The sequence below is a fragment of the Saccopteryx leptura genome, chromosome 13 (assembly GCF_036850995.1).
Source record: "Saccopteryx leptura isolate mSacLep1 chromosome 13, mSacLep1_pri_phased_curated, whole genome shotgun sequence".
In the NCBI taxonomy this organism is placed as follows: domain Eukaryota; kingdom Metazoa; phylum Chordata; class Mammalia; order Chiroptera; family Emballonuridae; genus Saccopteryx; species Saccopteryx leptura.
The window spans coordinates 42,723,495-42,794,631 of record NC_089515.1 but is presented as its reverse complement, the minus strand read 5'-3'; the positions used below and the strand labels follow the sequence as shown (position 1 = coordinate 42,794,631).

Here is a 71,137-nt window from a genome sequence, read left to right as displayed (position 1 = left end):
TTTTGCTCAAACCAGATGAGCCTGCGCTCAAGTTGGTGACCTCAGGGTCTCAAACTTGGGTCCTCTGCATCCCAGTCCGATGCTCTATCCACTGCGCCACCACCTGGTCAGGTGAGTTTGACTACTTTAGAGTCCTCATGTAAGTACAATGTTTGTCTTTCTATTAAGTTCTGCTTATTTGACTCAGCGTAATGTCCACAAAGTTCTTCCACATTGTATCATATTACAGAATGTTCTTTTTAAAGGCCGAGTAATGTTTCAATGCATGTATGTACAGCATTTCTTTATCCGTTCATCTGTCGATGGACGTTCAGGTTGTTTGCTATGAATAATGCTGCAGTGAACACGGGAGTGCGGATATCTCTTTGAAATCCAATTTTCAATTCTTTTGGATAAACACCCAGAAATGAGATTACAGGATCATATAGTAGTACTATTTTTACAGTTTTGAGGAAACTCCATATTCTTTATCAGAAAAGCTGCACCATTTGCAATCCCTCCAGTGATGCACAAGAGTTCCAGTTTCTTTATATCCTCACCAATAATTATTTTCTGCCTTTTTTTTTTAAACAATGACATCCTGGCCCTGGCCGGTTGGCTCAGCGGTAGAGCGTCGGCCTGGCGTGCGGGGGACCCGGGTTCGATTCCTGGCCAGGGCACATAGGAGAAGCGCCCATTTGCTTCTCCACCCTCCCCCCCTCCTTCCTCTCTGTCTCTCTCTTCCCCTCCTGCAGCCAAGGCTCCATTGGAGCAAAGATGTCCCGGGTGCTGGGGATGGCTCCTTGGCCTCTGCCCCAGGCGCTAGAGTGGCTCTGGTCGCGGCAGAGTGACCCCCCGGAGGGGCAGAGCATCGCCCCCTGTTGGGCAGAGCGTCACCCCTGGTGGGCGTGCCGGGTGGATCCTGGTCGGGCACATGCAGGAGTCTGTCTGACTATCTCTCCCTGTTTCCAGCTTCAGAAAAAAAAAAAAAAAAATGACATCCTAATGTGCGTGAGGTGATATCTCATTGTGGTTTCGATTTGCATTTCTCCGATGATTAGTGATGTTGAACACCTTCTCATTTGTCTGTAGTCCATCTATATGTCTTCTTTAGAGAAATATCTGTTAAGGTTGTTTGCTAATTTTTATATTGGGTTATTGGAGTTTTTTGCCACTGAGTTGTATGAGTTCCTTCTGTTCATTTTTGTACTTCATTGCTGCCTCCTTGAAGCATCCTAAGGGAGGTGAGAGGAGGGAATGGTAAAGTCATGTGACCAGCCGCAAGGCTTGGGGCTCCGCTCCTTGTTGGAGTGCAGGGCAGGATGTGCAGGCTCATCCTTCTGGGGGGGGGGCATGCTGAGAACCCAGAGACCATCCAGGGTGAGGCCAGTGGGGCGAGGCTGCTCTGGTCCTGGGTCTCCGGTCGACACGGCTGTGCCTGTGAGTGGAAGTGGTGGGTCTTGTATCCCAGGGGCAGGAGCTTTCTACCTACTATTGACGTGCTGGTGTGCAGGAGAGGAGCAGCAGGTGTGGAGGAGGGATGATAGAGAAACTGTGATGACACCTTTGATTCCTTGAAAATAAATGCCTACATAAGAGAGATGTGTGAAACTCTCCCAGGAGCATATGGTTGGTGGTTAGGCTTCAGGTTGGGGGTGCTGGCTGGGAGTGGAATCCGCAGCCGCTGATGCAGGGTGTTTCCATGGGTGTCGGAGGGACTCCTTCTCTGCGTTGGGAAAGGCCGCTCTCTATCCAGCCAGGTGGGGCTTACCGCTGACACGATACCCCGGAGTGAGTTTTCTGGCATAAATAACTTCTCAGAGCGGGCAAGCCCTGAACACCAGTGAGGCCTGGTGTTTCGGGTCATGACTTGATCATAGTGTCTCTGAAGATAAGTTTTGGGAAGAGAAACAAGGAAGGGACGGCATCTGAGGAGGAGGGCTGGTAGAGGGAGGAATACTCTGTCAAGGGAAGATATTTATACAGACATCACTTTCCCATTAACACTTATCTTTTCTGATTATAAAAGTAAATACAGATTCTTTGCAGAAATACTGGAAAAGACAGAGAAATATAAAGGAGAAAATAAAAATATCCTATACATCACATCCTAGGGAAAACGGCTGTGGACATTTTGGTGTGTATCTTATTGATAAGGAGCGTGGCCTCAGGACCCTGATAAACTTCCAGCTCCAGTGACTCCTGCTCACTTCCCTCCCAGGACATTCCTCTGGAGCCTCGGAACCCCATTTCCATTGTGAAGTTGTTGTTAGTGCTGGCCTCCAGATGTTTCTGGGACCCCATTTGTGAGACGACACGTCCTGGCTCCCTTGCAGTTAAGTGGGACCATGAGCTGTGAATGATAGTGACATGTGTCATTTCTAGGCTGGAATTCTAAACAGTCAACACGAGACCCTCTAGAGCAGGGGTCTCAAACTCAACTCAGCATGTGGGTCGCAGAGCAAGATCACAGCCGTTCAGCGGGCCGCACTAGGTCTACAAAAGGCAACTGTTACGCAACACTTTTCTCACTGCAGTTGAAAACAAAAAAAATCAGTACAACAAGCACAATCGTACATGCAGTTTACTCAGTGTCACAAAACAACCAGAAACTGTAGTTCGCATCACAACTGCTGTTAACTAAGCTAATATCTATCTAGGATGCTAGAGAAATGAAAAATACAAGTAGGCCCCTAGGCTTACTTAATTTTATCCAAAATATTTTGAACTTCGTGGATTAGTCTGCGGGCCGCACAAAATTGTTCGGTGGGCCGCATGCGGCCCGTGGGCCGCGAGTTTGAGACCCCTGCTCTAGAGTTTTTCTTTTTCTCTATAAGGATGGTAGGTGATGTTCAGCTTCTCTGTTACTTGAAACCTGGGTTTCTGAAGGACTGTGATGAGTGGACGCACACCCCCAACCCTGCTGCCACTGACCTGGGATAGACATGTGACATGAGCACAAGTTAATAATCACTGTGTTCTTAAAGCCCTGAGCTTGCTAGAGTTGCTTGCTATAGCAACGTAACTTAGTTTATACTGACCAAACATCATGGCATAATGCTGTGCCCAGCACAATGCCTGGCACACAAAAAAGATATGATACATGACACATAGATGAAGACAGTAGGGTAGCAATTCCCAGAGGGGAAGGGGGGATGGAGACTTTGCATGGGCGTGGTGGATACGATTCAGGGGGCAGAGGGTATTATATTGAGTGGGACACTTAAAACCATGTCAACACAATATATTAAAAATAAAAATTTAAAAAAGGATAGAGTATGTATTTGTGGAATGTACCACTGGAAAAGAAATAAGGTTGACATAGCATGGCTTGTTTTTTTTCTTTTTATTTATTTATTTAGTTACTTATTTTTTACAGAGACAGAGAGAGAGAGTGAGTTGGAGAGAGGGACAGATAGGGAGAGACAGACAGGAACGGAGAGAGATGAGAAGCATCAATTATTAGTTTTTTGTTGCAACACCTTAGTTGTTCATTGATTGCTTTCTCATATGTGCCTTGACTGCAGGCCTTCAGCAGACCGAGTAACCCCTTGCTGGAGCCAGCGACCCTGGGTCCAAGCTTTTGCTCAAACCAGATGAACCCGCGCTCAAGCTGGCGACCTTGGAGTCTCGAACCTGGGTCCTCCACATCCCAGTCCGACACTATCCACTGCGCCACCGCCTGGTCAGGCATAGCCTGGCTTAGTTTTGATGAATGTGAACTTGACAGTAGCTCTGGAATCTTGCCTAAGGTCGGTGCCACAATGCTGACCATAGTGTATGACAGGAATCCACTTAATGTCTTTTTTTTTTCTTTTGAAACATGGGACCACCGCTTAGCAGCAGTATGACTTTGGGCAAATTACTTAATTCTCTGTGCCAAATTTTCTTTCTGTGTAAAATAGGGCTGATAATAATAACCACAGTGTTTTGGGAAGGATTAAATAAGATAATGCATGTAAGACCATTGGCAGTGTCCTGGCCCCTTGGAGGGGCCTAGTAAATTTTCCTTGTTATCATTATTCCTGTTATCGTTGATCACTGATAGTGGTTAAGTGATCTCACTTGAATAGTTTTTAAGTTTCATGCAACAGTCACAGAGCTGATTCTCTGTGTCATGGGTTGTGATAGGAGTACAAAAGAGTGTAGGAAAAGCTTCCTGTCCTATGAGATTGCTGTCTAAAGAAGGGGCCACCACCTAGGTAAATACCTCGAGTTCCAGGTAGATGGGGAATAAACTGACCTTCGGGTGTATTGTGAAACATCTGGAGGCTCCAAGGATAGGTTTTTCTGTTTCTGGTTGAAGATCTTATTGAGTTTTGGGGGAGATTTATCGGTATCGCTTCCTACCCCGCCATTACTCTGACGTCATCTCTCGGGAATAAACTGAGATGAAGGCTGAGAGGAAGAACTTGTGGCCCCACTCTGGGTCTGGTTGATAGAGGAAGTCTACCTGCCTGTTTTCCTGGAGCGGCCATATATCTGTGTCTCTGCTGATTTAGCTGACATACCACCAAACTGAAGCTCACCAGAGTGGCGGGGTTATTTTTGGAATGTACTTGTTTCACCTCTATGAGTACAGGGAGAGATTAACAAATGCCTCCCCTCACTTACAGTGTGCCTCCTGATGTACCAGAGACACTAATTGAATGCCAAGTGCTTGCTTTCCTGCTGAAGGAAATGTCAGGTTTTAATAGCAATCCATTATTAGGGTCACATCATTTCCTTCCTGGACAATGCTAACAGCCTCATCCCTGATCTTCCTGTTTCAGACACTTTTTTTTATGACCTATCCTCAACACTGCTACTTTGGAATTGTTATTCTTCTACTGGGAAGACTTCAGTGATTCCTTATTATAAGGTCTTGGAACTAAGGGATGGAGGAGGGTGTGGCCCTGGTAACATTACTACAGTGAGTGTCTATATTCTGTTCCCATAGCTTTGGACTCTGGAGTTAATGGTCTTGATCTTTGGGTAGAAGGCATGATCCCACCAAGGGCTATAACAGTTCTGTTAAACTTCAGATTGTAGCTGCCACCTGGTCCTTTAGTGATCTTTGTGCTAACAGGACAAGAAAGGAGTCACCATCCTGGCACTGGTGATCGACTCTGGTCATCAGGTGGAAATGGGGCTGCTGTCAACCAAAGGGGGGATAGAAGGGTATGCTTGGCACCAAAGTGATACACTGAGACATTTCTTGATAATAAATAGTCAAATGTCGCAGCCACAGAGTGAGACAGGCATAATGATCAGGGTTTCAGACCACAAGGTAACTCACAAAATGAAACCACTGAGGTCAAAAGAGGTACTCACTGAAGGTGGGGTGATTGCCCAGGTGGGTGGCGGCTGGCTGTGGTAAACCCTGAGGCTTTTGCTGAGTGGCAAAACCAGCACTGGCTCCAACTTTGAATCTGTAGTGGTGAACACCACTCTTGCCTACCTGATGACTCCCTCAGAACCTGCCTCATGCAACCTGCGTATGCTCAAGGCTCTTGGCAGAGGCTGGGCTTAATGGGCAAGTGGCAGCAGACCTCAGGGTACGCGGGGCCTTTTGCTGACCTACCCCAGGCCTGGTCTAGTGGCAGCCAGCTTTGGATCATAGCTTGGTCCCTACCATGTGCAACCAAGTTCAACACAGGCAGCTACCAGCTATGGATTGCTGTGTAGCTCCTAATAGGTAGCCCTGGGCTGGTCACAGGCATTGCCTGACATTGACCAGCACTGGAGTCTTTCCCAAGAGGCCCCAGGTACAACACATCCAGGAGCTGGCTTCAGACCCTAATGGAGTGCCACCTCCACAAGCAGCACACCAAAGGGAGGCTTCCGTAGGCACCAGACCCTCCCGGGGAGAATTCCACTTCATGGGGACAGGCCCCGTATTAACAGCTCGTACACTGTGGTTGTGGCCAATCCAGCCAGCTTGAGCGTCAGCCCCATCCAGGGATGTGCCGACAGTCATCAAGGCTCAACTTCAGCAGGAGGGCGCACATAATCCCCAGAGAGAACACTCCCTTAGCATCTGGCTCAGGTTATCAGGGAGACTGTGCCACGGGGCCCCACGGGACATGGACTACGTAAGGCCACTCTGTCAACATTGGGAGATGTAGCAGAGCTACCAAATATATAGGCACAGAGAGGCATCCACAATGAGGAGACAAAGAAACACGCCCCAAGTGAAAGAATAGGAGAACTCTCCAGAAAAAGAACTAAGTGAAGCAAAGGCATGCACCCACATAGGAGCACCTAAATATCTAGAGCAAGTATTGATAGACATAAAGGGAGAGATCAATAGTATTACAGTCAGTGTAGGGAACTGCAACACGCCACTGACATCACTGGATAGATCTTCCAGACAAAATCAACAAGGAAAGAGCAGCCTTAAATGACACACTAGACCAGATGGATTTAATTGGTATTATTAGAGCATTTCACCCTGAAGCAAAATCTCAAGTAAAAGAAAAACTTCAAGCCATCAAACCTTACACCTAAAGGAGCTAGAAAAAGAACAACAAATAAAGGCCAAAGTGAATAGAAGGAAAGAAATAATAAAGACCAGAGCAGAAACAAATAGAGTTTTAAAAAACACTACAAAAGATCAATGAAACCAAGACCTGGTTCTTTGAAGATATAAACAAGATTGATAAATCTTTAACCAAACTCACACACAAAAAAAATGACACAAATAAATAAAATCAGAAATGAAAGTGGAGAATTAGCAACTGATACCACAGAAATACAAAGGATTATTAGCAAATGCAATTATAGGCCAACAAATTGGACAATAGGAAGAAATCAGTAACACACAAGGTTTCTCCATAAAGCAGGGTGTGTCTGTTTGCTGTGTAAGGGGCATTCCTGTCATAAACTGGGGAGAACTTGGGAGGAAAGTGTAAATCTATTAGGGTTGCATTGTGAGCACCAGTCTCAGTGTTCTCAACCTGGTCATTGCAAGAAAAGGGAAGAAAGATATCCCTGGTCTCACTGATGCTACTGTGTCTTATCACCTGGGGCTCAAAAGAGTTGGCAGAATTCACAAACTTTTCTGTCTCTAAAGGTGATGCCCAACAATATGTTGTGAGGAAGCTCCTGAACAAAGGTGAGAAACTTCCGACCGAAGCACCTAAGATTCAGCGTCCTGTTACAACATGTGTCCTGCAACACAAATGTTGGTGTGTTGCTCTAGGAACAACATACCAAGAAAAATAAGGAAGAGGCCGCAGAATTTGCTAAACTTTTTTTTAAGTGAGAGAGAGAGAGAGAGAGGGACAGACAGGGACAGACAGACAAGAAGGGAGAGAGATGAGAAGCATCAACGTGTTGCAGCACTTTAGTTGTTCATTGATTGATTTCTCATTCGTGCTTTGATGCGGGGTGGGCAGGGGGGATCCAGCTGAGCCCGTGACCCCTTGCTCAAGCCAGTGACCTTGGGCTTAAGCCAGTGACCCTGTGCTCAGACTGGTGAGCCCATGCTCAAGCAGGGTGAGCCTGCGCTCAAGCCAGGAACCTTGGGGTTTCAAACCTGGGTCCTCAGTGTACCAGGTTGATGCTCTATCCACTGCACCACCACCTGGTCAGGCTATGCTAAACTTTTTTCTTTCTTTTCTTTTTTTTTTTCTTTTTCTGAAGCTGGAAACGGGGAGAGGCAGTCAGACAGACTCCCGCATGCGCCGACCGGGATCCACCCGGCACGCCCACCAGTGGGCATCGCTCTGCCCACCAGGGGGCGATGCTCTGCCCCTCTGGGGCGTCGCTCTGTCATGACCAGAGCCACTCCAGCGCCTGGGGCAGAGGCCAAGGAGCCATCCCCAGCGCCCGGGCCATCTCTGCTCCAATGGAGCCTCGCTGCGGGAGGGGAAGAGAGAGACAGAGAGGAAGGAGGGGGGGAGGGGTGGAGAAGCAGATAGGCGCTTCTCCTGTGTGCCCTGGCCGGGAATCGAACCCTGAACTCCTGCATGCCAGGCCGACGCTCTACCACTGAGCCAACCGGCCAGGGCCAATGCTAAACTTTTGATTAAGAGAATGAAGGAGACCAAAGAAAAATGCTGGGAACAGATTGCCAAGACACATAGGCTGTCCTCTCTGAGCCCTTCTACCTCTAAGTCTGAGTCCAATCAGAAATGAGATTTTCTAAGGGTGACAAATAAGATCAGACATCAAAAAATTTCTCCATCTATTCAGGAATTCTATAAGTCCCTTTATTAGGCTATTACATACACTTACCCTTTTACTTAGAAATGTTAAATGCACAAAAGCTCTGTGCGAGCCATAGCTCCCAGATGCACGTAAGGGGTGCGGGCGGGGCTGGGATTAGGGAGCGGCTGCTGCCGGTCATCTCTGCGCTGCCGGTTAAGCATCCTCTCTAACTGGGGCCTCTGGCTGTCGGGAGACCCGCAGACTCTCCTCATTCCTGTGGCAGGAACACTTGCCTTCAGTTTTTCTCACTCTCCCCACCTACACTTTTAAAAGCTCTTCTTTGGAGCAGCAGACTTTGCCTCCCACTCCAGACAGGTTTCTGTGCTAATCTTAATTTGGAAATAATCACTACAAATTGGATTTCTATTCAGCGCCTCCTACACCTCTCTATTAACTCCAGCACGTTAACAAATACCAAAATATTCATGTAAAAATATTTTTTCCCATAGTGAACACTGCTCTTTATTCCGGGTTCCTCTGTTTAATGCCATCTGATAAGAGTTGACTATAGATTTAATTACAATTTTGCTGAAACCTGCCATCTCTCTGTCAGGCACATAGTGAAAAGAGCTCTCAGTGCAGGGACTATGAGAGGAGACAGCTGTGGGGAAAGGGTGACGTCTAGAGGAACAATTAATCTTCTCCATAAACTTGATCCGGAGCAGAAAGAGAAGACACACCAGCAAAGACTACGCTGGTAGTGTTCAAATACGTGTAGGATTGTAACTTCTTTTTTTTCTTTTTTTCTTTTTTATTTTTCCGAAGCTGGAAACGGGGAGAGACAGTCAGACAGACTCCTGCATGCGCCCGACCAGGATCCATCCGGCAGGCCCACCAGGGGCGACGCTCTGCCCACCAGGGGGCGATGCTCTGCCCCTCCGGGGCATCGCTCTGCCACGACCAGAGCCACTCTAGCGCCTGGGGCAGAGGCCAAGGAGCCATCCCCAGCGCCCGGGCCATCTTTGCTCCAATGGAGCCTTGGCTGTGGGAGGGGAAGAGAGAGACAGAGAGGAAGGGGGAGGTGGGGTGGAGAAGCAAATGGGCGCTTCTCCTATGTGCCCTGGCCGGGAATCAAACCCGGGTCCCCCGCATGCCAGGCCGACGCTCTACCACTGAGCCAACCGGCCAGGGCTAGGATTGTAACTTCTGACCATAAATTGGAAAGGTGTCATCGGAGATGGAAGTTTCTAGAATTCAAAGCCGAGTTTTCTCCATTGCTGAGAAGCAGCACGTATGCCGTGTATCTCCGTCTGAGGGAACAGGTGCACAGAGGTGGGTGGCAGTGCAGTAGAGAGGTGTGGGATGTCTCCTCTAGATCAGCTTCCTTCTTCAGGGGATGTTTGACACTGTCTCGCTGGGCTAGGCAGGGAGCTCCCGGCGCCTGGGGTGACACCAGGTGCACGCTGTCTCTGATGCTCCCTTTGTTTGGTGGCAAAGGCTCCAGACAATGAACTCGGGACCTTACCGTGGTGACTCTGCGGGTAGACCAGAAGACCTGACTGAATACAGCGCCCACCCCCATCAAGATGGAGGGATGCAAACCATGGTGTACAGCTCCTCGGACCCCAGAGAGTTCCCGCTGCTCCCCAGCGTCTCTTTCTCTTGTTTGTTGTCGGAAGCTGTGGTTCAGCCCTTGGTTGTCCTGTCAGAGTCATTGCTCTCTATCAGTGTGTGCTAGATTTGCTCACGGGAGGGGCGAGCTCAGTGTCTTCCTGTCCTGCTCCATCTTGAACCTCTCCTCAGCTATTTTCTGGAAGTCATATGAGGAGCAATCAGAAGTGCCTCACCGTGCCTGACTCCCTGTCCAGCACTGCCCAACTGCTGTCCGCCAGGCCAGGGCACAGGGGCTGGGCTGCTGCCTAGTTCAGAAGGTAGAGCCCAGTGTCCGTCTAGTTCTCCATGGGCCTGTGGTGATGGAGGTAGAACAAGCTAGAAGCACGGCCCAGTGGTATGGAGTGGTTGAGTGTGGCCAGGAGGAGAGGCAGTGCCTTCCGGGGCTGCCTGCCTGAAGGGGGAGAGAAGGCTGAGGAGCTGGGTCCCAGGGGAATTGGGATGGTTGATGGAGACATTGGGGTACATGAAGTCATAATTTGTATTCTATCCCTGCATACACCTTCTACCAGATGTAACCTTAACTCCCTTCCTAAGGGGCCCTGAGCAGCCATGTGGTGTCAAAAAAGAGCAGGTGCTTGGGGGTCAAGTACACGGGGTCTAACCATGCTTCTGCCACTTTCTAGATGTATTGTCTTGATCTAGTAACCTAGTCCCTCCAAGGCTTGCTCTCCTAATTTGTACATCAGGGTAACAGTGCCTACCCCACAGAATTCACGTGGGGATCGAATAAGACGTCAAGTGAAGTGTGAAGCATAATGCAGGTGCAGAGTAGGCACTCAGTCAATATTTGCTGAATAAGGGAATTTATGTATTTGCATAATATAATGCATTTACTCATTAGTGCTGAAGAAAGCTTGAGGCTCAAGTAGAGGAGGCTTATCTAGCTAGTTTGGCAAGGAAGAGAAGAATTTTACATTTTTCATCCATTGTTGAAACATTCCAATTTGGAAAGCTGGGTCAAGCACAGCTTGTATGTCAATTTTAAGTTGTGATTCCACCAACCATGGAAACAGGAGAGATGGTCCAGTACCTGCGGCTTCCCCCACAGCAAGCATCCTCAGATGACAGTTTCTACAGTTGCCACTCCTTCCAATTGCTTCCAATTGCTGAAAAAGAACTTTCATATCCGTGATTACATGCCACCCGCCCTCAAGGAAGGTTGTGTTGTTCTTTCTTGTAGACCAGGGGTCGGGAACTTTTTTGGCTGAGAGAGCCATGAACGCCACATATTTTAAAATGTAATTCCGTGAGAGCCATACAATATGTTCAACATTAAATACAAGTAAATATGTGCATTGTATGTAAGACCAACACTTTTAAAGTACAATAAGTCTCTGAATTCTTTTTAATAACGTTGTTATGCTGTTGCTAATCAATGATGAATAAAGTACTTCTTACCATTAATGCGACTTCTGGTGCCGCATGGTTTTGCTGGTGGCTTTGTAGTCTTGGTTAATACGTGGTGAGGTTAAGCTTCATACAGGCGTTGAGACTCATCCGTTAAACATGATCGTAGGTTGGTCTTAACGTTCTTTAGATGTGAGAAAGACTGCTCAAATGCATACATAGAGCCAAACACTGTCAGTACAGCAATACTCTCACGCTGCAATGTGTGGTGTGTGACAGGAAGCGCGTTCCAAGTTTTGACAATTAGCTGGTCCGCGGGTTGAAGTTTTTTCATTTCTCCCCACTTGTGTTTGCTCGCCAACTCTGCTTGCTGTCATGCAAGTCTCTCCAAATCTTCATTCAGTGACTTGAACTTATTCACCCACATGTCTGAGGCCTTCAGGTCAGCAGCTGATAGCTCAAAATCTCTGACGGAGACACCGGGGATGTAACTGAGGTCAGCACTGTCCACTGCACACTCGTGTGGATGGGTGTGATGAACTTAAAAAGACGAGTGCACTCATGAAATTCTCCAAAGTGCACTTTGAATGACTGAAGGAGATTAGATGTGAAGCCCGCTAGCTGCTGGAGATCAAGATGTTGAGCAGGGTCACTTGCTGTGCATGCATCTTTAAACTCTCCCAGTTTTTCAAAGTGTAGTAAACTACCTGTTTTAATGTCCGCGAAGAAGAGTTCCAGCTTGTTTTCAAATGCAAACACTGCTTGTTGAAGGGATAAGACTGTATTTCCAATGCCTTGCATTTTCACATTGAGCTGGTTCAGATGTTCAGTCATATCCACAAGATAGTAGAACTTCAGGAGCCACTCAGTGTTAGCTAACTCAGGATGCTCGATGTTCTTCATTTCAAGAAAAGTCCGGATTTCGCTCAGACAAGCCGCGAAACGGCTGAGCACCTTCCCTCTTGACAACCAACGCACATTGCTGTGCAGAAGCAGACCAGGATAATTATTCCCAACTTCATCCAGCAGTGTTTTAAACTGGCGATCATTTAAAGCTCGGGCAACAATCAAGTTGACCACCTGAATGACCAGCGACATCACCTCACCAAGCTGCTCGCCACACATCTGAGCACAAAGCACCTCCTGATGTAGGATGCAGTAAAAACTTAGGATGGGTCTCTTTTCATGTTCACAAAGAAGCGCTACGAATCCTCTGTTTTTCCCCACCATGCACGGAGCACCATCTGTACACACTGAAATAAGTTTATTCATTGGTAGATTTTTTTCTTTAGCAAACTCAGTGAAAGACTTGAATAAATCCTCCCCTCTTGTTGTCTCTTTCATAGGCAAAACAGTAAGATTTTCCTCACTAGTGTGTCACCGACAGCATACCTTGCAATCACTCTGAACTGGGATAAATGGCTACATCTGTTGACTCATCCAAAGCGAGAGAAAAGAATGGTGCTGCATTTATGTCCTTCACTTGTGTTGCCTCAATTTGATTTGCCATCATGATGGTACGATTGTGAACAGTTCTTGCCGACAGAGGCATGTCTTTTATTCGTTTGATTATCTTGTCTTTATCCAAAAAGTCGTCAAAAAGTTCATTGGCAACATCAAGCATGAATGTTTTGGCATACTCTCCACCTGTGAATGGCTTTTTGTTTCTCACAATTGCTAAAGCACCAGCAAAGCTAGCTGAATTCCAGTCACCTTGTTGGGTCCAAACACGGAGTTGCTGCTGACTAGCTTGCACTCTGCACAGTAGCTCTTGACATGCTTTCTTCCTGCTGTCCTCGGCTGAATATTTTGATGCAAATGTAGTATGGCGTGAGTCGAAGTGCCGCTTTATATTTGACCATTTCATTGATGCAATTTTATCACTGCATATTAGACACACTGCAGAACCTGCTCTCTCCACAAAGGCGAATACCTCTGTCCATTCTTGCTGAAAAGTATGATACTTCTCATCTTTTTTTCTTTTAGCCATCTTCTGCGTCAAAAGGGTTTCTGCAATTAGCTAGCTGACTACTTGATTAAAAAGAAGGAAGTTTACTTTCTGACCTCACAACGACCCATGTATGTTAAGCATTATCCAATAAAAATTTGGTGTTATCCCGGAGGACAGCTGTGATTGGCTCCAGCCACCCGCAACCATGAACATGAGCGGTAGGAAATGAATAGATTGTAATACATGAGAATGTTTTATATTTTTAATGTTATTATTTTTTTTATTAAAGATTTGTCTGCAAGCCAGGTGCAGCCATCAAAAGAGCCACATCTGGCTCGTGAGCCATAGGTTCCTGACCTCTGTTGTAGACAAACAAATTAAGCTTCCAGGAGGTGAAGGACTTGCTGAGGTCATGCCCCATGGTTGGTGGCAGAGCTGGAAGCCCTGGGTCATGCACAAACTGATACTCGCTGTAGCGTGTGCTTGGTGACCTTGTTACAGGCTCAAAGGATAAAGCCTGGAGAGCCCTGCATGGTTCCATCTGCCTCTGTCTCCCTGAGGCCCTCAGGTGGAAGTTCTGGGGGTCCCACCTGTAGACTGTGCCTCATATCTGTCCCAGAGCCAGTGTGGAAGGAGATAGGTGAGCAGCATCCTCAGTCCTGTAGAATGACGAGGCTGTAGGAACTACACATCTCATAATCCACTCCACGATGTCATTGCATCCAGGGTCTGGCAGTACAGCCGGGATATTGTCATCACTGGAGCCATGGAGGTCTGGCCAGAGGACATGGGCCAAGTCTAGCCCAGGGCTAGGGGGGGGATGGTGTTGACCTGGAGTGACAGGTGAGGAAAACCTGCTATTTATTAAATACCTACTTTGTGCCATGTTCATACATTATCAATAATTCCCACAGCATCTTGTGATACTATGACTATTATTTTTTTTATATTGATGATGGAACAGAAGCTTGGAGAATGACATCTTACACAGCACCTCAAATTGATAGTGGTCTAAGATTTAAATCCAATTCTGTGTACTGTGATTCATGTCTTTCTCATCAAGGCCCGCATGACAAGTTGAACTTTGATTTCCTCTGTGCTTTCTGGAGAAAGATGAGTCATAGTCTTCAACTGCCCCTGGGAAGTCAGGAGGTAAGAGTGATGCTCTGGCCTGACTAGGTGGTGGCACCGTGGATAGAGCGTCAGACTGGGACACAGAGGACCCAGGTTTGAGACCCCAAGGTCACCGGCTTGAGCGCGGGCTCATCCAGCTTGAGTGCGAGGTTGCTGCCTTGAGCATAGGGTCATAGACATGACTCCATGGTTACTGGCTTGAGCAAGGGGACCCTTGCTCTGCAGTAGACCCCCTGTCAAGGCACATATGAGAAAGCAGTCAGTGAACTACTAAGGAGCCGCAATGAAGAATTGATGCTTCTCATCTCTCCTTTCCTGTCTGTCTGTCCCTATCTGTCCCTCTCTCTTTCTCTGTCACACACACACACAAAGCATGATGCTCTGTTTGGATGCAATAACTGAACTCTACCCCACTTCCGAGTTTCTCTGGAGAGGCTGTGCCTATGGAGCAGGGTCGGCTTCTGGTATTTACATACGTGTAGAGGGGAAGGACCCATAGGGAGCAGACTGGAGCCTGGAGTAACCTCAAGCCATTGAGACGTCTGTGGGGACCCTGCACATCCTTTGAAGACTGCCACCCTTTCCCAGCCTGCCTCCCACCTCCCACTCTCCCTTGGGGGGTAGAGGGGAGAGTCTGCTCTGACTAATGAGATTGGATTGTGCCTAACAGCCCTTCCCAGGGGCTCTTCCCGTTGACCCTCCTGCATGTGAGCACATGCTTTCCTCCTGCCCCCTCCCTGCCTGCTGACCCCGCAGGCTCTGCCTTGGGCCGGAGGTGCCTGTAGTGTGAGGTTGGTGAACTTGATGCCGAGACAGGTACTGGGAGGCTAGACAGCAGCTGTAGAGTCTGGTGGTGAACCCAGCTTAGCTTTACTGGCGAGAGACTTAGCTCTCTGATGAGTCCTTTGTCACATTGCTGGGGGTCCATGGTGGAAAGAGGCTGGATGGATTTCCGTCTCTGACATTCCAGTGTGGGAGTCGTGGGAGAGTGAGTGAGCCAGAGGCGGCATGTGGGGAACCTCACCCTGTGGTAGTCCAGCTCCTGAAATATGTGCGGCTCATCCTCTGCTCAGAACCCCTAATTTTTCCCTAATTTATCCCGAGGAGTCCGGTGTCCCCAATTCAGGCTCATCTCCCCCATTCTCTGTCCGCTAGGTCAGCACCATCACAATGCCCAGAACATTTCTGTCCCGTTCCTGACCCAGTGGCCCCCTCCTTGCGGGCAAAGCCCAGGGCTGGGCAGAGGGGCCCTCCTTGCGGGCAATGCCCAGGGCTGGGCAGAGGGACCCTCCTTGCGGGCAATGCCCAGGGCTGGGCAGAGGGGCCCAGCAGGAGCTCAGCCCTCCCCCGGAGACGGGCTGCCCACGCGTGGCTGTTGTGTGTTCTTGGAGCAGCCTTTTTCAGGACCTAGGACATCTGCTGCTTCTAAGGTGTTTCTTTCTTCTGCCTCCTTCCTCCTTGTGTCTGGGACAGTTCTAGTTGGCACAGACACATTCCAGACTGTCCTCCCTGGTCACTTGATCCTCTCTGATCCTTGTGCCATTGAAATTAGACGTTTTTTTTTTTTTTTGCCATTCAGCAGGCACAAAACAACACTGTCAGCTTCTCTCATCCTTCTTTCTGGACGAGTGCTTTATCTTCTCACGTGGTTCTCAGTTCCTTGAGGCCGAGGCTCTGCTGCAACCATCTTTTTGCTCCTTATGCCTGGCGCAGAGAAGCTGCCAGGAAACCTGGATCCAGCATCTTGTTCATCTTGTGACGCTGCAGAGGGAACCGGGGGGCTGGGCCGTGCAGAGAGCTTCGTCTGTTCATCCCCCACCGAGTGCCTTCCGTGGGTCAGCCAGCCTTCTGGCCGCAGACTGTCTAAAGGAGGAAACCGACATGCATGTAGGAAACCACGTTATCGTGTGACCCCTGCCAGAAAGGAGATTCCTAGAGGACGCTGAGGGGGTGCGGGAAGGAGCAGTCAGCAGACAGTTACTGGGATGAAGCCAGACGTGTGCACAGGAGTAGCCAGGGGGTGAGTCGTGAGGGCAGCAGCAGGGAGTGTGGCTGAAGAGCTCAGGCTTCCACTCCTCGCAGCTCGGATGTGGCCTTTTAGGAAGACAGCCCCAGAGGTGCCCCACAGCCCCGAGAGAAGGTCATTGCTCGTCTGTATACTCCTCTTCCACATTTGGGCGGCCAGCCTTCAGTGAGAAGAAGAGGGTCAGAACGTCCTTTTTGCACTGGCTGTTTCTCGAGTAAGTTTGATTCAAATGAATTAATATACCACTTTGGCATATCTGGGGGTGGCCCTTCTGAGCCCCATTAGTTGATTCACCACTTCCTAGCAAAAGGGCTGGTGACTGAACTGCTTGACCAGGGCAGTGGCTATTGCTAGTGTCTCCGATGGTCATGAGCACAGTCAGACTGCTGGGAACTGTCCGGAAAGCCTGTCCTTTCCTGTGTGACCCAGTTCTAGGTGAGATGACGCTAACAATACCCATCACTCCTCAGCGCTGTGAGGAGCAGGAGCTAACGTGTGCTCTGGGCTCATGACGCATAGAGCCTGTTCTGCACCACAGACCAGGTCGGCTGGTCATCAGTCCTTCTGCCCTCTCTCAGGACGCGGGGACTGTCTGGAGCTGCTGGCACTGCCCCTGTCTTCCTCTGGGTACCTGAAAGCCTTACGGGAGCATCTCTCGGAAACAATGATCTTAATTGCTTTAAAGCAATTCTGGCTATGAGAGGGCTCAGTTAAAGTTGATTCCTATTTCTAGATAAGAAAAGCTAGAAAAGAGAAAGCATTGGCCAAGGGACCTAGGAGGTGGACACTGTGACTTAGGACAAGTCTCCCTCTGAATTTCTGTAAAAGGAGAGTGGTTAGCTCCACGAGCTGTCAAGACCCAGCCCTGACATGCTGGGTACATAAGTCTAGTTGGCACACAAGAATGAGGGCTTGCTAGTGCATGAGCCAGAAGTATGAAAATATGTTTCAGGCCTGACCTGTGGTGGTACAGTGGATAAAGTGTCGACCTGGAACACTGAGGTCACCAGTTTGAAACCCTGGGCTTGCCTGGTCACAGCACATAGGGCAGTTGATGTTTCCTGATCCTCCCCTCTCCCTTCTCTCTCTCTCTCTCTTTATCTTTCTCTCCTCTCTAAAATGAATAAATAGAATCTAAAAAAACTATGTTTCAAAGCAGAAGTTAAACATGGCAATTTTCAAGATCTTATGTATTCATTCAGTACCTACGTATGAAAATGCCCACTGAAGTCAGGTGCGGTGCTGGGGAGCTGGTGCAGCGAGGCAGCGGGGCACTCATGGGGCGGGGCGTCTTAAGAGTCTAGTGGGAGGTGCAGGTGGTAGCTCAGAGTGTGAGGGGTTCATGGAGGGGGAGAGAGAGAGGCAGGGATGCCTGGAGGGGGCTTTCCCAACAGTCCAGCTGTCTGTGCTAGCTTACAGCTTCCCCACACACCCTGGGTCTACCTCTACTCCCATAAAAATATCTTTCGACCCCCCCTCCCCACACTGCAGGATGGGTGCACCCACTTTGCAAGGAGCACCTGTCTTGGGAAGGAATATGCCTGTGGCGCATTTTTCTTGACCACCCGGAGCTTTTCTAGTGTCACTGCGTCAACTCCTCAATTTGTGCCTACACTATATTTAACTACTGTCACCATGGCAGTGTGAAAACCGCTGGGAAAGAGGTGGCCTTTCTGACAGCCTTCAAGATGCTGGCCGCCCTCTCCTCTCACTTAATCCCCTGTGCACCGCGGCCCAGTGAATCTATATTAAATCCCTGCCTGCTTCTGGCAGGGCCAGAGCTGGAACTCCTCTCGGTGCTTCCTCATCTGCAAAGTAGGGATTTTAATAAAATGTAAAAAAATTACCTCCCTTCGCCTGACCAGGCGGTGGCACAGTGGATAGAGCATCGGACTGGGATGCGGAGGACCCAGGTTCGAGACCCCGAGGTCGCCAGCTTGAGTGCAGGCTCATCTGGTTTGAGCAGAGCTCACCAGCTTGGACCCAAGGTCGCTGGCTCGAGCAAGGGGTTACTCGATCTGCTGAAGGCCCGCGGTCAAGGCACATATGAGAAAGCAATCAATGAACAACTCAGGTGTCGCAACAAAAAACTGATGATTGATGCTTCTCATCTCTCTCTGTTCCTGTCTGTCTGTCCCTATCTATCCCTCTCTCTGATTCTCTGTCTTTGTAAAAAAAAAACAAACCCCAAAACCCCACCTTTCTTCATGAGCCTGTTGTGGGGTCAAGTCAGGTTGTTACTGCATGAACGCAGTCTGCCTGTTGCCCCTGTCTTAGTGGCAACACCGATCCCCTTTTTGCCCCTTACCTGTGGTTTATGGGTTGAGCCTGCTAGTGTTATATGGTGTCCATAAAGTCTGGAAACACAGACAGTATCGTTTACTTAGTGACAGATTGGTGATGTCCTTGGTAATATTCCACATGGTTGCCCATGTTTCCAGCGTTTCCAGACCCCATGCAGAACCAGGCGCAGGGCCCGTCCCCAGGCCGAGGCAGGTGCAGGTGGCTGCAGGGAGCGTTCAGTGTGGCTGCACCCTTGCATCCCTGCCTGGCCTTTCTGTTCTCCGTGGCAGGGACTGCGTGTCTTTGCACCATGGCGTCTGGCACCGGGCCCTGAGGATGGAGAGCCACTGGGTCTGTGTTTCTTGAGTGAAGGAAGGAAGGAATGCATACAAGGGCCAGAGTAGAGTGCAAGTGTGATATTATAATTTGTAATAGGGAATATATATTTGTTCTTTGTCCCCGTTTCCGGCGTAGAGCTCCCAAAACTCTTGGAATTTCCTAAGTGCTGAGAGTGATCAAGGTGTCTTTTGTTATCAGGTGACTTTTGGAATGTCCCCTAAGTCACTGTCACCTAACTGTGGGGGCTGGTCGCCAGAGGAGCCACCCATCCTGCTCAGCTCACGGGAGGGGACTGGAGAGCAGGTTCAATCACCAGCAGCAGATGATGTAATCAGCCGTGCCTTTGTACTGAAGGCTCCATAAAACCCAGAAAGGACTGGGTTCTGAGAGCTTCCAGGTCGTGGACGCGTGGAGCTGTGGGGACAGCGGCGGCCTGGACAGGGCGCGAGAGTACCACGCCCCTTTGCACACCCGGCCCTGGGCATCGCTTCCATCTGGCTGCTCCTGAATTGTATTTTTTTTTATAATAAACCCGTAATCTAGTAAGTAAAGTGTTTCTCTGAGCTTTGAGCCACTCTAGGGTGTTAATCAAACCCAAGGAGGGACTAGTGTAACCTCCAGCTCAGAGCCAGTCGGTCAGAAGCACAGGTGACAACCTGGACTTGAGATTGGCTTCTGTGGTGTGTGGGGGTGGGTGTGGGGGTGGGCACAGCCTTGTGGGACTGAGCCCTTCACCTGGCAGGTCTGTGCTGACTCTGGTAGTTAGTGTCAGAACTGAACTGAATTGTCAGACACACAGTAGATGTCTGGAGAACCAGAGAGTCTGTGGTCAATGCTGGAAAACACCCCAGAATGCCCTATGCATGCTTTCATTCTTACTTTTGGAGAGTGATATATACTGCTCACAAAAATTGGGGGATATTTTATAGCTTCATATTTATTTCAAAATATCCCCTAATTTTTGTGAGCAGTGTATTTTTTTTATTTTATTTATTTTTTATTTTTTATTTTTTCTGAAGCTGGAAACGGGGAGAGACAGACAGACTCCCGCATGCGCCCGACCGGGATCCACCTGGCACGCCCACCAGGGGCAACGCTCTGCCCACCAGGGGGCGATGCTCTGCCCCTCTGGGGCGTCGCTCTGCCGCGACCAGAGCCACTCTAGCGCCTGGGCAGAGGCCAAGGAGCCATCCCCAGCGCCCGGGCCCTCTTTGCTGCAATGGAGCCTTGGCTGCGGGAGGGGAAGAGAGAGACAGAGAGGAAGGAGGGGGGGGGGAGAAGCAAATGGGCGCTTCTCCTATGTGCCCTGGCCGGGAATCAAACCCGGGTCCCCCGCACACCAGGCCGACGCTCTACTGCTGAGCCAACCAGCCAGGGCCGAGCAGTGTATTTTTAAAAAACATAACTGTGCTGGGAGGTGACCACAGGGATTCCTGGCTTTCTGGTAGCTGGGGGTGGTGGTGGTGGTGCTAAAATTTTGTGGCAATATTACAAAAGGTTTGTTCAGGGTGGTGGTTTCATGTGATATTTTAATCTTCTTCTTTATTTTTCTGAACTTCCCCATTTGCTCCACCATATGTGTATTCCTTTTATATTATAATAAAGAAGAGCACACGTGAGCATTTTCCTTTCCCTTAGTCCTTCACAGAGTCTCTGTGCAGCAGTCAGGAGCTGCCAGAGGCACCCGCGTGCTCACGGCCTGTGCTAGGCGGCCTCCCAGCGCAGGAGCGAGCCTGACGTGCTGCAGCGGGTCTTCCTGTGATCGTGACCGGGCTTGGGCTGCCCCCTCCGGCCGGCTCCCTCTGACGCTCACAGCTTACGCTGCCCTGGCCTTCCCTGGCTCTGCTCTGGGCTTGCCTTAGTCCCAGGACCCTCCACAGCTGGCTGCTTTGGGGAGGGCTCCTTGTCTCAGCTCTGGGCCTTTATACCTGGATCTATCCTCATCTTTCCCTGAAATGGGGGTTTGGTTAATGATGTACCCATCTAACTTAGGTGCATGAAATGTTTTGTTTTTTAAATTTAAAATTTTACAAAGTTTCATGACACCCAGCTGAGGCTGTTCTTTTTTTTTTTTTTTTTGTATTTTTCTGAAGTTGGAAACGGGGAGGCAGTCAGACAGACTCCCACATGTGCCCGTCCGGGATCTACCCGGCACGTCCACCAGGGGGCGATGCTCTGCCCATCTTGGGGCTTTGCTGCAATCAGAGCCATTCTAGTGCCTGAGGCAGAGGCCGTAGAGCCATCCTCAGTGCCCGGGCCAACTTTGCTCCAATGGAGCCTTGGCTGCGGGAGGGGAAGAGAGAGACAGAGAGGAAGGAGAGGGGGAGGGGTGGAGAAGCAGATGGGCGCTTCTCCTGTGTGCCCTGGCCAGGAATCGAACCCAGGACTCCTGCATGCCAGGCCGACGCTCTACCACTGAGCCAACCGGCCAGGGCCTGAGGCTGTTCTTATAGATCATAGGAGCAGTGGCTTTGGACTGCCACCCAAGATTACCAGTCATTCTGCTTTGACCAGGACTAAGAGGGTTCTTGGGACATGGGCCTTGTCAATGCTGCCACTGTGACAGCCTCTGGCACATAAGGATCAGTTGGTCACTGTTGTCACCACAAGCACCAGCAGGCTTGAACTTCTGAGTCTAGGCGTGAGAAGGGCACTCTCTTCCCTCTGGGGCAATGGAGCTCTCCACAACTACGTCGAATATGCCCACTCCTCCCCTGGGTCACTGGAGCTTGGCATAAAACCGTTATTGTGAGCTTGCTGCCTTTGCTGGTTTCTCCATAGCTTTCATTTTCCTGAAAGATTAAAATGCAGGAAATTTCCTCCACATCTGTTAGAGGGAGTGATAATCTGTTTATAGGGAGTGATAAGAGTGTCAGCGCAGGACAGGGGACCCTCGGAGAAGAAGGGAGCAGAGACTCCTATCTGCTCTCAGAGCCAGCAGAGAAGCAGTCCCGAAGCTCAGGGTCTTCTGCTCACACACACACCGCTCCAGCCCCTGGGGGGCTGTGGCCAAGAGCTGCACTCCACAAACAGGTCAGCCCCATTCCTGGAAATTTGCATATCATGCATCAACTTTGGGAGACAAGGAGGGTTTTTAGACAAAATTATTTTGAAAACACAAGGCTCTCACAGGACCCAGAAGCACAAGCTCACAGCTTCTAACTAGGTTAGCTAAGCAAGGATGCTCTTTGGAGGGAGCTGCTGGCACCAGCGCTATTTTAGGCATTTGAGAGGAACACTGGTGATCATGACTGATACTGGATCTAGTGGCTATTTAGGGACATTTTATTTTTGCTGAAATATTTGCTGGGTATTTTTATAAAGTATTTCTCATCTGAAAAGGTAGAAACAATTTCTGCAGGAGCCTGTAGAAGCGGGTGGGAAGAAAGCCAGTGATCACAATGCCGTGGCATTTATGTTGCAAGGAGAACTTCAACACGGTCTCTCGGAGTGAAGCAATCAAGAGCCAGAGCAGAGATGGCGGCGGAGCTTGGCATAAAACCCCTGTTGTGAGCTTGCTGCCTTTGCTGGTTTCCCCATAGCTTTCATTTTCCCAAAAGGACAGGATAATACTAAATAAAGATAAACCCTGATCAAATTTTATTAAGTAAAAAGAGAAAAGAGGCCCCAAATAATAAGATATGACCACAGAGAAGAAAATTTTTCAATATGCTTCTCAAATTGGCAAGTATTTTAAAAAACAGTGTTGCTATAATGCTTATAAGGGTGTACCATGAATTCATACGTTGGTTGTATATCAGAGAGCAATCTAACAGCCCTTACTCAAAGCCTAGACATCCTTGTTATCTGTTGATTCAAAAAGAATAACTTTTGGGTATTTATTCAAAGGTAGGCAGGTGGGTAGGTAGCATGGGGGATGAGAGAAAGAGAGAGAAAGAGAGAACCCATATGAATAATAGATGAATAATAGTGGTTATCTCTGGATAAAGAAATTATGAACAATTTTATTTTCTTTATCTCTGTTTTCTAATTAACTGTGAATCATCAACACCAACAGGAAAATGAAAAAAATATAAATGAGCAAGTGACAGAAAGATAAGCAATAAGCATTTAAAAAAATTTAACCTGATTAGTAATAAAAGAAATACAAATTCAAACAATGACCTGATTTAATTTGTTTACTATCATTTGGGCTAGTGTCTTTGAGACGAGATCCAGTGTGGCTGGGGATGCATTTCAGTATGAACAAGGGGTAATGAAAATGGGTACATTTTTTTTTCCCCAGAGGATACATTTGAAAGCTGTATCAAAAATATTAATATTTCATTTCATGCCCCTTTTAGTGTAAAACCTCAAATATTTTGTTCTAAGAAAATAATTCCAAAGCTTGAAAACAACTAAAGCAATGGTCGGCAAACTGCAGTTCACGAGCCACATGCGGCTCTTTGGCCCCTTGAGTGCGGCTCTTTGGCCAGCTTAGGAGTACCCTAATTAAGTTAATAACAATGTACCTACCTATATAGTTTAAGTTAAAAAAATTTGGCTCTCGGCCCTGGCTGGTTGGCTCAGCGGTAGAGCGTCGGCCTGGTGTGCGGGGGACCTGGGTTCGATTCCCGGCCAGGGCACATAGGAGAAGTGCCCATTTGCTTCTCCAACCCCCCCTCTTTCCTCTCTGTCTCTCTCTTCCCCTCCCGCAGCCAAGGCTCCATTGGAGCAAAGATGGCCCGGGCGCTGGGGATGGCTCCTTGGCCTCTGCCCCAGGCGCTAGAGTGGCTCTGGTCACGGCAGAGCGACCCCCGGAGGGGCAGAGCATCGCCCCCTGGTGGGCAGAGCGTCGCCCCTGGTGGGTGTGCCGGGTGGATCCCAGTTGGGCGCATGCGGGAGTCTGACTGTCTCTCCCCGTTTCCAGCTTCAGAAAAATACAAAAAAATAATTTGGCTCTCAAAAGAAATTTCAGTCACTGTACTGTTGATATTTGGCTCTGTTGACTAATGAGTTCGCCGACCACTGAACTAAAGGATCCTCATTGTAGTGTTATTAACAACAGAGAAAAACTATGTGAGACAACTTAAACAGAATCAGTTAAAGAAATTATAGCTCATACATGCACTAAAATACTACGTAATCATTAACAGTAAAGTAGAAGAATGTGAAGCTAAAATACAGTGTAAAAAATATAATCTGAATGGATAGCTTTATGGCTGAGATTTTTTAAGGAATAAAGGAAGGGTTACAGGAAGAATACTGTAATATATGCTTCTGTTTAATTCTAGTTTTGTAAATTATATATACATATTATAAATATTATATATAGTCTCCTTTTCTTACTCATTTTTATTTTTCCAGTTTTTATTAACAAGCACTGTGACAGTCACATTATCCACTTCCTGTTTTTTTTTTTTTTCTTGCTAACAGAATTCTATTTTGTATGTGGTGGCATTTGATTGGACCAAGGAAATGATTCAATTCTTGGTCTAAGCCAATCACGGCCATCTTGCTTTCCTGGGAAAGCACTGCATTGGTCTAAAACGTGGCCTTCCACTCTATCAAGACAATTAATTACATGGCTTTTTTTTTTTTTTTTTTTTAGCAGAGACAGAGTCAGAGAGAGGGACAGATAGGGACAGACAGGAAGGGAGAGAGATGAGAAACATCAATTCTTTGTTGCGGTTCCTTAGTTGTCCATTGATTGATTTCTCATATGTACCTTGACCAGGGGGCTACAACAGACCGAGTGACCCCTTGCTCGAGCCAGTGACCTTGAGCTCAAGCTGGTGAGCCTTGCTCAAAACTGATGAGCCCATGCTCAAGCTGGCGACCTCGGGGTCTCGAACCTGGGTCCTCCACGTCCCAGTACAATGCTCTTATCCACTGCCTCGTCAGGCTAATCACATGACTCTTAAGGCTCCCTGCTATCAGCACTGGATAAGGGGCTCAGTGCTCACCTCTGAGTCTGTCTTTCTCATCTCTCTGGACAATGATGGACTGAAAATATACTCTGCATGGGGAAATTGCTCAAAAATGGAAAAGAAACACTCTACTTTCCTTGGCTTCAAACAGAGAGCATACTTGTGGATACAGAACAGATTGCTGGTTACTAGAGATGCCCTAGTAAATGGGAGAAGGGGGTTAAAAAGTACAAACTTCCAGTTATGAAGTAAATAAGTCATGGTAATGCCAGGTACAGCACGGGGACTGTAGTTAATAATATAATATTGTATATTCAAAAGTTGCTAAGAGAGTAATTTCCATCACAAGAAAAAAAATTTATATCTGTATATTGATGGTTGTTGACTTACTATGGTGATCAGCTTGCAATATATACAAATATTAAGTCATTATGTTGTATACCCAAACTAATATTATATGCAATGATATCTACATTAAACAAACAAACAAACAAAACCGAGACTGTATTTGGAACTGTAGCACCAAGGATCACCTTATAATTTTCTTTGAGGTATCAGAATACCATCTTATGTGACTCCTCTGTTAAAGAGAGAACTGCTGGGATGCTCTGTATTTCCCCATGTTGTGTGCTCCCCTTGCTACAAGTAGTAAATCCAACTTTTCACCCATTAAGATATATTCCTCGAGATCTTTGGCCAGAGGGCCTTGACTAGTAAGAGTTCAAAAACATAGCTACTATTAGCAATTATTATTTTAAAAATTATTGCTATTAATCAAGAGGATCTAGCATATGAGGTGCTTTGCTGGGGAAGTGGCTGAGATACAACTAGAAGGCCGACTTGGAATAGGCTACAGAAAGCCTTTTGATTCATATTCTCTTGTATGAAATGGAATAGCAGAACATGATTCTCACACACACACACACACATACACACACAAATACAGATGTTAACACATTATGAATTATTTTTTCATTTCAGTATAGTTGAAATTCAATATTATAGTTTCAGGTGTGCAATATAGTGATTTGACATTTTACGTATCCTTACAATGTGACCACCACACCAAGTCTAGTAATATCTGTCCCTGTGCAAGCTTATCACAGTATTATTGACTGCATTTCCCTTCACCTTCTCCATACATCTTTTAAACACCCTACCCTCTAGCAGCCATCAGTTTTATCCCTTTTTCTGTGAGTTTGTTCGTTCACTTGTTTTCTTTTTTAGATTCTACACATAAGTGAAATCATATGGTATTTTTCTTTCTCTGTCTGACTTATTTCACTTAGCATGATACCCTCTAGGTTTGTCCATGTTAACACAAATGGCAAGATTTCATTTTTTATGGCTAAGTAGTATTCCACTATATGTAGGTACCACATCCTCTTTATCTAGTTGTCTATTGATGGGCACATAGGTTGCTTCCATATCTTGACTATTGTAAATAATACTACAGTGAACACAGGGGTGCATATATATTTTTGAATTAGTGCTTTATATTTCTTCAGATAAATACCCAGAATTGGAATTGCTGGATTGTGTGATAAAATCTATTTAAAAATTTTTGAGGATTCTCCATGCTATTTTCCATAGTGACTGCCCTAATTTACATTCCCACCATCAGTGCACGAGTGTTTCCTTTTCTCCATAGTCTTGTCAACACTAGTCATTTATGGCCATTATGATGGGTATGAGGTGATATCGCATTGTGGTTCTGACTTTCATTTTCCTTATGATTAGTGATGTTGAGCATCTCTTTATGTGTTTGTTGCCCATTTGTCTGTCCTCTTCAGAAAAATGTCTCATGTCCTCTGCTGACAAGTTTTGATATTTATAAGGTCCATACACAAAGATAGAAAACTTGTCTTTCTTGTTCATAGCTGAATCTCCAGCATGTAAAGAAATGACAGTCAGGTCATATAGCACAGACTCAATGAGTTTTTCCTGAATAAATGAATTCAGCATCCTGGGAGACTTTAGCAGTTTAATTTGAATATTAATCAATCAGGTAGACAAACATAGCTAGGACATATATAGTAGTTACTGTGAGAGGCACTACACTGAACATTTTACATGTGTTAACTCAGTTTCCTCTCATCCTAGTTGTATGAAATAAGTTACTATTATTAACACAGTTTAATGGAGGTGGAAACCGAGGCACAGAGTGGTTTAGTGACTCACCTGAGATCTCATGGCTAGTAAGTGGTCGAGTTGGGATTTAAATCAAGGCAGTATGACCTCAGAGTCTGTGCTCTTAACCAACATGCTGTGCTGCTTTGCAGTACAAAGTAAAGGTACGGAAGTTAAAAATGTGTGATTAAAGTGACAGGTGTATTTGTATTGTTTGTATCCAAAGCCACAGAATACACACTTTTTCTTCATTGACTCTGAGGAAAAATGCTCTTTGAGTATTTTTAATCGGTCACTTAATAGGTCACAAAATGGAAATGATGTAGATTATATAATTCAACCATAGCAAAATAACACCAAAAATACTAGGAAGAAAACACAACATCAGAAATGAAAAGGAGGTATAAGAACATATACAGCCTTGTACCAGGTATAGCACAGTTGGTTGGAGTGTCACTATGTCAAGGTTGCAGATTTGATTCCTGGTCAGAGCATGTATAAGAATCAACCAATGAATGCATAAATAAGTGGAGCTACAAATAGATGTCTTTCTCCTCCACCCAAATCAATAAAAAAGAACAAATTCAGAGGAAATAATGAATTACAAATGAGCACTATTTGTAACTTCATGTCAATAAATTTTGAAAATGTAATAAATAAGATGAAATATTTTCTTAGGCAAGTATAAATCACCCAGAACTGACTCAAGAGTAGTCAGAAAAAGAATACTCCATTGTAATCAATGAATTTGAAAAGATGGCTATATTAGTGTATTCTATTAATTCATCAATGAACAGATAGTTATCCTGATAATTTAAAAATACCAGCAAGTAGGAAAACCAGAATACTTTCAAAATCATGCTGAAAATGAGCATAACCTAGTATCAAATCCGAATGAGAACCATTTCCTGAAAATGAAAGAGAAAATAATTTTATTTCTTAATATAAATGCAAAAATTCCTAAAATAAATAATCTCAATCTAGCAGGTTTTTTTTTTTTTTTTTAAATAAGAACATAAAGGCATACTTCAGAGATATTGCAGGTTTGGTTCCAGACAACCACAATAAAGCAGCTATTGCAAGTAAAGTTACAGAAATGTTTTGGTTTCCAAATGCATATAAAAATTGTGTTTAGGCCCTGGCCGGTTGGCTCAGTGGTAGAGCGTTGGCCTGGCGTGCAGGAGTCCCGGGTTCGATTCCTGGCCAGGGCACACAGGAGAAGCGCCCATCTGCTTCTCCACCTCTCCCCCTCTCCTTCCTCTCTGTCTCTATCTTCCCCTCCTGCAGCCAAGGCTCCATTGGAGCAAAGTTTGCCTGGGCGCTAGGATGGCTCTGTGGCCTCTGCCTCAGGCGCTAGAATGGCTCTGATTGGGCAGAGCGATGGCCCTGAGGGACAGAGCATCGCCCCCTGGTGGGCATGCCGGGTGGATCCCAGTCGGGCGCATGTGGGAGTCTGTCTGACTGCCTCCCCGTTTCCAATTTCAGAAAAAGAAAAAGAAAAAAAAATTGTGTTTACCTTATTAAGTGAGCAAAAGCATTATGCTAAAAAAATGATGTACATACCTTAATTTAAAAATACTTTATTTACTAAAAAAAAAAAAAATGCCAGCTGTCATCTAAGCCTTCAGTGAGTCATAATCTTTTAGCTGGTGGGTGGTCTTGAGTCAATGTTAGTAGCTATACTGACTGATCAGGTGGTGGCCGCTGAAGGTTGAGTGGCTTTGGCAATTTCTTATAATAAGACAATGAAGTCTGACACATCGATTGATTTTTTTAAATTTTATTTATTCATTTTTCAGAGAGGAGACAGAGTGAGAGAGAGAGAGAGAGAAAGGGAGGAGGAGCAGGAAGCATCAACTCCCATATGTGCCCTGACCAGGCAAGCCTAGGGCTTCGAACCAGCAACCTCAGTGTTCCAGGTCAACGCTTTATCCACTGCGCCACCACAGGTCAGGCTCGATTGATTTTTTTTTTCTTTCACAAATGATTTCTCTGTGGCATGCGATGCTGTTTGATAGAATTTTACCTGCAGTAGAACTCCTTTCAAAATTGGAGTCAGTCTTCTCAAACCCTGCCACTGCTTTGTCAGCTAAGTGTATGCAGTATTCTAAATCCTGTGTTACATCTCAACATCTTCCCCACATCTTCACCAGCACAGACCATCTTAAGAACCCACTTGCTTTGCTCGTCCATAGAAACAACTTGAGTGGAGGGTCATCCATTCAAGTGCTGTCAGGAGATTGCAGCAATCCCATCGTGTCTTCTAATTCTAGTTCCCTTGCTGTTTCTACCACATCTGCACTTACTTACTTCCTCCACTGAAGTCGTGAACCCCTCAAAGTCATCCATGAGGGTTGGGAACAACTTCTTCCAAACCCTTATTACTCTTAATATTTTGATCTCTTACCAGGAATTATAAAAGTTGTTAATGGCCTCTAGAATGGCGAGATTTTGATTTATTTTTCCCAGGTCCATTAGAAGAATCGCTATCTATGGCAGCAGTTAGCCTTACAAAATATATTTATTAAATAATAAGACTTGAAAGTCAAAATTACTCCTTGATCCATGGGCTGCAGAATGGGTCAGGAGGCATGAAAACATTAATCCCCTTGTCCACCTCCATCAGAACGTTTGGGCGAATAGGTGCATTGTCAATGACCAGTACTATTTTGAAAGGAATTTTTTTTTTCTGAGCAGCAAGTCTCAACAATGGGCTTATAATATTCAGTAAGCCAGGTTGTAAATAGATGTGCTGTCATTCAAGCTTTGTTGTCCCATTTATAGAGCAGGGGCTGAGTAGATTTAGCAGATCTCAAGAGCCCTAGGACTTTCAGAATGGTATATGAGCGTTGACTTCAGCTTCAAGTCACCAGCTGCATGAGCTTCTTTTTTTTTTAAATTTTTTAAATTATTTATTTATTCATTTTTTTTTTTTTTTAGAGAGGAGAGGGACAGAGACAGACAGAGAGAGAGAGAGAGAGAGAGAGAGAGGAGAGACAGAGAGAGAGAGAGAAGGGGGGGAGGAGCTGGAAGCATCAACTCCCATATGTGCCTTGACCAGGCAAGCCCAGGGTTTCGAACTGGCGACCTCAGCATTTCCAGGTCGACGCTTTAACCACTGCGCCACCACAGGTCAGGCTGCATGAGCTTCTAACAAGAGAGTCAGCTGTCCTTTGAAGCTTTGAAGCCAGGCATTGCCTTCTCCTCTCTAGCTATAGAAGTCCTAGGTGGCTTCTTCTGCCAATAAAAATCTGTTTTGTCTACATTGAAAATCTGTTCGTTTAGTGTAGCCACCTTCGCAAATGATCTTAGCTAGATTTTTCTGAATAACTTGCTGCAATTTCTACATCAGCACTTGCTGCTTCACCTTGTACTTTTCTGTTTTGGAGATATTATTTGCCTCAACAACATAAATGTGAAAACATTTTCATAACTGATACTGTGGAAATGCTAAGTGACAAAGGCAAATACAGAACAATATTTATGCTGTTAAGAGATCAATCAAAATGATAACCCTCTGGCATGTTTGATAGAAAAAATCCTGCAGATGGGAGAGAGAAAAAATATATAAGGAATAAAGGGTGCAAGAACAGTATTAGAGAAGATGAAAAGCTATAAAGTAATACTATGTAGTATAATATTACATAGTATACTTATATAATAAGGTAATTCTTTGAGTCTCTGAATTTGAAGTTGTAAAGGAGATGGATTTAGGAAAGTGTAAGTGACTAAAATTGACTCAAGGTGAAGTAGGACTTTTTTGGGGGTGTGAAAATGGACCCATATGTGCCTGTATATATAGATAATTGAAATATCAGTAGGTTTGTGATTTGTAACTGCAGGTTACCTCTGGGGAACTGGCTAGTACCAGAAAGATGCCTAAAGCAAGTGGGGGGGCACTCACTTTCTAAATACTATGATGCCAGGTGCTTTGAATCATATACAACAGCCATGAATTACTTTTGTTATAAAGGAAACAAAAATTTTGGGTGAGTGACTCCAGGGGAAGTCCTGGGAGTAAGCAGGAGGTGGGCTGAAGGATGTCTGGAAACCAGCACTAATAACCAGAGTTCCTATCTCATGGGCACAGTGGTCCATTCTTCTCTCCCTCTCCTTCCCCCACTGGGAACAGACATTGAGATCTGAGGGCACAGAAAGAGAAGAAAGACCCGAGTACCTGCCCAGTCTGGGACCTGTAGTGCAGACTTTGGGAGTTTCCTCTCACTGCTACTGACCCAAGGCTTGCTGCCTGTATCCGCACCCACCCTCTGGGGCTCTAACAGGCTTGAGCTGAGCTGTGAAGTGAGTCTGGTCCTGAAAGCAGGGGCGAAGAGGCAGGGAGGGCAGGCGCCTTTCCCCAAGCTGCAGGTAGGCACAACCCACCCCAGGAGGCCCCCTCCTTTCTTCCGGCACATACACCCACACAACCCTCTCACAGCTCGGCTGAAGAGATGCTCTCAGGCGCCAGCGAGCAGCAGCACCTCGGCAGCAGAGCTGAAGGAGGGGCTGGAGGCTGGGGCTGTCTGTGCGGGAGACCCGCAAACCAGAGCTGAGGAGGCTTCTCCTCTTTCTTCCTCTTTAAAAACAACTTCCTTATTCCCAATGCAACTTAGAGGAGCAAGGAGTGATTCGGAGGAACTGACGCAGAGGTTTTATTTATGAACCTTGAGGAAGTTCTGGACAAGTCTCTCAACAGGACCTGCAAGGCCCCGGGGTAGCCCCAGCTCCCAGCACCAGTTCAGCCTCCAGTGCCCTGTGGTAGCCAACCCACCACCATGAGCAGGGGTGCTGCATGACCCCTGAGGGCGTTTGGGGCAATGACACTACCGGTGGCCTCGATCCAGGTGGCCTTGCTTTGTGAGCGTCTCCCCCAGGTAAGTGCACCCTACGGGTCTCTAATGATCACCTGGGTGGGACCTTAAGCTCCCAAGAAGTAAGTCCACACTGTTTAGCCACAGGCAGGAGTGGGAGACTGGTAGGAGAGAGCCTGCTTTTCCCACAGGAAATCATGGGAGGTGGGAGTGGAAAACGGAGTTAATTATTTTTTATTTTTGCTTTGACGCATGGGGATGAGATGCGTAGGGGCCTGAATCTTTGTAGGAAATGGTTCTGGAGAAGGGCTGGGTGATAGGCATTTGAATTTCTGCAGGGATTGAAGGGAGAGCAAAGTCTAAATTTTTGCAAGAAACCTATAAGGAAAGGACAGTGAGACGTTGTGATCCTGAAAATGTGCAAGAAAAGTAAAGAGTATGTGTGGATCTGAGCATTTCTGAGAAATGATGGGAGAAGCACTTACCGCCCTGACCCCCGTGCTCAAAGATCCCCACAGATGCACAATGGCCGCGCCTGGAGCCCGCGGCGCCCAGCACCACGGACAGCTCCCCCAGGCCTGCGCTGCGCCCAATGAGCGAAGGCGTCTGGGCTCCATTACCTGCCTGGAGAAAAGTCTGAAATCACAAAAGCAAAGGTGGAGCCCAGCTTCTGATCCGCTTCTAACTGCTTCCCGTGACTGCAGAAGGAAGAGGCGGAGTATAAAAATAACCCTCAAGCTTCCGTGAATACTACTGCTGAACGGTGTGGCCTCCTGGATTTTGAAAAGTGAACGGAAATTCTTTCAAAATCTAACATTGATCGAATGCTTATCATGTGCCAATCCCTGTGCTGAGCACCTTACATAGATTTTCTTGTCAGAGGACACCACAAACTTGTGTATATTATCTCCATTTTACAGATGAGAAAACTGAAGTAAAGAAGCTCACTTGCTCAAGTTTATACAACCATCACATGGTAGAGCTGTGTTCCTAAACTTCACACCAGGCTGCAGGCATGGGAAGATGTATGTGAGTGGAATTCCTTCTGTGAAATAGCTCTGAACGTGGGATTGGAGGAACTGAGTTGGAATCAAAGCTGTTCCACTTCTAAACGTGCTCTTGGGCAACTTATTTAGCGTCTGAACTTCAGCCTTGGCTCATATTTATATATAACATTAGGATAATAATAAGTTTCTTTGTAGAAATGTGTGTGTGTGTGGGGGGGTGGCCAAAGAGATCATTATGTGGAAAGACTCAGAAAACTGTGAATTGTGGTTAGGAGGAAGTGAGAAAGGAGCAGGCAGGGCCTGGAAGAGAAAGGCTGGGCAGTGAACACCAGCAGTGCCATACAGGGCGCTGGGTGGTACAGAGCAGGGCTTAGAGCTAGGATTCTGGGTGTGTTAAATTCAACACAAGCCCATGGATTTTTACAGGACTTTGTAGAGAGTGTTCACATATTACCTATCATTTGATCCTTATAGCAACCTTATAAAGCAGAATTGAAGTTCTATTTATTTGGCATAATGATGGTTGCCCCTAATTAGCTATCTAGCAGCAGGGCCAGGATTAAAATCCAGGTCTTCTGCCTCTGTATTCTGGAATCATCTGCCACAACTGGTATGTCTTCAAGAGCTTGAGTTTTAGAGCAATTACAGCACTAAATACTTGAAATACATATTGGGTTGAACCACGTGAACCTGATTTTTTGGGGGACCATTTTTGACCTACAGAAACAGCGGCTTCATATGGATCAACCTAATAAATGTTCATTGATTATATTCTGTTTTGTTCCACAAATAACTTAAAGCGATTTATAAGATCCACAAGATGTCAGTTTTACAGCTATTAGAAGTTGTTGAGAAAATAGAGGAAAAGCAAAGTTAAAGCTACAGCCTTAAAAAAAATAAGTGCATGCATGCAAAATATGCATATTATAAAACACATCAAAAACAAAACTTGCTCGGGGTCACTCGGTACAATGGAGTGTCTTTCTAGCCCCCCCCCCTTCTGAGATTTGAGGAACTTTGCAGACACTTGCAGGGGTCTGTTGCAGCTCCTCTTTGGCCTCATTTTTCTATTAGGTCAAATATGAAAGGGCAAAATGGGGAAGGAACCAAGAAGACCTTGTTCACTTTGCAGTTTACTCTTCTTCTGAAACACGAGGAAAACACTTTGGGGCTACTGACTTTTAAAGACAAAAACATGGTGCCCAGAGCAGCCAGAGTGGGTGGGGGACATGCATCAGCTCTATTCAATCAGGATTCTTTCCCCTTCATCAAGCTTAGAAACCCTGAGAGGCATCCAGTCTTCCCAAAATTAGGTGTTCTTAACATTTATCCTCTGGGATGCACATTAGGAGATGAATTCCCAAATTACAGTGAATTAGATCCTGGTTGACTCTCACATCCAATGGGGCATTATTCAGTTCTGCCTCCCCCCACCCCACCCGAAGTGAGAAGGGGGTGGGGGAGGCAGACAGATTCCCGCATGCACCCAACTGGAATCCACCCAGCATGCCCACTAGGGGGTGACGCTCGGCCCCTCTGGGGCGTTGCTCCGCTGCAATCGGAGCCATTCTAGTGCCTGAGGCAGAGGCTATGGAGCCATCCTCAGCGCCCGAGCCAACTTTGCTCCAATAGAGCCTTGGCTGCGGAAGGGGAAGAGAGAGATAGAAAGGAAAGGGGGAAGGGTGGAGAAGCAGATGGGTACTTCTCCTGTGTTCCCTGGCTGGGAATCAAACCTGGGACTTCCACATGCCGGGCCAACGCTCTACCACTGAGCCAACTGGCCAGGGCCTTCAATTCTGCCTTTCAAACATCTCTCCAGCTTGGTTCTGTCTTAACCTCTTCACTCTGGAAGTTCTGACCCTTTTCTTCTCTTAGAGCCTCCAAGGTGACCTCCAACATGAATTCTGTACGTCTCTTTGTCCTCGAAACCTAGGATGGAGTAGATACTCAATGTATGTATGTTGGTGGATAAATGAATGAATGAGTAAGCAAGTAATGCAAGTGAGAAGAATTTCAGTCAAGGTTTACCTTATTATAAGTAATAGAAATTAATTAAGGTACCATAAACAAAAATGTTAGTTTACTTAAATGTCCTAGAATGTTCATAGATCCTAAAGGGAGCTGAACCTCTGAAGAGAGGGGGGATCCTCTCTTATCTCAGCTTCTCAGTGTATTTACTTCAGTCTTCTCCCTGGGAACATTTCTGCTTCTTTGAACATGTGTCTACCCCACAATTGCAGCCTTATCTCCAAAGTTCCCAACACTCCAGTTTCCACCAACAGCCCCCAGGGTAACTGGTCTTTCTGTCTCAATTTCAAATTCTACCCAAGGTCAAGTCAGCTACACACATGGTGACAGTCAACTAGGACACACCTGCCAGAAAGCTGAGCACTGTGGGGGAGGATAAGTGTCAGAGAGAAGGAGTCACTGTGAGCTGGCAGAAAACCCCCAGAGTCGCCCACTAGTCTCTGAGTGACCATGGGCAAGCCAGTTCTTCACTCTTGGCTTCGGTTTTCTCATTTGTTAGTTGGGGGATAGGTCTTGAAGGGAACATTTGATGATTCAAGGAAGGCAGTTGGCATCAACCTGGGCAAAAAGCATGCATGTTAACACTTTAATAAATTATAAAACCCTTGAAAAGTAAGAATGAGAGGAAATGAAAGGCTCAGAAAGAGCAAGAACAAATACAAGGGACGTAGTGTTGAGTAGCCACCACTTGGTGACAAATGTGCTGATGGCTCCATCTTGTGGGAGCAACAGAATCTCTTGCACCCCACCAAAATCTTTTAAACACACCAAACACAAAATACAAAAAACTAAACACAAAAACAGGGAGGTGAAATGGAAAAGAGTTTACCCACCCTGTCCTTCCCACCCCCGCTTCCTATTGGTCAGCTCCCCCACACTTCCGGGCCGAGTGACCTTGTCTCTCCAGGCAGCAGTCATTTTCACCCGGTCAGCCGAAACCAGGTGTGCGACTTGGCCAGCTGTAGTAGTGACAATAGTAGCAATGACCTGACCCTGAAACTGTGGGTCAGGTACAGATTTTTCTAAAGCCACTTGGGCACAAAACAAGGTGAGTGGACAACACCTGGTGGTTGAGCGCAGCCTCTCCGGGCCAGTGCTGGGTGGACGGTGGGGGCTCAGCGTCCGGCCGCCCCTAGGGCTGAGAGCCACAGGGCCAGAAGAGCAGAGCTCTTCTGGAAGTAGACACGACTGTGAAAACCGGGACAATGCATAAAGCGGGTCCGGTGTAATAGACAAGGCTCTTGTCGATGAGCCATGTGGACTGCCATCTTTTAAACTTTGTATTTTTGACATAAAAAGTAAGATAAGTGCAGCTCACCAACAGTTAATGTGGGACCAGCACATTCTATCTGGGCTGCCAGCATGGGTAAAGACATGATTCTGTCCTCATGCAAAGCTCTTCTTGCATTTTAGTCATTTAAGGGCTTTCGGTAGGGAGGCCCACAGTGAAAAGAGAGTTACAGAGAACCTGAAAAGTAGTTTACGGCACATAGAGAATGTTATATTCATAGCGGGGCTAGCTATTCCAGACCTCAGAAAAGGACTCAGATGCCTTGCCTCCATCATGCTCTCTCCTTGGGAGCTGGGGGATAGTTGATTCAGGATAGCTGCTTAGTAGATTCGGCCTGAGCTCAAGTGAGAACTTGGCAACTGATTCCAAGAGAAGGGAGAGGAGCGTCTCCTAGAAATACCCCCCTTCCCTCCTCCCAATTTAGACGTATGTGGTTGGCACCACACGCAACACAGAAGGACAAGCCAATAATCCATCTGCGTCTCCTTCCCACCTTTCTTTCCTTCCTCTCTTCCTCCCTTGCTCCATCTTTTCCTTTATCCTACTTTTCAATTGTCACACAGCTGATGAGGGAGAAAGACAGTATTCCTGCCTCAAGGGGCTGAGAGTTCTGGGAATGAAGCTAAACCCAGATGGTAAGCAAGATCAATACTCCAGTAGAGAAAGTTGCAAAATATAAAGGAACCCAGGGAATCCAGTATCCATTTTATCTTTTGGGGTGTGTGTCTGTGTGTGAGTGTGTGTGTTTGTGTGTGAGAGAAAATATGAAGATGCAAAGATGCTATGTGGCATTGTAGTGTATGAATATACTACAATTTCTTTGTTTTGTTCATGATAGGCTGTTCTTAGTTTTTGTTTGTTTGTTTGTTTCTTATGAATAGTGCTGCTGGGAACATCTGTATACATGTTTTGCTACACATATTTATCAGTAACCCATTGCTATGAACAAACCATCCCAAAGTGAGTGGCTTAAAACATAATCATTTATTCATATTTCTGTGGTTTGTACCGGGCTTTGGGAACTTCTGCTGGCCTCGCCTGGGTTCCCTTATGTGCTGGAATTGTCTGCGTAGGGGCTGGCTGGTCCAAGGGGGCCTCACCCGCACTCTGGCCCTTAGGGCACTATTGGCTGGAGCTACCTGTGTCCCTTCTTTACATGGCGCTGGGTTCCAAGAGAACAGTTTTGGAAGCTGCGAAGTCCACTGAGGTCTTCCTTGAAAGTCACATTGTTACTTCAGTTGCATTTTATTGGCCAAAGCAAGTCACACTCTGACTCTTCCTCTTGAATGGAGGAGAGGCCATATTTCATTTCAAGTGGTATGCCCCCTGGGACGGGTAGACCCTGGGCCATGCTTTCACTCCACTGCAGACGTAGACCCAGGCGTGAGCTTGCCGGGCCAGAGTGCAGTTCAGTAGAACCAGTGTCAGCTATCCCAGCGGCTTTCTGTTGCTCCCCATCCTCATCCATCCTCATCCATCCTCATCCATCCTCGGTGCTGTTGGTCTGCCTGGTTTTAGCCACACTGGGGAGAGGGTAGTGGTTTCTCATGTGCTTTAATTTGATTTTCCTTGAGTACTAACGAGGCTGAGTGTCTTTTTATCTGCTTATTGGACATGTGTGTAGTCTCTTTTGGAGGAAGTTGTAGGAATTCTCTATAGAGTTTGGCTAGAGAGGAGAGTCCATTGTAATTTTACTCAACTCTCACTCTTCTATCTTGAGTGATCTTCCCCTTGATTAAGAAGGAAGTAACATTTGAGCTGAGTTCTGAAGGATGCTGAATAATTAAAGAAGAACAGGAAGGCCTGATTGTAAGAAAGATGAATGGTGCTAAGAGGAAGAAGAAGAAAAAGTGGGGCATTTGAGAAAGAGCCAGATTCCAGCATAAATGGAGTGCTATGAGGACTGGAGTCGCAGGGGGTGATGCTGGTCAGGCCACGAGGGGAAGAGCCTTGGCGGATGGAAGACAGCAGCTTCACTTCATGTCCTCTTCCCTTTAGTTAGTCCTTGGAAATTCTGCTGCGAATGTTTAACACTTGGCAACTAACAAGCTTATTGGGACTTTAATAAAATGATCATATGTAGGATCACAGAAGAGATAAAATGACAGAAACAGGAGAGAGAGACAGAGATCAGGAGAAGATTGAAGAAGAAAGAAGCAGAGAGATGGAGAGAGAGAAACAGACTTGTTGGGAATATATTTAGTAATATACAGTGTCCTTGGGTGGCAGCATTTTTACAGAAAATTTCATAGGAACATATAAACACAAATGCAACAAGCTCTGACTCAGATGTAGCTTTTTAAAACAGTGCATTTGTAAGAAGCATAAATGATCTGAAGCAGAAAGATACAGACTAGATTGGTTTTTTTTTTTCATTTTTCCGAAGCTGGAAACCGGGAGGCAGTCAGACAGACTCCCACATGCGCCCAACCGGGATCCACCCGGCATGCCCACCAGGGGGCGATGTTCTGCCTCTCTGGGGCATTGCTCTGTTGCATCCAGAGCCATTCTAGCGCCTGAGGCAGAGGCCACAGAGCCATCCCCAGCGCTCGGGCCATCTTTGCTCCAATGGAGCCTCGGCTGCGGGAGGGGAAGAGAGAGACAGAGAGGAAGGAGAGGGGGAGGGGTGGAGTAGCAGATGGGCCCTTCTCCTGTGTGCCCTGGCCGGGAATCGAACCCGGGACTCCTGCATGCCAGGCCGACGCTCTACCGCTGAGCCAACTGGCCAGGGCCAGACTAGATTGTTAATCATAGTTACTTTGAAGAAGAGAGTAGCTTTGAGCAGGGGCAGGTGGAGTGAAGAAGTTGACGTGGAGGTCCCACGAGGGACCTGTGGACTGGCAGAGACATCAGTGCTGGAGTACCCTTCTCTTCTTCCTCATGGAAGCCGTCTCAAGCAATACCCAATCTGGAGGCTCTTGAGTCCAGGAATAATTAAGTAACTGGCAAGGGGAGACCAGACAGAAAACCTGGGGTTGGCTTCTCAACTGAGGAAGCTCTGGTGTGAGTTTTATTTCCTGGTATTAGTGAGCAAGAATATCATCTCCAGTCCATCCTCTGCCTCGTCTCTGTTCGCCCAAGGGAAGCATGGCATTCTTGGAGTTGTGCTTAAAGTCTGAATGAGGATGAGAATTCTGACATCTGCTGGAAAAGTGGAGACTATGACCTGGAAAGGGAGAGCTGGATTGATTTTGTTTTATAATATATATTTTTTCTGATTTCCTCTATTTGAAGAAATATAGCAGAAAGAAGAAAACAAAAATTCTCCATAACCCTATTACCCAGAATAAAACATTTTGGTGCATTTCTTACCAGTCTTTTTGATGCACACCTAGAATAGCAATGCACGGCTAAATGCTAAGGCCCCCCGCCCCCCCCCCCCCCCCCCCCGCAGTGAACAGGAAAGACACGACCTCTCCTGAGGGAGCTTAGGTCCCAGGGGCAATGACAGACATTAAACCAAATGTCTTTAACTACATTTGTCATATAAGTATTGTGTAGTCAATACAATAACAACTTGCATTTTTTTGTTGCTTACTATGTACTAGGCATTAGTCCAAACTGCTTTACATGTAGTTAAGTATTTTATATACACTGTCTTATTTAGTCTTTGCAATGACTTACTCAGTAGCTTACTGCGATTACAGTTCCCTCACACACATTACAGATGAAGAAACAAGCTCAGGGGAATTAGGTAACATGACCAAGGCGGTATGACTTGGGACCAGGCTTGGCTATTCCCGTGTGCAGACACTATGATGGCCCCTAGATCAGCTGCAGCACACGTGATGATTCCTGTCTTCTTCCCTTGCTAGGTCTGATCGCCACTGTGGCTCATAGATGCTAAGCTGTAGCCATATGATGGATGACGACACGGAGCTGAGGACGGAGGGAAACTCACTTTTAAAGGCTGTGTGGCTGGGGAGGCTCAGGCTAACCAGACTCCTCCTGGAAGGGGGGGCTTACATCAACGAGAGCAATGACAAAGGCGAAACGGCGCTCATGGTGGCTTGCATCACCACACATGTGGACCAGCAGAGTATCAGCAAGTCCAAGATGGTGAAGTACCTGCTGGACAACAGGGCGGACCCCAACATTCAGGACAAGTCTGGCAAGACTGCTCTCATCCACGCTTGCATCCGGAGGGCTGGGGGAGACGTGGTGTCCTTGCTGCTGGAGAATGGAGCGGACCCCAGCCTCGAGGACCGCACCGGGGCATCCGCTCTGGTTTATGCGATCAATGCCGATGACAAGGATGCGCTGAAACATCTCCTGGATGCTTGCAAAGCCAAAGGGAAGGAGGTGATTATTATAACAACGGATAAGTCATCTTCAGGCACCAAAACCACCAAACAGTATCTGAATGTCCCTCCTTCCCCCAGAGTGGAAGACAGACCGTCCCCTCTGCTGTGCACATCTCCCTCTGACATTGAGCTGACGGCTCCAGGCCTGGGGTCTCCACCTCGTGCGAAGGAAGATGACTTCTTTAGCCTCCAAACAGGGCATCCAAGTGTTTGCAACACCTCCAAGGCTCTCAATGAGCCCGGGTCACCCACCAGGAAAGTTGGGAACCTCAAAAGGGCCTGTTTGCCTCAACTGAAGAGGCTGCAGTCTGAGCCCTGGGGCCTGATCGCGCCCTCTGTGCTGGCAGCCTCCCCGCGTCAGGACGAGACCCACAGTGCCGGCACAGACAGCGAGGTCATCAAGAGCATCAGTGACGTGTCCTTCCCCAAGAGGGGGCCCCTCTCCAGAACCAGCAGTATTGACGGCAAAGACCCCGCTCTCTTCGGCTCACTCACAGAGCAGGTTCTGAAGGTTCCGGCCTCTCCAGCGCTGGCCCCCTGGAAGGCAGCCTATGAGAAAGGCCCACGTCTGGCCAAAAGAGGGGCTCTCCCTGTGGACCAAGAGAAGGCTGGTCTAGGTCCACTTGGACCCGCCACTCTCAAAGATGCAGCGTCCCTCAAACAGCTGGAAAGTGATTTCTATGATTTAGATTTACAGCCAGCAGCTGACCCGCCAAATGCTGTTTCCCTGGAATCAGGCAAAGGACCCCTGGATAGAAAGAAGCTCCACAGCTCCCACCTGTCTGTCTTCCGTGGCTCCCGGGACCCCCCGGACGCCGCGCCCGGCACCTCCCCCAGCTCAGCTCGCTGCAGGCCACCCCACCTTCTGGAGAGACGGGGTTCTGGAACTCTGCTTCTGGACAGAATCTGTCACACCAGGCCTGGCTTCCTTCCACCTTTAAATGTAAATCTGACCCCACCTATCCCGGATATTAGATCTAGCAGCAAACTATCTTCTCCACTCGCTGGTGGCTTAAAATCCATAGTTCCTGTGGTGCCGAGTTCACCAAAGAGAGTTGACTTGAGAAATAAAAAGAAGCTCCTTCGCAGGCATTCTATGCAGGTGGAGCAGATGAAGCAGCTGTCTGACTTTGAAGAGATCAGGACCTAGAAGTGCTTAGGTCTTTGTTTTTGTTTTAAATCTGTGTAATTTATAAAAGGTACCGTAGCCTAAACCAACGCAGCCAGGCAGATTCTCTGCATCTTGGTAATTTCTTTAATGCTGGTTATGTGGCTGCTTCGTATGATAAGGAGACAGGGTACTGCTTCTCTTCTTGAATAATCTCTGGGTTTTTTTTATCAGGCTACTTGAAATGAGCTCAGGTTTTTTGTGTTTTAGAGATGAAATGACCCAAAATATTCTCCAAAGGAAGAAAACTTTTGGAGTTTGAAAGCTACATGGCAAATCTCAGTGGTTGACGCTGTCATTTTCTATCAGACAAACAAGAATTTCAATCCTAAAATGGTAATTTGAAATATGTCCTTTGTAATAATAAATCTATAAAGTGCCTACAAAGAAGATGAGGCTTTAACTGTTGTCAGAATGTGCCAAAACTCAAAAACAAGCCGCAAGCTACCAAGTCTAGGTATCTGTGTTACACTCGGAAGGGGTGGGGGCGGAGTTCCCCCACCAGCGAGGTTCCTACCTGTGGGTCCTGCCACTCGTGGAGCCACGGGGCAGTGCCGAGCACGACACAGTGAAGAGGTTTCTGCAATGAGTAACCACTCTGTTCACATACTTCTCGGGGTGCGCTCTGAGTGCTCAAATATCACATTTACATGTTCCCCCAATGTCTTATGTGCCTGAGTAGCTGGTGCCTCAGAGAAGAATCCTACTTCGAAGATGAAACTGGTCTCAGCTTCCTGCTCTGACACAGGCTCTGTGCGGAAAACAGTGTCCGTGAATTAGTTTGGATCGAATGGGACCTGGCTTGTATAACAGACCCCTAAGAAGTATTTCCTGATTATTCTAAGGAAAAACTTATTGCACTCTCCCCAAGCCAGAATGATAAACGACCACAGGTTGAAAGGTAAAGCAGATGGCTCCCAGGCCAGCAGTGAGGACCTTTTAATTTTGTAACCTGCAAATTGGAGGGTATGCAAGCTGTCACTTCCCCTTCACTTACTTAGGTAATCCATGAAATATCTAGTTTTTTTCTTTGCCTGAATTATCTAGCTGATAGACGATCTGTAGAAATAACTGGCACGACCCTACTGAGCCACTTGGGGTGAAACCCAAGAAGGGAAGCAGAGACTTGGCACTCTGGTGTAATGGAACGACATTTCAGATAACAATATTTCTGGTTAGTTTCCCATTTATTTTTCCTTTCATGCTGCTTAGATATGTTTGCTCTGTGGTTAAGAAAATTTAGTCATCCTTGGGGATAGCATCACATAGGGGTCTCCAAACTTTTTACACAGGGGGCCAGTTCACTGTCCCTCAGACCATTGGAGGGCTGCCACATACAGTGGTCCTCTCACTGACCACCAATGAAAGAGGTGCCCCTTCCAGAAGTGCAGTGGGGGCTGGATAAATGGCCTCAGGGGGCCACATTGCGGCCCGCAGGCCGTAGTTTGGGGATGCCTGAGAGGAAAGAGGAAAGACGTTGAGATTCGGGTTTGCATCTCAGTTTCATTGTTGACCAGCTGCAGGACCTAAAGGAAGTAGCTTAATGTCTCCAAGCCTACAGTCCCCCGTTCATAAAATGGGGTCAGTTATGCTTAACTTTGTAAGGTTGTGGCAAGGATTAAGGGAGTGCGTGAAAGTGCCTATTACTGTGACTGAGGTCACTGCAATTGGATAAGAGGTAGCTCATTTTAGTCGACTTCTTCAGACCCTAAAGCCTCAAAAATCTCAAAATAATACATAATATCCTACACGCAGTGAAGTCTAGCTGAAAAATCCAAGCGTCCCCTGGAGAGACTCACTGATCCCATCAAGACGGAGTCCTGAACTCATCTGTAGAGTAAAATAACTTCTGCCATTGAAGCTCCCCATCTCCCACTGTTTCTATAATATTTGCTAGAAATGTATCTGAATATCCCAAAGGGTTAATGATGATTATAAGTAAAACAAGTGTTCATTTTTTAATAATTCCTTTAGGATACGCACTTACTCATCCTCAGCACTATTGACGTTTTAGGTGGGACCATTCTTTGTTATGGGGAAGCTGTCCTGTGCATTATAGATTGTTTAGAGTGGTATCTCTGGCCTCTACTCAGTAGATAACAGTAGCATTGCCCCCCCCCCCATTGTGATGACCAAAAATGCAGCATCACCTCAATAGATCACCAGTGCTCTAGGAGAATGACTATGTACAAAGTAGAAATATGTCAAGAATAACAGCGTGACATGGAAGTGTGGGTCTGGCTGGTTAGCCAGGCCTTCCCTCTAACTTAAAGGCGATTTAGATTGTTCTTTAGTAAGATGACTAATTCGTACACAACTCAGACCTTCAGTATTCTTGGCCAGCACACTAACATTAGTGCTAATGGCCTTTTGTGCTTTTCAGGAAGGGAAGAAAAGCATGTAAGCTAGTGAAAATGTAGGGCTCATGGACCTGGTTTAGTGCAGAAAATTCATATGCTTTTCAGGAACACCGTCATTAATAGTTCTTACCATGTGGACGTGATCACAGTCAAGGAAATAACTCTCCAGTGCATTAAAGAGAGAACTGTACAGACAGCCATTTCTCTCAGCAGCTCACTAAACACACACACACACACACACACACACACACACACACACGCACACACTTTCTCTCCCTCCCCCTCCCTGTCTCCGTCTCCCTCTCTTTCTCTCTTCCTCTTTTCCTTTCCCTCTCTCTATCTCTTCATCTCTTCAAAGTACTTCCCAACTATAGTTCGTGCTAGTAGTATCTAACTGGCGATAGCACAATACTACATAGAATTTTTCTAAGCCTTTAGCTAAGATTTGAAAGCCTAATTTGTCCTATGCAGTGAATATGATACATTCATAGAAATTAGCTTAGGCAAAACACTAAACATGATGAGTTGCCCAATTCAGAATAGCCTGTCCATTGCACAAATCCGTTATATCAGGTACCCTCACGCCACTCACCGCCTGCATCAATCAATTGTGACAACCTTTACACTGGCCTTTCTCTAGATAGGCATCAGGATTGTATTTAGTTTCATCCCTATCTGATGAATCATTAGCTGAATTAGACTGATCCAAATTAGCACAGTGACCATAATACTTTATCGTGTTAGTGCAAAGAAATAGGCATTTTGGTCCATGTTAACAAACCTCACGAGAATGCTTTTAAAAGCATAGTTTAGACTCAAACATGCTTTCTAGATCAGAGGTTAGCTTTTATTTTTGGAATCCTAGAGTCACTATAGAAGTTAGCTGCAAACTATAGTTTCAAAAACCCCTCTACTTAAGACTAGAACATTTATCAAAATATAAAATGTGAGTGTGAAGTTTAAAGCCTGGAAATTTGGTTTAATTTCTAGATATTACAAAGCCTCCTTTTGCTTGTTTGTTGGTTTAAATTCATTGTCTGTTCTCTTAGAGTTTCATCAGGTAAACGGTATCCTGCAAAACGCAGTTTGTGTCTGGCCTCCTCTGTGTGTGTAAGTATTTCACGTGTATCCTGCATTGCTTGAACTGGTTCTCTCTCCAGTGTCATGTCCTATAGTCTCAAGCTGACAATGTGCTCAAGGGCATAGAAAAACCCCTGTAATGAAACTATTTAGATATTTCTAATATGTCAATAAAAGATATATTCCGACCCTTCAGTAGTATTTCCCATTTTTCTTAGTGAAATCTGAATTATGAAAGTTACCTTTTTCTTAACATCAGCCTTAGCAAATACCCAATATTTTATGCATACAGAACCTAAAAATTATTTATTTATTTATTTATTTATTTATTTTTCGTGTTTTTCTGAAGCTGGAAACGGGGAGAGACAGTCAGACAGACTCCCGCATGCGCCCAACGGGGATCCACCTGGCACGCCCACCAGGGGCGACGCTCTGCCCACCAGGGGGCGATGCTCTGCCCCTCCGGGGCGTCGCTCTGCCGTGACCAGAGCCACTCTAGCACCTGGGGCAGAGGCCAAGGAGCCATCCCCAGCGCCCGGGCATCTTTGCTCCAATGGAGTCTTGGCTGCGGGAGGGGAAGAGAGAGACAGAGAGGAAGGAGGGGGGGGGTGGAGAAGCAAATGGGCGCCTCTCCTATGTGCCCTGGCCGGGAATCGAACCCGGGTCTCCCGCACACCAGGCCAACGCTCTACCGCTGAGCCAACCGGCCAGGGCCAAAATTATTTTTTAATTATACAAGTATTATAGTTTCACTCCTGTCTTTTCAAAAAGGCTGAGGGCCCTGGCTGGTTGGCTCAGAGGTAGAGCATTGGCCTGGCATGTGGAAATCCCAGGTTTGATTCCCAGTCAGGGCACACAGGAGAAGTGACCATCTGCTTCTCCCCCTCCCCTTTCTCTCTCTCTCTCTCTCTCTCTCTCTCTCTCCCCTCCCCTCCCCTCTCACAGCCATGGCTTGATTGGTTCAAGTGCTTCTGCCCCAGGCGCTGAGGATGGCTCTGTGGAGCCTACCCCTTAGGTCAGGGGCTGGGAACCTTTTTGGCTGAGAGAGCCATGAACGCCACATTTTAAAATGTAATTCCGTGAGAGCCATACAATGACCTATGTACATTAGGCATTATCCAATAAAAATTTGGTGTTGTCCCAGAGGACAGCTGTGATTGGCTCCAGCTACTTGCAACCATGAACATGAGCAGTAGGAAATGAATGGATTGTAATACATGAGAATGTTTTATATTTTTCACGTTATTATTTTTTTTACTAAAGATTTGTTTGTGAGCCAGATGCAGTCATCAAAAGAGCCACATGTGGCTCACGAGCTATAGGTTCCTGACCCCTGCCGTAGGCACTAAAAATAGCTCAGTTGCTAGCATGGACGCAGATGGGCAGAGCATCAGCCCCAGATGGGGGTGGTTGGGTGGATCCTGGTCGGGGCCCATGTGGGAGTCTATCTCCTCTCCTCTCATTTGGAAAAGAAGAAAAAAATAAAATAAAAAAGGCAAAGAATGAGAAGGAGCCTTGCTGCTATGAGGGTTTCTTTACTCTTCTCCTGCTTTTCAGGTTTCCCCAGGCCTCTGCCATCTGCCTCTGGTAGGGACTTAAGGGTTGCTGGATGTCCCTTCTTGGGCCCTATTTCTGTGTCGATGAGTGTTAGCAGAAGATGAATTCTCTGACCTCTTACTCAAGGACAGAACAGTAAGTATCAAGTGAACTAAGTGGAAGATCCTCTACGTTTCTCTTAAATTATAGAGTTCTGTGATTCAAATTTCATTCAGACACTCTGATTCTCTGGACAGTTCCAAACCCTAGGTGCTCCCTAGACCCTTGAAACAAATTACGTCAATAAAAAGAAAAGGGGACTAGTTTCAGCATGTCTTTCCCCCCCACTTCTGTCTTCAGGGAAGGGAAGCCAATACTGTTTCCAAGTCCTTTGAAAAGAGATTATGAGGGACCCTCTAGAGAAGGAGAAAATGGTGGTGGAGGAGGAAGTGACCAGGGACAAGGCCAGTGTGGCCCGCCTTGGAGGAGGGAGTGCAATCCCACAACTGATAAAAGGCTTAGAAGTTTGGGGTCCCTTGAATAGAACTTGCTGTAACCAGAGTAAAACCTTGGAGGGAGTGGCTCTGTGGTGCATTGTGGGAAGCTGGGCCTGGGTCAAGCTTGGCAGGAAGGCGTCTGAACCACTTGCCTAAAAGACATCCTAGCGCTTGGGCAGTGGACATGTAAGCAAGATGACTGGTGACAGTGAGGCCCAAATGCTGTGCGCTGTTTAAGGTCTTCACGGAACCAGTGGGGAGAACCTACCATGACAGAGCAACTCTCTTGTCATCTTTGTTAAGCAGGAAGGACTGGAATCCATTTTAATTTTAGAAAAGAAACGGGACATTTCTTACATCCAAAGGAAATGTAGTGAAATTCAGAGCATTCTGAGTCCTATCGTCCACGTTCAAAGTTACAAAATGGCACGCAGAGGAAGGCAACACTCGGTCGTACTTGAAAATAGATGAGTGTTTTACAGCTAAAATACCTGATCAAGTCAACACAGGAAAATGTATGTGACAGTCCTCACTGGACGCCTTATTTGGGAAGGTGATTCTGCGGTCCAATTCCAGCAGGCTGGTTGTGGAAGCTGGTCCTTTGAAATCATTGAGTTAATATCGAGTGACACTCCCTGGAAAAAAGGGTAACCCTTGTTAAGGATTGGGGGGAAGAGAAGGTGATGCTGGAGGCACAAAGCGGGTCACAGAGAGGGCCCGCGCGGAGTGAACCCACGCGCTCTGGGCTGTCAGGGGCGCGCCCCAGGGGCGCGGTCCCGGCGGCTGAGGGTGGGGCGGAAGGAAGCGCGCGGGCTCTCGGCCCCGGCCCCGCCCCCTGGGCACGCCTGCGTGGACCTACGCAATCCCGGAAGCGTCGTGCCTGCTCGCGCCACGTCTGTCCTGGTGCCACCTCCTGGTGCCGCCTCCGCCCACTCTGTGAGGTGCTCGCCCAAGCTGCCGCTGCGGGACCGGACCGCCATGGGCATCGCCGCCCCGCTCTCCGCTTCTGCGCCGCCGCCGCGGCTGCTGCTGCTGCTGCTGCTCCTGCTGCGAGCCGAGCGGCCACGGGGCGCCGAGCTCACTTTCGAGCTGCTGGACAGCGCTAAGCAGTGCTTCCACGAGGACGTGGAGCAGGGCGTCAAGTTCTCCCTGGACTACCAGGTGGGGTCTTGCTCCGCCCCTTCCAGGTGTCCCCTGACACCAGCTGGGTGCCCAGGTTGGGGATGTTTCGGGGCGGACCCTGCACCCCGGGGAGCTGGCCAGAATGACCCCTGCAGGCCCCAGGACCCTAAGGAGTGCCACCTCTGATTAGCTGGACACGGACTGTCTGTGCCAAACCTCTTGGACCTCTTGGTCTCCGTGTGTACTGAAAAATAGCAGCAAGCGGGAAGTGGGTTTGTGGTTTTATTGTTCCCTCCCTACAGCGTTTAAAGTTGTTGGGGAGATCGCAGAAGGGATGAGAATGGGTGCTTTAAAAAGGGGGTCACCGCGCAGCCTTTGAGCCTGGCAGTATGTTAGAGGGAGCCGTGTTTTGGCTGCAAGACTTGGTTATTGCCATATGGCTCAGGAAAGCTCCCTGTGCCTACATCCCCGGCTCTTTTGAGAGATCTCAGGGCTCAGTTTTAGGGAGCAGGTCCTGCCCTTAAGGGTTAGTGAGCAGATGTAGGATTGGGGGGCTGAGTGGAATGTACCCAGAAAGCCATCTGGGCCTAGACAGTGCTGACCAGCATCCCAGAGATGAGGAGGCAGCAGTGGGGGCCCACCAATGGATGGGGTCTTTCTGGCTGAAGAGGCTTGTGCATGTGTGTGTGGTCTTTGAGTCCTGATTTGGCCACTTTCACAACTCTGTGGACAATGTACAACTTGTGGCTGGGTTAATGGAGCAACCTAGAAACAGTCATCAAACAGTGATCATTTTGAGGCCAGAGAGGCTTGGGAGGTCATCTGGTTGCTGCCAGACAGGCATCCCTGTCAAGGCATGTCAAGCATGGGCTTGACCACCTCCAGCAGTGGGGGGCTCAGTACTCACAGAGCAGATTCTTCCATCTAGACAGAGGGAATTCTGAAGTTTGGAAGAAGTTGGAGGCTGTTGACTGTGTCCTTTGAGAGATCTTGGTTATGGCCACTGACCACCTGTGTGAGTCTTTTTGCTCTCTGTGGGTGTTAACTTCCTTGTGTTTACAAAGAGAGTTTGAACAAAATGACCCCAGGACTTTCCCACTTCTGATAGTCACTGATTCTGTGAATGCTGAATCTATCTTTGCCTCTTCTTTTATTCCATCAGTAATAAAATTAACATCAGCTAGACCTGCTCACCAACTGACTTAACCTCGGACCTCAGCTTCCTGTTCTGTAAAGTGGGAAGGATGAGGCTCATTATATTCTTGTCAAGCCAGACCCTCTGGAGTCAGGCAGACAGAGACTCAAATCTTAGCCTTGTCCCTTTCAAGCAGTGGGACCACGGCCAGCTTACTAACCCCTCAGCCTTGTTGTCCTCCTCTGTGCAATGGGAGCGTCGCGGCACCTGCCTTGGAAGCTTGTGAAGTTTAGTTAAATGAAATGTTTCTGAAGTCCACTCACGGTGCCTGACCGCTGCTGGTGGGCACTTAGTGAGCGGTGCTTGCGCCCTGGTAACAGCAGATTGCGGGTGTCTTTTGTGGTTGTCAGGTCATCACTGGAGGCCACTACGACGTTGACTGCTCTGTGGAGGACCCCCTGGGGAACATCATCTACAGGGAAACCAAGAAGCAGTACGACAGCTTCACGCACCGGGCTGAGGTCAAGGGCGTTTATCGGTTTTGCTTCAGTAATGAGTTTTCCACCTTCTCTCACAAGACCGTCTATTTTGACTTTCAAGTGGGCGATGAGCCCCCCATTCTCCCAGAAATGGGGAACAGGGTCACAGCTCTCACCCAGGTGAGTGGACGTTAATAGTGAAAGTCCTGGAGGAACCTTCTCTGGCCTGTTCCTCTCCTGTCCCTGTCTTGTCTGGTGAGCAGACTCGCCATCCACCGAGCTTCCAGTCTGCCGTCTGTGTTGACTTTGCCCATCTTTCCACCTCCAGTCCCTCCCTCCTCTCCGTTCTCTAACCAGACGGCAGCTGGACTTTCTCATCAGATTTCTGATTCCCTTTCAGCCCTCACAGCACCGCTTTCCGAGTACCTACAGCCTGTGCCCCTGTGCCTCCCTGCTTATACGATATGTCTGCATCGGAAAGACCAAAGTCCCACGCTGTATGGTGTGTTAGTTTGGGTAACACAAATAGCTGTAACACATAAGCCCCGAATAGCAATGGCTAACACAATAGGAGTTTTTTCCCCCCTCAGTATGCTGGAGAGTGGCGTTAGGGGTAGAGAGTGGAATGACTCAGGAATCCAGACTCTCTCTTTCTTGTCTTCTTTCTCTTGTCCCTTAGAGCTTCTGAGCCCTCTGCCTCTAGCCACCAAAGGAAAGAGAGAATGAGAAAGCTGCACCTGTTTCTTAAAAGCCCTGACCAGAAGTAATACACAGCCTACTTATGTCCCATAGTCAGGAAGGAGCCACGTGGCCAGACCAGAAGTAATACACAGTCTACTCATGTCCCACAGTCGGGAAGGAGTCACGTGGCCGGACCAGAAGTAATACACAGTCTACTCATGTCCCACAGTCGGGAAAGAGCCATGTGGCCGGACCAGAAGTAATACACAGTCTACTCATGTCCCACAGTCGGGAAGGAGCCATGTGGCCAGACCAGAAGTAATACACAGTCTACTCATGTCCCACAGTCGGGAAAGAGCCATGTGGCCGGACCAGAAGTAATACACAGTCTACTCATGTCCCACAGGAAGGAGCCATGTGGCCGGGGAGGAAGAAGGGCTGGCAACGCAGTCCTGGTTGGGCTGTCAGCTCCTAGCAACAATTCCACCCTTGATTAATGGTGAACACGTTTAAAGGACAGATGGTCACCTCTGTCACCCAGGGCTCTCCAGGCTAATTAGAATCTGATTCCAGCCTCCTTGTCAGGTTTCCCTCCTGAGACTAAGCTCCTCCTCCTTCCACATGTGGGCTCTGTGTTCTTTTCCCGGGATCCCCAACACCCCAGTACGTGGGTCATGGCTCAGAGTAGGAGCTCACCAAATAGTTGTCAGATGACTGAGTGACAGGGCCCAGGGAGACCTGCAAGACAGGCACGGCCATCTGTAGCTGCACTTGTTCCAGAACCACAGCCAGAGCCCCTGGGCACCACGAAGGTCAGATTAACCTCCTGGCTGCCCTCCCAGGTGGCCGCGGGCTGCATCCCTCCAGCTTCGGCTGTGGGCTCATGTGATCAGTCTACCCCCTTCCCTAGGCAGTTGGAGGCTAGCGACGCACCGTCCAGTATGGAATTAATTAAATTTGAATTAAAAATATACTTCCTTGTTTGCTCTGTAGCAGCATTCACAGGGCTCAGTAGTCACAGGTGACTGGTGGCCATGCCCAGAAAGTTCCGCTGGACATTGCCAACAGAGACCCAGCCCAGGGTGTTTCTGGTACCGGAGATCTTTCACAACATGTACCGTTGAGAGTTCTGTTGGTCATTGATGAAACACCTGTAGCATCCACGTTGAAGATTTTGTAAATAAACCCCAAAAGCAGAGCAGAAGGGCTTTTCTCTCTGCCCGTGGGAAACGAGCTGGTAGAGAAAAGGCTGAATGGATGAATGCAGCGGAGAAAGTCTTTCTCGGAGGCTTAGACTTAGAGGTTGATTTTGTTGCAGGAACGAGTGACCTGTGCTTACTCTTGCCTAGCCTCACGAGGTGTTTCCTTCTACTCTGTCCTTCTGACCCCTCTGCCTTGAAGGGGGGTCCCTTAGTGTCTGCCCCAGAGAGCTCGCCCTCAGCTGTGTGGGCACCTGGTCTGCACCTGGTGCCAGGTGGTGGGAGGATGAGCTGGGTGGTGTCCTTGTCAGCGGAAGCACTGTGTAGAGTGTGACCCTGGACCCGCTTGGCCACAGCACTCTGTGATGTGAGAGGAGGGTTCTCCGGGGAGGGAGCCATCGATTCTTCCAGGAGGGTCAGGGAAGTCTTCACAGGGAGGAGTTTCTTTTAAAAGTAGAAGTGTGGACAGTTGCCGAGGAGTTTGTGTGGGACGGGAGGAGGGGGCGAGACTGCCCCATAAGGTAGGGAGAACAGCAGGTACACACAGACCAGGCATAGTTCTCACTTTCCTCACCAGCCCTTGCTTCGTTTGGCTTGGCGCAGCGGCTGCTGTTCCGGTTTCCCCCGACTTCCGGCCCTGTGCTGGCCTAGGGGCCACAGTTTTGTTGTTTTTTGTTGTTGTTTCTTTCTTTTTGTTTTTTCCTCAGTAATCTAGAGAGTGGGGTTAAGGGTAGAGAGTGGATTTTTCTGGCATCAAATGAATATTAGGGTGAAAGACAGGATCCAGAGTGACCAGGGCCCGAGCCGGACGTCAGGCTGTGGGGATTTGACTTTGGCTTGAGTTCTAGGCCGACCAGGCTCCCAGGAGAAGACACGGGTGAGGGGAAAGCCACTTAGGGCAGTCAAGCTGGAGGTCTGGGCAGATGCTAATGGAGGCGTTGGAAGTGCCTGACAGAGGTCAGAGGCCCCAGGCCGCCTCAGTTGGGGTTGGGGGAGATGAAACGTGTTCCAGCCTAGGCTAGCTCATGCTTCCCTGCCTGTAAGTTCTGTCATGGAAGCCCCGGGGAGGTGAGGGCTAGCGGGCTGAGCAGCAGCACGTGGTAGGGATGGGTAGGGGTGTTGGTGTGGGAATGGATGGAGGGTACAAGTCAGGTGTCTTCAGAGACCAAGTGTCGTGATGACCAGACCCCTCAAGGCTCCAGGACCCTGGAAACCTGCCAGGCGTGGTGGTCTTGGCGGGGCTGGTGGTCACTCTCCAGGCAAGCCGGTGACCCACTGTCTCCTTCCTCTTTTTCTCTTCCTTTTTCCTCTCCTCCTCCAGTGACTCTGGCTCCTGGAAGAAGGTTTGGCAATGCCAACCAGAACTGCTGAACATCTGGGGTGGGGACTGGATGCAGGGAGCTCCCAGTTCAGGGAGCACTTTGAATTTCTAAGTTAGCTTGGGACACACTAAGTGTATGTGTATGTATAAGTGCGCACATATGTGTGTGTGCATGTGTGCACATGTACACATGTGGTGTCTCCATCCACCTTACTCATTTCAAGAATGCTCTGCCTTGTAACCAAGTCCTCTTATCCCAGCGCCTTGAATCTCTTCTGGTTCTGGGTCCCACTTTCCCCACGTGGCAGCCTTCTTAATAGAGTTTCTCATCATCTGCCCTTCCCAGTAGAAGGGCAGCAACGGAGTGGATTCCCTGCCTCCACACTGGTTCCCACCAATCTCCCGAGATCATGGCTACCAGGGGATTTGCTCAAAGTGGGCTCTCAGCCTGCCATTCTGCTCAGAGCTTCACAGTCAAGTCGATCCTGAGGCTGTTTCCGTGAGCTTCCATCTAGCATGTCCCCTTCCCACAGTCCTGGTCCCAGGCGGGCCCTGCGCACGCTCTTCACCCGCGTGCACACTCTTTGCCCGCGCACTTGCTGCTCCTGCCTCTCCTGCCGCTCCCGCCCCTGCAGTCCCTTCCTCCGCCGCCTGCCCATCCATCAAGGTTCGGTTGGTCACTCCTGTGTCCAGCCCTCCATCTCCCCTGGCGGGATTTGCAGCTTTCTCTTGGGTGTTCCCTGAACCTTGTGGACTCACTGTTATTGGCTCCTTTCACATGACACTGACTCTGTTCACCCTTAAATTGTGAACTTTCTGAGACCCAGGAGTGTGTCTGATGTGGACTCATCTCAGTTCTCTGGGTCTAGAACATTTGAATGAATGAATTAGTGGAATTTGGGCTGTAAGAGACCCAGCAAGACTTGAAATTCTTGTAGTCTTACTTTTCTAGGTATCTTTTCTGAGCTCCCAGCCCCACCTTCAGTAACTGTGGTCCTGCAGGGGTCACCAGGCTGATCTAAGTGTAGAGCTGATTTATATGCCAAATCTCCCCGTGTCACTGTCATAGAAAGTGACAGGAAGGGGCCCTAGGGAGGCTTTTGGAAATGTTGTATCTTGAGTCAAGGTTCACACCTATTTAAATAGATTACGACCTCTTTCCTGAGTTCTTCCCTGTCCGGGACATGCCTTTGTGAGTTCGGGAAGTATTAAATAAGAGAACACAGGGTAGTGCTGGGTGGCACAGGCTCAGGACTCAGAAGTCTTGAGTTTGAATCCCAACCCTGCCACCTACTGTGTGACACTGGGAAAATTACTTAACCTCTCTGAGCCTCAGTTGAGATTATGACGAGGGTTAAGTAAAACCTGCAGTGTTCAGTAGATGTCATCTCAGACGTTGACAACCGTTGCTGTGTGCTGGGCTCCCTCCTCTTCCTCAGGGTCAGCAATGTGACTGCTCTTCTCTTCCCGCCCAGATGGAGTCTGCCTGTGTGACCATTCACGAGGCCCTGAAGACGGTGATTGACTCCCAGACGCATTACAGGCTCCGGGAGGCCCACGACCGGGCCCGGGCCGAGGACCTCAATAGCCGGGTCTCATACTGGTCTGTGGGCGAGACCGTCGCCCTGTTTGTGGTCAGCATCAGCCAGGTGCTGCTGCTGAAAAGCTTCTTCACAGAAAAGCGGCCCGTCGGCAGGGCTGTGCGCTCCTAGCTGGAGTGCTGTGCCGGGTCCCTCGCCCCAGATGGAGCAGCTCTCCTAAGTCAGGCTCCTGAGGGCTGTGGGTGCGACCCCAGCTGTGGCAATGTGGGCTCCCCTCTCCTTCCACTCAGATGCATCATCCTTGTCCCCCAGTTGCTGGAGCACACAGAGTACAGAAATCGGAAGGCATACACTGCATTGTGTGTATAATGCTGAATGAAAAACTTTGCATTCAGGCCCTGGCTGGGTAGCTCAGTTGGTCAGAGCATCATCCTGATATACCATGTTTGTGAGTTCGATCCCTGGTCAGAGCACATACAAGGATCTACCAATGAATGCATAGATAAGTGAAACAACAAATAGATGTTTCTCTCTCTCTCCCTGTCTCTCTCTCTAAAAAGAAAATCAGCCTGACCTGTGGTGGCGCAGTGGATAAAGCATCGACCTGGAAATGCTGAGGTCGCCGGTTCGAAACCCTGGGCTTGCCTGGTCAAGGCACATATGGGAGTTGATGCTTCCAGCTCCTCCCCACCTTCTCTCTCTGTCTCTCTCTCCCCCTTTCTAAAAAAAAATTAAAAAGAAAATCAGTACATTTAAAAATAAAATTTACAGTTAGGATAAGGGTGTGCCACTGTGGGAGGCCTAGTACCCGGGCCTCCAGAGGCATCTCAGGCCGCCCGTCTGCTCCGGGGTGCCTGGATCACCTGGCTTGGGTGTATCCTGTCCAGTGTGGAGAGGAAGGGGCCCTAAGTCTGGCCTTTGCCTCCCACAGAGTTCTATTTACGTGAAGAAACCAGGGCCTGAGGCCACTTTGCAGAAATCCCTGCCCCAGGTGACAGTACTCTCAGCCCTGCGTGCTGAACGGAGTGGAGACTGAGTCAGCTATACCTTCCTGGAGGTGGGACTCTGGCTAATAAAGACTCAGCCCGAGGGCCATGGAGGTGTGTGGTTTTATTACTTCCCCCAGAGGTGCTCACAGCCTCCTGGGGACCATGGCTGTGTATAAACAGAGGGTCCTGGAGCAAGTGATGCCCTAGAGATGCTGTGCAGGGACATGGGGTAGTAAATTGCTCTCCTTTTGGTTGAACAAAAGTAGTGAAATGGGGAGTTGATTATTTTGTGGTTTTGGACCCCAGAGATCACTGTCAACAACCCAGTGTCATTTATTCCAAGTGTCGGAATTGAGATCAGAACATGGAAAGACTGAGCAAGAATGAGCGGCTGTCCTAAAAGCCATGTCCAAGCGGCCTCAGTGGTCTCTTTAAAGCTTAAGTCAGACTGTCACTCCCGGTCAGAGCCTTCCCCTGGCTCTGTGTGTCACTCAGAGTTCATGGCTAAGTCCTCACTGTGGACCTGGTGCACCAGCCTCTTGCCTGCCAATGATCTCCTACCCCATTCACCCACTGCACCCATATCCCACTGGTCTCCTGGCTGTTCCTGTTACATGCTGGGTCATGCTTCTGCCCCAGGGTCTTTGCACATGCAGTTTCTACTCCCTGGTGTCTGCATGACCTGCCCCATCATTTCCTCCTGACCATATGTCCTGTGATCAGTGAGGTCTCCCCTAACAACTCTTAATGTGGGTATAGAGAGGAGTTCGGGCACACTGAAGCTATTATTTCACCAGAATCTCCCTCCAACATAGTTTCAAGGGGCTTAAGTGTTTGGACAGCACTAGTTTAGTAGTTTATTGCAATCAGGAACACATTGCCTTCTGAGAGACATGGCTGCTATGTGGGGGCAAAATGGGCAACTTCCCAGGCAAGTCACAACCAGTCTGTTCCGACTCACCACTGAGCTGTAAGAAGGTGCCGCCTTTCAGGCCAGAGACCTGGCTGCCATTTCTTGTGGATTAAGCTCCCTCCTGGAGCACCGTGTATGAGGTCCTGAACAAAGGCAGTCTGATGTTTTATTCTGGGCTTTAACATTGTATGGAATGGAATGTGAAGTCTAGAAACTTACCTTCCTCATTTCCATCTTTCTGGTCACAGGGGAAAATATTGCAAAGGTGAGGTCCACAGGCCGCTTTATTCCCAGTCTGCACTGGAATGAATGACCCAATGCCAAGTCACCTTGATCTGCTTCCTCTGAGCTACAACACAATGTAATTCTAATCCTCACACTCTATTCTGACACGGTTGTATACTCTACAATTTATCCTTTGTGCCACCACAGGTCAGGCCTGGTTGTATACTCTATGTTCTGGGAGCCCCATTGTGCCTGGCGAGCAAACACCAGGGGACACGTGAGGACCTTACCTGGAGTGGGTTTACTGGAAAGACCATGCCCTCTTGACATTTCAGGTGAAATTGAGGGAATGCTGTGAGAAGTTTCTTGGCCAAACTCGCATGCAAGGACCGTCTTAACAGCTGAATGAGAAGTTATGGGCACATTTGGGGAGAACCTGATTTTCCGGATCCAGTAGCAATAACAGGTTGTCCTTAGCCCTCCCTGCTCACCGGGGAACTGAAAGTTGGAATGTTTGGGTTATGTAGCAAGCAGCCACTTTCTGCTTATTGTAACTCTTGACATAATACTGTCACCCTCAGAGCTGCTGTGCCATTGTAGTTCCTGATCCCGGCACCGCCGTGTACTCTTCTCTGCTGGCTGGTGCTTCTCGGCCCAAACTGGGCCACAGGAGGAAACAGCTTCACGTATGGCTTGCTTTGTCACCAGTAACTATTATACTTTCTGTCACATTGTGGGGGAACCATCCAGGAACTTGGTAAGACTTGACATCATTTGTAGGTCTATTTTCGGCTTTCAGTAGCACGTAGGAAACAGTTACAGCCCTGCTGACTTGGTCAGTGTAGACACCTGGTGACAGAGGTTCACATGCCATGTTGGAAAGTACTGTGAGAATTAGAATCCATAGGAAAGGGCTCCTGAACGATAATACAACATTTTCAAATGGAGTGAAACAGGGTGGTACTCGGGTAGCTTTTCAAGTATGGTTTGAATGGAAACCAGGCAGGTTAATTCTTAAACACTCACCTAAGCTACAAGAAATTGGAGAAAACACATCTCCTAAGAAGTTGTGCTTTGATGTGATTCTTGTAAATCACAAACAGCCTTATAGATACAGAAGACTTGGAACTCTTAATGGAAATAATAGCTTAATAGTAACTGTTCTCAAATAATTACCCTGGACTTTGGATATGAAAAGAATGACTCCCTCTTTCCCCCACCCCCAGCCCCTGAGATCAATCCAAGCAAATAAGAATAAAACAGAACTTAAACCACTGAAAACGGGATGGTCATGATTTTATATCACTAACTAAGGAGTGGCTGGCAAGTTTGGTGATATTTGAACCAAAAGGAGGGGGTAGACTAGACCAGTTCTAGAGGGTTAAAACTTTTCTAAAAGATGGCGGCACTCTGAAGAGTCAAGCACGGAGCCTGGAGTGGTAGCACCTCGGGGCCATGAGTGGGCCCAGGGGTGACAGTTCAGAGGGGTGAGGTGTGGCAGGCGGAGGACAGTTGGGAGGCCATCAGCTCTAGCCCTGGTCACACCAAGTATTCCCCTAAAGGCCTGTGGCTGGTGGGGTGTCACTGGAAAGGACTTGGGAGGGCTGGGGGCAGTACGCCTCCCTCAAAGCTCCCTGCTGTCCCCAGGTCCCCAGCACCATTCTGGAGGACACGAGGAGTGAATCCAGGACCAGGAGCAAAGGCCGATAGAGGGCAGGAAAGAGCGTATTTTAGAAGAAGTACTCCAGGAAGCAGAAGGGTGCAAACATGTTTTTTTCCATGTTCTTAAAAAAGAAAAAAAAAAAAAGCAACAAAACTTGAGAATAGGGTTATCAGGAGTCAGAAGAGGTTATAATACAATAAAGGAGATGGAAGGGAGTCATCACATCTCAGGGAATATGTTGATGAGGAAAAAAACACTTCACAGAAATGACTGTCAATCTGATGATGCTAAAAAGAGCAAGGTACTGCTGAAATTGCAGTAGGGGCACCAGAGAGAGGCGCGGGGGACTCAGAATAAAGTGGAAACAGGAGAGCTGAGGGGGAGGCTGAACGACTGTACAACGAAGGGTATCTGTCATGAAGATGGCTGGTATTCCTAGAGGAAAACAGAGCCGCAGCAAGTTCAGAGACATGAGAAAGAAAGCCTTCATAACGACAAAGGGAGACCTAAATCCTCGGTTTAAAAGGGCAGCTTGCATTTCATAAAAAAATGGAAGCTGTATGATCGCAGACATATCCTGGTGCAGTGGGCTTCTTATAAAGATAAATGATCGACATCGAACTTCCAAAAAATCCAACAAAGACAAGTAATTGGCAAGAGAAAGAAACCGTGTGACTCCAATTTTTATGACATTCACTGGGAGAAGCAGTGAAATAGTGCCTACCACAGGCAAAATGTGTACTCCCAAAAGAAGATAAAAACTGCTCAGTGTTGTTTGAGTACAATTCTAAAACTGGACGGGACTCGGGGACAGAGCACTTACAATCATTCTTGAATAAGTTCTCAGGCTTGGTTCTTTCTAGGCCTCTCTCCGTGGCCTAACTAACCTGTGTCTTCTCCCTGTATCCTTACATGGTCTTTTACATGTCTGTCTTTGTCCGAATCACCTCTTCATATAAGGACACCAATCATCTTTGATTTGGGCAGAACCTCATGCCTTCATTTTAACTCAATTACCTCTTTAAAGTCCTTATCTCCAAATATAGTATATAGTATATAGTAACATTCTGAGGTCCTGGGGGCTAGGACAGCAGTATGAATTTTAGGACACAATTCAGCCCATAGCATGTGGTATTAGATAAAAGCCACCCAGCTCAATCTACGCTGTTTTTCTTTTAATAAAATGTTAAATTCTATCCAGAATAGCAGTTTTGTCAAGATAAGGTGCATTTTACAATTAAGTAGCTACTTTTTTCTGCTTTTATGAGGTATTGGTCATACGCTGGCCTCATCAGGGATGTGGACAGACTCCTGGAGTACAGCTGGATCGAGATCACATCCTGACTCCCCTCTGAGCCTTGGCTTCCTTGTCTGTGGTAAAACGTGACATTAAGGGACATGTATGATAATGTGCACTGTAGCATTGTGTGTGGTGATAAAACCCAAATGTCCATCCGCAAGAGGATAAACAAAATGTAGTATTCTTCTACGTGGGAACACATTATAACAGAAATAAATGAAATAGCTCCCTAGACAGCAACATGAAATGATATTGAAATCATACTGTTCAGCAAAATAGTTGCATATTGTTGCAGTGTGACACCACTTATATATCATTAAAACACCCTGAAAAGATTTCTCTGTATAGTTTATGGAAACACGTACCTTTGTGTATTAAGTATACTCCAAACATATCTACTAAAATTATAAAAACACATCGGCGAGACATACTGTTGTAAAGGGGTTCATCCGGGAATGGAGGGTGGGGGTGGGGATGAGGAGGGCCACAAAGGGGACTTCCGTTTTATCTGTGAAGTATTCCTTTGTCAGTAAAAATGTGAAGCATATATGACAAAAGATTAGCACTTGTTACTTCTGAGTGGCAGATATGTGGATATTTGTTATCTTTTGTACTTTTCTGTATTAAAATTATAGAAGCAAAGTGAACAAAAGGATGCTAAAAGCACTCACCTCTTAAGGCTGTTGTGAGGTTTTGATAATAAAATATTTGTGAAAGTTCTTTGCAAAATGAAAAGCTCTGTACAAATAAATATTACACCTTGTAGCTAATCTGTTCTATTTGCTGTTGACTCTATTAACCTCCATTTCAAGAGTCCACCTTGTTCAATAGCTCCAAATTTTGGATGGTGTTGGCCATGAGCATGGTAGTGGTCCCGACGGAGGGGATGGTGGCGGTGGTGGGAAAGGCTGTTTGTGTGTGGGTAAGGAATGGAATCAGACCTCTGATCTAGCGCAGCTGCGCCATGCACTTTCACTGGGCTGAGTCTTTTACAATAAGGCTAATCTCCCCAAAGGCAAACTGTGGGAATGTGTATCTCCCACTATTTCTAGTAAACACTTTTAAAGTACTATATTTGCTACTACAATTAGTTTTTCTGTAAATGTCAAGAGAATGCCATCTTTCTCTGAGAACTGCAGCAATATGAAAAATGACCACAAGAAGGCGGTAGAGAAGCATCAGTAAAGTTCAGTTTCACCCAGAGGGTTTCTTGCCGCTGAGCTCCTGAGCAGAGAGGATCCAGCTCTCAGTTGTATTCCTGACCCGCTGAAATGCAGCCTTCAAGTTTGTGTTGTGAACTGCTAAATTTGGGGCCATTCATTATGCAGTGATAGATAACTAATGTCCCCATGTAATAAACTGGCCTGTGTTAGCTGTATTCAGGTGACTTCCGATGCAAAGTTATTTTTTCCAGCTCTTTCTCCTTAAGTATAACTATTTTTCCTCATTCATCTCAATTTTGATGTAACTTAGAGCATTCATTCGTTGCATTTTTGAATAGCCAAACGACTGGACTGCATGTTTTAATTCATAAACATGGATTTATATATTAGAGGTGAGAACATGCCCCGCCTATGCTTTGTCTGTGTGCCTCATCAGGAGGAAGCAGGAAAATCTCTGTTGTAACTACTCCCACCGGAAGTGAAGGATTGGGTGCCAGGTGTGGGCTGTGTTTTCGCACAAGTTCAGTCATTTACCCTCAGAACAGCGCTATGAGGCTGCCCTGCTGATTTTCATTCTTGTTTGGAAGATTAGAGGATGAGAACCCAGAGAGCCTGCGCGGTCCGGCCCCCAAAGTGTCCGGTGGAAGGTGGTTGGACTCAGGCGAGTGCTCCAGGCAGAGGCTGTACTTGCCCCTAGCTGAGCAGGTTGGCGTCCACCAAGTCCCCAAGGGCCGGTCACCGTGACCAGCCCTATACAGGTGTGGTGGCACAGGCACCCTTCTCATCCTGCGGACTCCGGGTCTGGGCGGGTTGGCTGTGAACCCTGCCGTCTCCAGGCACCGAGGTACAGTCCTAACCGGGAGACTGGAGGAGGTGGGGGAAGCTGAAGTCCAGGTAGGGTGGCGGTGGAACTGAGGGTCATTATGACAGGGGTGAACCGGTGAGGAAGGGTTGGCTCTCCTGCACAGCAGTGAGGAGCCATGGAAGGTTGTAGAGGAAGCCAACTCTTTCCCCAGAGTTCTCCAGGGGGCCTCTTAGCCAGTGCTGAGCCCTCAGCCACATCTGCCTCACAGGTAGGCTCTCTGAACCCTTCCCACTGCACGGACTATCACAGTTGTCAACAGTGAGGTCACAGTTGCAGGAGGGCCACCGAGGACTGGATGTTTCATGCAGAAAACAACTTCATTCCAGAACTGTATACCAAAAAATTAGACAACCTAGGTGAAATGGACAAATTCCTTGAAACATATAACACTGGGGAACAAAATTTTTGTTGCATCCACAGAAACACTTGTTTTTACCTAATTCAAGTGTGCTGATCTCAAATCTGACATTAGTTTTTCTCTGTAAGCTACAGTTTTTTGCAATTCAAGATTTTAGGTTTTCATCTTACTGTAAACTTTTCAACATTTAATTTAACAATGAAGTAGAATGTCTTCTTGGGCATCATCTCTGTGAAAATATAATAATTTATATAATGCAGTAAATACACTAAAAGATATGATTGCATCAGAATTTGTCTACAATTTCAAAATTGAACATATTAAAACATTTCAATCATAAAATTTGCGAAAACTTAAATTCTATTCAGGCAAAAATTTGCGTTTGTAGCTCTTGCGTTTGTGTTCTTGTTGAGGACAATCTCGTTTGATGCTCCAGCAGTAGTCTGATCATCACTAACAGCTCCAAGATTTTCAGGAAGCTTATCAAGGTGACTGTTCAGGAAGTGAATCTTAACGCTCATGTTACATCCAATGTCTGGAAAGCCAACAGCATCCTTTGAACTAGAAGTTCATAGTTTTCTGCTTTTTTGTTGCCAAAGAAGTTCTTTGTAACTGTCACAAAAGACTGCCATGCGGCTTTCCCCTCATTATTCATCTTCCTGGCAAATTCTTCGTCACGTATGAGGGTTCGAATTTGAGGTCCGTCGAATACACCTGCTTTTATCTTCTCGAAAGACAAGGCAGGAAAAGCAGAAATAATATGTTGAAAGCATTCACTTTCTCTATTCAAAGCCTGAACAAACCGCTTCATTAAGCCAAGTTTGATGTGAAGTGGGGGAAAAATGAGCCAGTCTTGATTAACTACAGGTTCATTCACAATATTTTGCATCCCTACTTCCAGAGCTTCATGTTTCTGTGTCCAGTGTTTCTCCCAAGCTCAGCTGTCCCACAAACACAGAAAGCAAGGATACTTCGTGAAACCTCTCTGTTGTCCTAGCAGGAAATTTACCATTTTAAGATCCACGCAAATGATCCAGTTATGCTCCTCATACTTCAGAAAGTCGAGGACAATTTTTATGTCATTCTTATTAAGTCATTCAATTCGGGTTGGCTAAACTGCTGAGGGGTTGACTGCTTGGCATCAGAAGAAGACCCTTCAGATTCTACAACCATTTCCTCATGCATCTTTTCAAAATACACTTGATCACCATGTTCACTTTCTTCATCCTTAGAAGAAATAAAACCATTGAAAACTGGAACTGGGAGTGTCTCAGAGTGTGGGATAGGTCGTATTGCTGAAGGAATATTAGGATATGTGATCATAAGCCGTTTTTTCTTGCCGATGCCCTTTGTATGGATCAGACAGAAATAACAGTCACTGCTGTGGTCCTTAGGTTCACGCCAAACCATGGGAATACCAAAGGCATTCCTTTGCGTTTTCCTTTTGTCCAGTCACGAAGCATTTCCTCACAATTATGACACACGATATGAGGAGCCCAATTCTTGTTTTGATCGCCAAGGGGAACTTGAAAATAGGCAATATATGCACGTGTCACAAATGATAAAATATTGCGCTTTTGACGTTGAAATGAATAACAGCCACATATATAACAGAAGGTGTCAGGACTATTCTTACATTTACGCCTACTCGAAGAAACCATGATTCAATCTTAAAACAAAATAAGAGGGTGTTTTTATCAGGTAATAATTTTTTACATTTAAAAACAAATACAATTATGTAAAAGTGATGTTTTTAAAACATTAATTGCCTTGTGGTTATGTTCAATCCAAGAGTCATTGCCCTTTAACTCTAATTTAAAAACCAATGCATGCCATTAACTGTAACAAAAAGAAATTAAAATTGCATAAAAATTTGAGCATGCACCAAAAAATAGATTTCAGATTTGGAATCAGCGATGCAGAAATATATAGAAACAGTTCTAAAACCTCATGCAACAAAAAATGAAAAAAAAAATTGTTCCCCAGTGTAATCTTTCAAAAATCAATCTGGAAGAATAAGAAAACCTAAATAGACCAATTACAACAAATGAGATCAAAACAATTATCAAAAAACTACCAACAAACAAGAGCCCTGGGCCAGATGGCTTCACAGGCGAATTTTACCAAATATTCAAAGAAGAACTAACTCCTATCCTTCTCAAGCTATTTCAAAAAATTCAAGAGGAGGGAAAACTTCAAGCTCCTTTTACGAGGTGAACATAATTCTGATTCCAAACCAGGCAAAGACAATACAAAGAAAGAAAACTATAGGCCAATATTGCTGATGAATTTAGATGCTAAAATCCTCAACAAAGTATTAGCAATTCATGTATTGGATCCAGCAATACATGAAAAAAATCATACATCATGATCAAGTGGGATTTATTCTGGCGAGGCAAGGCTGGTACAGTATTTGAAATCAATCAATGTGATTCATCACATAAACAAAAGGAAGGAGAAAAATCACATGATAATATCAATAGATGCAGACAAAGCATTTGATAAAAATCCAGCACCCATTTATGATCAAAACTCTCAGCAAAGTGGGAATACAGGGAACATACCTCAATATGATAAAGGCCATCTATGACAAACCCACAGCCAACATCATACTCAATGGACAAAAATTAAAAGAAATCCCCTCAAGAACAGGAACAAGGCAGGTGTGCCCCCTTTCACCACTTTTATTCAACATAGTTCTGGAAGTCCTAGCCACAGCAATCAGACAAGAAGGAGAAATAAAAGGCATCCAAATTAAAAAAGAAGAAGTAAAACTATCATTATTTGCAGATGATATGATATTGCATATAGAAAATCCTAAAGTCTCAGTCAAAAAACTACTGGAGGCCCTGGCCGGTTGGCTCAGCGGTAGAGCGTCAGCCTAGCGTGCGGAGGACCCGGGTTCGATTCTGGCCAGGGCACACAGGAGAAGCGCCCATTTGCTTCTCCACCCCTCCGCCGCGCCTTCCTCTCTGTCTCTCTCTTCCCCTCCCGCAGCCAAGGCTCCATTGGAGCAAAGATGGCCCGGGCGCTGGGGATGGCTCTGTGGCCTCTGCCTCAGGCGCTAGAGTGGCTCTGGTCGCAACATGGCGACGCCCAGGATGGGCAGAGCATCGCCCCCTGGTGGGCAGAGCGTCGCCCCCTGGTGGGCATGCCGGGTGGATCCTGGTCGGGCGCATGCAGGAGTCTGTCTGACTGTCTCTCCCTGTTTCCAGCTTCAGAAAAATGCAAAAAAACAAACAAAAAAAAACTACTGGAACTGATAAATGAATTCAGCAAGGTGGCAGGATATAAAATTAATATTAAAAAATCAGAGGTGCCCTGGCCGGTTGGCTGAGTGGTAGAGCGTTGGCCTGGCGTGCAGGAGTCCTGGGTTCGATTCCCGGCCAGGGGGCACACAGGAGAGGCACCCATCTGCTTCTCCACCCCTCCCCCTCTCCTTCCTCTCTGTCTCTCCCTTTCCCTCCCATAGCCAAGGCTCCATTGGAGCAAAGTTGGCCCGGGTGCTGAGGATGGCTCTATGGCCTCTGCCTCAGGTGCTAGAATGGCTCTGGTTGCAACAGAGTGACACCCCAGATGGGCAGAGAATCGCCCCCTGGTGGGCATGCCGGGTGGATCCTGGTCGGGTGCATGTGGGAATCTGTCTGACTGCCTCCCCGTTTCCAACTTCAGAAAAATACAAAAAAAAAAAAAAAATCAGAGTCATTTTTATACACCAACAATGAACTGTCTGAAAGAGAAATTAAGGAAACAATCCTCTTCACTATTGCCACAACAACAACAACAACAACAACAACAAAATAAAGTACCTAGGAGTAAATTTAACTAAGGAGGTTAAAGACTTGTACTCGGAAAATTTATAAAAGATTGATAAAAGAAATCAAGGAAGATACAAACAAGTGGAAGCATATACCGTGTTCATGGATAGGAAGAATAAACATCATTAAAATGTCTGTATTACCCAAAGCAATTTATAAATTCAATGCAATTTCTATTAAAATACCAATGACATACTTTAAAGATATAGAACAAATATTCCAAAAATTTATATGAAACCAAAAAAGAACATGAATAGCCTCAGCAATCTTGAAAAAGAAGAATAAAGTGGATGGTATCACACTTCCTGATATCAAGTTATACTACAAGGCCATTGTACTCAAAACAGCTTGGTACTGGCATGAGAACAGGCATATAGATCAATGGAATAGAACAGAGAACCCAGAAATAAACCCACACCTTTATGGACAATTGTTATTTGCCAAAGGAGAGGTAAGAGCATACAATGGAGTAAAGACAGTCTCTTTAACAAATGGTGTTGGGAACATTGGACAGCTACCTGCAAAAAAATGAAACTAGACCACCAACTAACACCATTCACAAAAATAAACTCAAAATGGATAAAAGACTTAAATGTAAGTCGTGAAACCATAAGCATCTTAGAAGAAAACATAGGCAATAAGCTCTCCAACATCTCCTGCAGCAATATATTTGCTGATTTATCTCCATGGGCAAGTGAAATAAAAGACAGGATAAACAAATGGGACTATATCAAACTAAAAAGCTTTTGCACAGATGAAGACAATATAAACAATAAAAAAGACAAACCACACAATGGGAGAACATATTTGACAATATGTCTGGTAAGGGGTTAATAATAAAAATTTATAAAGAACTTGTAAAACTCAACACCAGGAAGATGAACAATCCAATCAAAAAATGGGCAAAAGAAATGAATAGACACTTCTCCAAAGAGGACATACAGATGGCCAATAGTCAGATGAAAAAATGTTCAACATCACTAATCATTAGAGAAATGCAAATTAAAATCACGAGATATCACCTCACACCAGTCAGAATGCTGCTCATTAAAACAACACAGAGTAAGTGCTGACAAGGATGTGGAGAAAAGGGAACCCTCCTGCACTGCTGGTGGGAATGCAGACTGGTGCAGCCACTGTGGAAAACAGTATGGAGATTACTCAAAAAATTAAAAGTGGAACTACCTTTTGACCCAGCCATCCTACTTTTAGGAATATATCCCAAGAACACCATATCACTGATTCAAAAAAAGAAATGCACCCCCATGTTTATGGCAGCATTGTTCACAATAGCCAAGATCTGGAAACAGCCCAAGTGTCTGTCAGTGGACAAGTGGATTAAAAAGCAGTGGTACAAATATACAATGGAATACTATGGGGCCATGAAAAAGAAGGAAATCTTACCTTTTGTGACAACATGGATGGACCTGGAAACTATTATGTTAAGTGAAATAAGGCAGGCAGAGAAAGAAAAATATCATATGACCTCACTCATTTGAAGAATCCAATGAACAATGTGAACTGAGGAACGGAATAGAGACAGAGGAGGGACCAAAGGGACCAGAGGGAAAGTGGACAGAGGGAAAGGGGATGAGAGGATGGGATCGGAGAAGGGAAAGAGATTGGTGAAATTATATATACATAACATGGCGTTATAGAGAGCAGAAAAGCAAATCCTGGAAGGAAGGGAGGAGGGCGTTGGGGTGAGGGGGGCAAGAGGGATGTTGAGGGGAACATGAGGGTGGGAGGGATGTATTCGGTGGGACACTAGAATCTATGTAAACACAATAAATTAAAATCAATAATAAAAGAAAACAGCTTCATTTCATGCCCCAGTCTGCAGGACCTGAGGCGGGCACTAGAAATAGACCCAAAGCGACCCAGCTCTCCCACAGTGCACCCCATCTGACCACATGTCCTGGACCCATACCTTCCTGTTCACATGGGGGGCAATCCTGAGCTTGCCCCCTCCTTACCACTGAAGCCAGGTAAAGAAGGGGGAGTAAGCAGTGGTTGTGGGGAGACCAGAGAATGAACGGGACCTGCAGGCAGAGATCCTGAGGCTGTCCACAGCCCCTCCCTTCCAAGCCCCTCCCCCCAATCCAGAGGTCCTTGAGCTGACAGATGGAGCAGAGCCCTGGCAGCTGCCCGGAGGGAAGACCCGGAGGGAGAGTGGGACACAGGGTGACGCTGCGTGCACAGACCTGGGCCACGTGTCCTGTGTGGTTTTCTTTAGGTAATACACGTGTGTGTGCCCCTGAGCACAGCACAGAGCTGTGGTTCTCATCCCTGTAGAACTCCCTGGGGGACTGTAGAGAATCTGGAACTTTTTCCACACTGATGGTGGAAAGCAGGTTTATACAACCACGTGGGAAACTGGCAGCCTCGCTCCTAGGTGTCTGCACTGCATGCAGATGTGTGTCCATGTGGCACCAGACAATGTGCACTTGGTGCTCCCAGCAGCACCATTCATGTGGCAAACCGGGCACCGCTCAAACGTGCAGGAAGGGTCAAATAGACAAATATTGGTGATGTGTTCGCACTATGGGATATCGTTCAGCAATGAAAGTGAATGGTGTCCTCAGGGCCCTTCCAGTTCAGGGGAGGCCTGACCTCATCTCCCACACCCCCAAGGAGGGGTTGAGGAGCAGTGTCCATCCCCAAGGAGGGACCTGGCCATCCTGAGGGTGGTCAGGGGAGGAGGAGGAGGGGGCAGACCCAGTCCACTGTGACAGCATAGCAGGTTTCTGCCTCCTCTTTCTTAGACAGCCAGGGCCCTGGGTCTACCTCCCCCAAGGGCAGAGGAAGAAAGCCCAGCCCAGGACGCAGCCCCAAGGCAGGACTAAGTCACAAGGGTCAGCTCTGTTCTCACCCCACGGGGCTCTGGCAGAGCTGAGGGACAGCCCCCCACCGCAGGGCTTTCGTGATGGAGGACAGGGGCCCTGTGTGCCAGGCTGGACTTTCTGCTCCCATCCTCAGACGTCCAGCTCAGGTCACCCTGGAAAAGAGGCCCGCAGGCTGTGGATTTGCACTGAGTCATGCTCCTGCCACATGGTCTCTGAGGGAGACCCCTCTCCCCGAGAGGGGCATCAGTTGTGTCCTTCCAGTATTTAGATGACTGTCCCCATATTTTCCTGATACATCACCTTACATCACCTCACCTCTGCTTCATCCACTTGATTCAAGTGAATCAGTACTAGGAACCCTAGCTCCAGGGGCAGGTCGTCCAGGCCTCACAGTAATCCCATCCCTCTGGCCCCAGTGATTGGCTGAGGGATAGTAATGTGACATAAGGCTGCCCAATCAGAATCAGTCCTGGCACTTTTCTCCCCCCAGCTTTATTGAGATAAAACTGACATAAAACATTGTAAAATTTAAGGTGTACAACATGATGGATTTGGTATACATGTATATTACAATATTAATAATCCAATAAGGATGGTTAACACATCCGTCACCTGATATAATTATCATATATGTGTGTGTGTCTGTGTGTGTATGTTAAAAAATATTTTAGATGAGTCCTGGCCAGGTAGCTCAGTTGGTTAGAGCATTGTCCCTATACACCAAGGTTGCAGATTCGATCCCCAGTCAGGGCACGTACAAGAATCAACAGTGAGTGCAGAAATAAATGGAACAACAAATTTATGTTTTCCTCTCTCTCCCTCCTTTTTCCCTCCCCTTCTTCCTCTCTCCCTTCCATCCTCTCTCTCTTAATTCAGCTTTAAAAAAAGCATTTAAGATCTACATAGAAACTGTCAAGTATACAATTTAACCACCATGATGTACATTAGGTCCCCAGAATTAATGATAATGGAAGTTTGCACCCTTTAGTCACAATCACCTATTTACCCACTTCTATCCCTTGGCAAACACCAATCTACTCTGTTTCTTTTTCTTTTTCTTTTTTTTTTTGTATTTTTCTGAAGCTAGAAACGGGGAGAGACAGTCAGACAGACTCCCGCATGCGCCTGACCAGGATCCACCTGGCACGCCCACCAGGGGGCGACGCTCTGCCCCTCCGGGGCGTCGCTCTGCCGCAACCAGAGCCACTCTAGCGTCTGGGGCAGAGGCCAAGGAGCCATCCCCAGCGCCCGGGTCATCTTTGCTCCAATGGAGCCTCGGCTGCGGGAGGGGAAGAGAGAGACAGAGAGGAAGGAGAGGGGGGAGGGGTGGAGAAGCAGATGGGTGCTTCTCCTGTGTGCCCTGGCCGGGAATCGAACCTGGGACTTCTGCACGCCAGGCCGACACTCTACCACTGAGCCAACCGGCCAGGGCTACTCTGTTTCTATGAGTTTGATTTAAAATTATTCTAGGTTCACATGTAACTGAGACCACATACTGTTTTTCCTTATCTGACTTATTACTCTCAAGGGCCTTCCATGTTGTTACCAATGGTAGGATTTCCTTATTTTTCATGGCTGAATAATATGCTATTGTTTTTCTGTGTGTGTGTGTGTGTGTGTGTGTGTGTGTGTGTGTGTGTGTGTGTATCACATTTTGTTTATCCATTCATCTGCAGGTTGTTTCAATGTCTTGGCTATTGTAAGTAATGCTGGAATGAACATAGAGTGCATATATAAATTCAGGATGGTAATTTTGTTTCGTTCAGATAAATACCCTGAAGTAGAATTGCTAGGTCATGTGGTAGTTCAAGTTTTAATCTTTTGAGGAGTGTTAGGTGTGAGGGGACATGTCACTGGGATTTTGAGTTGTAATTACCTAATGACTGACGTTTAGCTCCTTGTTATGTATCTGTTGGCCATTTTACTATGCTTCTACTCAGCATAGTAAACCATCAACAAAGTGCAAAGGCATCCTATGGAGAGGGAGAGAGTATCTGCAAACCACACATTGGGTAACTGTTAGGGGTTACTATCCAAAATGCATAAGGAAATCATATACTCGATAGCAAAAATACAAATAATCAAACATAAAAATGAGCAAATGACCTGACGAGATCAATGCTGTGGGGGAATGTGGTGGGCAGTGGGTTTCAAATCTGTGAAATCCTAGGGCTGTCCCCTGCAGCTGGATGCTGCTGACAGTGCAGCTGACCTAACCATTATTTATTTATTTTTTTGTATTTTTCCAAAGTGAGAAGCGGGGAGGCAGTCAGACAGACTCCCGCATGCGCCCAACCGGGATCCATCCACCATGCCCACCAGGGGGTGATGCTCTGCCTATTTGGGGAGTTGCTTCCTTGCAGCTGGAGCCATTCTAGTGCCTGAGGCGGAGGCCATAGAGCCATCCTCAGCACCTGGGCCAACTTTGCTCCAATGTAGCCTTGGCTGCAGGAGGGGAAGAGAGAGATAGAAAGGAAGGAGTGGGGGAGGGGTGGAGAAGCAGGTGGGCGCTTCTTCTGTGTGCTCTGGCCTGGAAATGAACCCAGGACTTTCACATGCCGGGCCAACGTT

General features: G+C 47.0%; 2 protein-coding genes across 5 annotated transcripts; both read left to right on the top strand.

Annotated features, from left to right (window-relative positions):
• Positions 1-31,205: 31,205 nt before the first annotated feature.
• On the top strand, positions 31,206-45,016 carry ANKRD34C (ankyrin repeat domain 34C). Of its 4 annotated transcripts, none has more exons than XM_066355449.1 (3): positions 31,206-31,740; positions 32,598-32,702; positions 39,819-45,016. In XM_066355449.1, the coding sequence occupies exon 3, from the start codon at positions 39,844-39,846 to the stop codon at positions 41,455-41,457; it is 1,614 nt and encodes a 537-aa protein (XP_066211546.1). In that variant the 5' UTR covers positions 31,206-31,740; positions 32,598-32,702; positions 39,819-39,843; the 3' UTR covers positions 41,458-45,016. The 4 variants fall into 4 exon arrangements, with proteins under 4 accessions (XP_066211546.1, XP_066211543.1, XP_066211545.1 ...); XM_066355446.1 differs by having other exon boundaries at positions 32,598-32,706; XM_066355448.1 differs by lacking the exon at positions 32,598-32,702.
• Positions 45,017-47,831: 2,815 nt separating this feature from the next.
• Positions 47,832-54,977, top strand: TMED3 (transmembrane p24 trafficking protein 3). The gene is made up of 3 exons (XM_066354705.1): positions 47,832-48,109; positions 49,616-49,864; positions 54,361-54,977. Exons 1-3 carry the CDS (start codon positions 47,927-47,929, stop codon positions 54,595-54,597), a joined length of 669 nt encoding a protein of 222 aa, XP_066210802.1. The 5' UTR covers positions 47,832-47,926; the 3' UTR covers positions 54,598-54,977.
• Positions 54,978-71,137: the final 16,160 nt, after the last annotated feature.

Excerpts from the sequence above, each read along its gene's own strand:
- ANKRD34C (XM_066355448.1), top strand. The coding sequence starts at position 39,844 with ATGCTAAGCTGTAGCCATATGATGGATGACGACACGGAGCTGAGGACG.
- TMED3 (XM_066354705.1), top strand. The coding sequence starts at position 47,927 with ATGGGCATCGCCGCCCCGCTCTCCGCTTCTGCGCCGCCGCCGCGGCTG. Across the intron at positions 48,110-49,615 it reads AGTTCTCCCTGGACTACCAG|GTCATCACTGGAGGCCACTA; the intron begins GTGGGGTCTTGC and ends TGTGGTTGTCAG. Across the intron at positions 49,865-54,360 it reads GGGTCACAGCTCTCACCCAG|ATGGAGTCTGCCTGTGTGAC; the intron begins GTGAGTGGACGT and ends CTTCCCGCCCAG.